Here is a 72089-nt window from a genome sequence, read left to right on the forward strand (position 1 = left end):
ACTAGAAGAAGATGGTATAGCAGATTTATCTAAGAAAGGGTATAATGTTTGGTTAGAGTCTCCGCAGATAAGTATGTGCTTCCCTTATCCCTTATCCCTTAATCAAGGAGCACCAGTAAGTGGGAGAGAAACAGGAGTGGATTCTTGTTAGAAGTGTTATAGAATACAACAATAACCTTACTATCGAGTAAGTGTTCAGTCAAATAAGGCAGTAGCCATTGATGTCCTTAATCTCCACCAGGAGGGTAAAAGGAGTTGCCCAATGAAATGCTACCAGGGCGCTTCTGCATTTGGTTTCAGCCAAGGCTGTATAAACTTGTGGGTAAGAGTGGCCAAAAAACTTTGAAGTAGATTGGGTCATGAAGCGTGTCTACTGCAAACAAACCACATGGGCCTTGGCAGAAGCAAAAGACCAGAAAGATTTAGTACACTTATTGGGGGAGTTGAGCCCATGAACATTAAGAGTGTATATATTCAGCAGAGCCATGAATAAAAAAGGCATAAGTTAGAGAGAGCTCAACTCAGAATGACTGTGTCGCGAGGAAAGAGAGAGGGAACAATAGAGACAGAAAAGAGCAGACAGAGAAAGAGAAAAAATAAAAAAGGGCAAAAAAAAACAAAGTTTAAAACAAGCTTCAGAAAACTAAGTCAGAGTCCCACAGACTGGGTGTATCCGAGGGGCAAAACATAGTCCCAGAGCAGAGTAGAGCCCATGATACAGTAATCATGGGCATGAGGAGGAGCATTGACCATCTCAGAGACCACAACAGCCAAAAAATATAAGACTAAGAGAAGTAATATTAGTATTAACAAAGCCCGGCATAGGATGGGTTTCAAGGATTTCATGAGTGGCATAATGAGCCATAAAAAGGGGGAAAATAGGCAAAAAAAAAAATCCCCCAAAACTGCAGTCCAAAAAGGGAGTAGAACAAAAGATGGATCCCCTGAAGTCCATGTGTATGCTCAGGTGTAAACAAATGGAGAGTCACAGGTAACTGTCAATAGCTGTGAAAACAATCAAATGGAATGTTATAGCACTCAGTGAACAGTACAAACAATATTTGTTTATTTTTCTTTATTTTAGGTACTTATATAGTGCCATCAATTTACGCAGAACTTCACATATTTTTTATACATTCACATCAGTCCCTGCCGTCGATTATACAATTTAAAGTCCCTAATTCACCTTTATACATACACATACTAGGGCCAATTTAGACAGAAACCAATCAACCTACTAGGATGTTTTTGGAGTGTGGGAGGAAACCAAATTACCTGAAGGAAACACACGCAGGCATAGGAAGTACATGCAAATTCCATGGAGATAGTGTGGTAGTTGGGATTTGAACCAAAGACCCTAGTTCTGTCAGGCGGAAACATTAACCACTATACTGTATAGAATGAAGAGAAACATTTCCATGAATGTGGAGGGTGAGCAGTAGGCAAAGGCATGTAAAGCAGGTAAAGGGAGCAGGCTCCTCTACAAATGCACAGGCACATTACCAATAAGGAAGGACGGCAGGCAGTGTCATCAGATTATAAGAAAAATAAACATAATGGTATAACAGCTAAAGTCAACATAGGGCAGCTTCTGTATGAGCACTTGGAGCTACAGTAAAAGAACAAGCTAAAGGGAATGGATAGGAGGAAGAAAAATCTGTGAGGGGCAGGGAGCTATGTCAGGTAGGCATTCCGAGGGGTCATACAAACAAATATAACCAGTGGATGATATAAAAGGCTGTCCCTATAAGGGAGCTAAATGGGTGAGTGGAGAGGAAAGGGGGGGGGAAGGAAAGGAAGGGAGGGAGGAGAGGGGAAGAGGGAGGTGGTGGGGGAAGGGGGTAGTGGTGAAGAATAGCATGAAAGGTCCCATCCAAAGACAACTGTAGGCAACCATAAAGGTGCTAAGAAAACAGTGGCAAACTAAAATTCTTAAAACCACTTGGAGAAAATTAAAGCATCCAATGAAAAAAGTTTATAAAACACACAGAGGACCAAATGGTCAAACAGATGCAAATCCTGCCCTGAGATGCTACTAGAGCAGGAATTGATTTCCTGTGTGTTTTGTGAAATTTCTTGATGGGCTGGGGCAGGTGAGGTGTAAGGCCTCACTTGTAGGGGCCTGAAAGGTCATTGGCTCCAAAGGAAACATGAAACTTTTGAGGAGAGCAGGCAGCTGACTGGCATCTTGAACCATCCGATGGAGATCTTGATGAAAGAAGTTGCAGGTCATGTAAAGTAGTTTGAATGTCATCAGTAGATCTGCAGGTGTAGTAGAGACCTTGATAGGAGAATCAAACTGAAAATGGAAAGCCCCATCTATAGGTAATATGGTGTTGCTGTAAAAATGGCAGGTGGGGTTTTAAGGCACACTGTTTGGCTATAGTGAGTGGTGAGTTTAGGAGCTGTTCCTTAGTGTGGAAAATAATATCCCGAGGGACATATGGATCCCTTACATTTCCAGGCGTTCTATCAGAATGGAGGGTGGCAGTTTTTGATAGAGGGCAGTTACGGTTGATTATAGGTCATTGATAGCCTCTGGAATCCCATGTATGCGGATATTCAAGCGTTGGGCCCTGTTCTCATAATCCTCCAGGCGTGACTGTAGTGTGAGGTACTCTTCCATAAAAGCTTCCAGCTAGTCGGCATGGTTGTGAGTAAGAGTATTGAGGCCATCCATCTATTGTTCAAGGTCCACTTTGCGTTGGCCTAGTTCACGGATTTTGCGGGACAGTCTATTGGTAATGTGGTCAGAGGTCTGCTTTAGGAACTTGTTGAGCATCCACTTATATTGCTTTAGCAGATTCGGTTGCAAGGAGTCAAAATGGAATGTGTGAGGAGTAATCCCAAAGTCAATATCTGATTTACCATCTGCAGCGACTGGCGGCTTTCTCTGTCTGGTGGAGAATCGTATGCTTGGCTGTGAACATGGAGGTGCCGCCATCTTGGAAGAGGCCCAAGAGAGCACTTCCTGGATGGCTTTTGGCTTGGGTTTCTGTTGATAGACGCCGCACAGCATCTTGTGGGGCTTGGGGCTGGCACTGGGATAAAGAGAACCAGCCAGGCAGGAGCTATCAGTGGCTGTGTGGACTCGTGCGACGTGCAGCCTCAGTCAGGCATGTCCTTCCCGGCGAGCTGCATCCCCCGTATTTTAGTGTTTTTTATATTGAAGTTCAAGTAATGGCATAATCACTCACTAATTAATAGAACAGTTCTTCTATTTAGATTTTCTTGTTTGTACAGGCACTATACGTAAGCAATACTTGCAGCAATAAACATGTACTATATCACAGACGTATATATATATATATATATATACAGTGGGTACGGAAAGTATTCAGACCCCCTTAAATTTTTCACTCTTTGTTATATTGCAGCCATTTGCTAAAATCATTTAAGTTCATTCTTCTTCCTCATGAATGTACACATAGCACCCCATACTGACAGAAAAACACAGAATTGTTGACATTGTTGCAGATTTATTAAAAAAGAAAAACTGAAATATCACATGGTCCTAAGTATTCATACCCTTTGCTGTGACACTCATATATTTAACTCAGGTGCTTTCCATTTCTTCTGATCATCCTTGAGATGGTTCTAGACCTTCATTTGAGTCCAGCTGTGTTTGATTATACTGATTGGACTTGATTAGGAAAGCCACACACCTGTCTATATAAGACCTTCCAGATCACAATGCATGTCAGAGCAAATGAGAATCATGAGGTCAAACGAACTGCCTGAAGAGTTCAGAGACAGAATTGTGGCAAGGCACAGATCTGGCCAAGGTTACAAAAAGATTTCTGCTGCACTTAAGGTTCCTAAGAGCACAGTGGCCTCCATAATCCTCAAATGGAAGACGTTTGGGACGACCAGAACCCTTCCTAGAGCTGGCCGTCCGGCCAAACTGAGCTATCGGGGGAGAAGAGCCTTGGTGAGAGAGGTAAAGAAGAACCCAAAGATCACTGTGGCTGAGCTCCAAAGATGCAGTCAGGAGACGGGAGAAAGTTGTAGAAAGTCAACCATCACTGCAGCCCTCCACCAGTCGGGGCTTTATGGCAAAGTTGCCCGACGGAAGCCTCTCCTCAGTGTAAGACGCATGAAAGCCTGCATGGAGTTTGCTAAAAAAACACCTGAAGGACTCCAAGATGGTGAGAAATAAGATTCTCTGGTCTGATGAGACCAAAATAGAACTTTTTGGCCTTAATTCTAAGTGGTATATGTGGAGAAAACCAGGCACTGCTCATCACCTGTCCAATACAGTCCCAACAGTGAAGCATGGTGGTGGCAGCATCATGCTGTGGGGGTGTTTTTCAGCTGCAGGGACAGGACGACTGGTGTCAATCGAGGGAAAGATGAATGCGGCCAAGTACAGGGATATCCTGGACAAAAACCTTCTCCAGAGTGCTCTGGACCTCAGACTGGGCCGAAGGTTTACCTTCCAACAAGACAATGACCCTAAGCACACAGCTAAAATAAAGAAGGAGTGGCTTCACAACAACTCCGTGACTGTTCTTGAATGGCCCAGCCAGAGCCCTGACTTAAACCCAATTGAGCATCTCTGGAGAGACCTAAAAATGGCTGTCCACCAACGTTTACCATCCAACCTGACAGAACTGGAGAGGATCTGCAAGGAGGAATGGCAGAGGATCCCCAAATCCAGGTGTGAAAGACTTGTTGCATCTTTCCCAAAAAGACTCCTGGCTGTATTAGATCAAAAGGGGGCTTCTACTAAATACTGAGCAAAGGGTCTGAATACTTAGGACCATGTGATATTTCAGTTTTTCTTTTTTAATAAATCTGCAACAATGTCAACAATTCTGTGTTTTTCTGTCAGTATGGGGTGCTATGTGTACATTCATGAGGAAGTAGAATGAACCTAAATGATTTTAGCAAATGGCTGCAATATAACAAAGAGTGAAAAATTTAAGGGGGTCTGAATACTTTCCGTACCCACTGTATATATATGTATATATATACAGTATCTCACAAAAGTGAGTACACCCCTCATATTTTTGTAAATATTTTATTATATCTTTTTTTATCATGTTGGAATACTACCCTGCAGCCCATTCTCCGAAGGGAGGGGATTATGCTCTGCTTCAGTATGTCACAGTACATTCATGGTTTTCTCAATGAACTGTAGCTCCCCAGTGCTAGCACACTCATGCAGCCCCAGACCATGACATTCCGACCACCATACTTGACTGTAGGCAAGACACTTGTCTTAGTACTCCTCACCTGATTGCAGCCACACATGCTTGACACCATTGGAACCTAATACGTTTATCTTGATCTCATCAGACCACAGCACATGGTCCCAGTAACCCATGTCCTTAGTCTGCTTGTCTTCAGCAAACTGTTTGCGGGTTTTCTTGTGCATCATCTTTAGAAGAGGCTTCCTTCTTGGACGACAGCCATGCAGACCAATTTGATGCAGTGTGCGGCATATGGTCTGAGCACTGACAGGCTGACCCCCCACCCCTTCAACCTCTGCAGAAATGTTGACAGCACTAATATGCCTATTTCCTAAAGGCAACCTCTGGTAATGATGCTGAGCATGTGCACTCAACTTCTTTGGTCGACCATGGCAAGGCCTGTTCTGAGTGAAACCTCTCCTGTAAAACCACTGTATGGTCTTGGCTACCGTGCTGCAGCTCAGTTTAAGGGTCTTGGCAATCTTATAGCCTAGGCCACCTTTATGTAGAGCAACAATTCTTTTTTTCAGATCCTCAGAGAGTTCTTTGTCATGAGGTGCCATGTTGAACTTCCAGTGACCAGTATGAGAGCGTGAGAATGATAACACCAAATTTAACACACCTGCTCTCCATGCACACCTGAGACCTTCTAACACTAAAGAGTCACATGACACCAGGGAGGGAAAATGGTTAATTGGGCCCAATTTGGACATTTTCACTTAGGGGTGTACTCACTTTTGTTGCTAGCAGTTTAGACATTAATTAAATTTGGTGTTATTGCCTCGCCATGGTTGACCAAAGAAGTTGAGTGCATGTGTTTATCGTCATATCCAGAGGTTGTCTTTGGGAAATAGATGTATGAGTGCTCTCAGCATTGCTGCAGAGGTTGAAGGGATGGGGGCAGTCAGCCTGTCAGTGCTCAGACCATACACCGCACACTGCATCAAATTGGTCTGCATGGCTGTTGTTCCAGAAGGAAGCCTCTTCTAAAGATGATGCGCAAGAAAGGGAGCAGAGTATACCAGATGAAAAGGCTGCAACTGTAGTGCTAGCAATTTGGCCAAGCTAGCATCAAGACGCTGAGCATGTGGATGGCTGGGACATTATTTCTTTCTACGGTTCAGCAAGTGGTGTAATGACATTTTCCTGATGCTCAAATCAAGCGGTGGTTTACTGTTAGCAGGCTGGGAGCAAATCTCTATGGCACTCATTGCTATACCATCATCCCTCTCAATGCAGGTTTTTGAGAAGACATGATGTATAGTAGGGTTAGAGATCCCAGATCAGATGAGGAGCAAGGTGAAGTATGCTTGTTTTTATCTTTTGGCTCTTTCAGGTGCTGTTGCTAATGGACTGCATGGCAGGTCATCATATGTCTTGTCAAGCATGTGGTGCCCAAGCGACTGGTGTTCTGGCCCCACTTGATCCACTTCAGACAGATGTTGCAAACATCAACGCTGTGGTCTACTGCACATGTGCTGAAAAAAACCCACACTAATGAACTTTTGGAAGTCTGCGGGGAGTTTGCAACACCCTGCATTTGTGGAGCTCTATGCTTTGTTGCAATAGGTTGGCTACTCCTATGGTAGCCCCTGGAGCACATCCTGCCTCATTGGAGTTGTGCCTTCTCCTCCTCCTCCTCCCCCTCACTTTCTTCCTCTATCCTTTCAGGCACCCAAGTACAGTCAGTGACCTCATTATCCCCTCCCTCCTCGTCACTGGAGCAAACTTGGCAGTATGCTGCAGTTGTGGGAACATGACTGCTAGTTTGTTTTCCGTCATTGTCACCCCCTCTCTCTAGGCTCATGTTATTCCCTTCATAAACCTGGGAACCAACATCACAGCATTCATCCTCCAGCAGTAAGTCACCGACACTATGATCGAATAGTTAAGGTGACTCCTCCGTGCATGATGGGGGGATGACAGAAGGAGTAGCTGTGGAGAAGGAGACTGTAAAATGGGCCACTTTGGTAGCTGCAGTGTAAGGCAAACTAGTATAAGTGTGGGTGTCAGAGGAAGAGGAGGATGAGGACGACTTATTTATCCACTCTACCAACTCTTCTACATGTTGTGGCTGAATAACACGGCCAGCATAGGAAAAAAAGGATGGGCGTGCCCCGCCTGCAGAGGATGCACCATGTCTGTGACCAACACTTTTCACTGTGGACACAGAGGCTGCTTGCCCCCTTTTTGTGGCCTGTGAGCATCTGCCTCTCCTTCTCAGCCTTTTGGACAGGATGTGGATTTTTTTTTTTTGGGGGGGGGTTATTACTGGTTGAACAATAAATAATCTATACATAATGCACTGCTGATATGTACTGAACTGACTGATAGATACTGAATGGCCTGATATATACTCAAGTGGCCTATATATATGTAGATATCAATGAATGGTCTATACTGAAAGGACCGATAGATACTGAACGGCATAATATATACTCAAGAGGCCTATATATATTAGATACCAATGTATGGTCTATACAGAGCTCACCGATTCAGATACTGAATGGCCTAATATCTAATCAATTGTTATATATATATATAGACAGATATCAATATATGGTATACTGAACTGACCGATAGATACTCAATGGCCTAGTATGTACTCAATTGTCCTATATATATATAGATATCAATATATGGTATATTGAATTGACCGATAGATACTCAATGGCCTAAAATATACTCAATTGTCCTATATATATATATATATATATATATATATATATATATATAGAGAGAGAGAGAGAGAGAGAGATCAATGTATGCTCTACACTAAACTGACCGATAGATATTTAATGGCTTAATAACTACTCAATTTCCTATATATATAGAGAGATCAAAGTATGCTCTATACTGAACGGACCGATAGATACTCAATGGCCTAATATATACTCAATTGTCCTATATACAGTATCTCACAAAAGTGAGTACACCCCTCACATTTTTGGTAAATATTTTATTTTATCTTTTCATGTGACAACACTGAAGAAATGGCACTTTGCTACAATGTAAAGTAGTGAGTGTACAGTTTGTATAACAGTGTAAATTTGCTGCCCCCTCAAAATAACTCAACACCCAGCCATTAATATCTAAACTGCTCTCAACAAAAGTGAGTACACTCCTAGGTTAAAATGTCCAAATTGGGCCCAATTAGACATTTTCCCTGCCCAGCATCATGTGACTCTTTAGTGTTACAACGCCTCAGGTGTGAATGGGGAGCAGGTGTGTTAAATTTGGAGTTATCCCTCTCACTCTCTCATATTGGTCACTGGAAGTTCAACATGATGTCTCATGGCAAAGAACTCACTGAGGATCTGAAAAAAAAATTGTTGCTCTTCATAAAGATGGTCTAGGCTATAAGAAGATTGCCAATACCCTGAAACTGAGCTGCAGCACGGTGGCCAAGACCATACAGCGGTTTAACAGTACAGGTTCCCACTCAGAACAGGCTTCGCCATGGTCGACCAAAGAAGTTGATTGCATGTGCTTAGCATCATATTCAGAGAGTGTCTTTGGGAAATAGATGTATGAGTGCTGCCAGCATTGCTGCAGAGGTTGAAGGGGTGGGGGGTCAGCCTATCAGTGCTCAGACCATACGCTGCACACTGCATCTTCAACTGGTGGGAGTCTCATGGTATGGGGCTGCATGAGTGCTGCCGGCAATGGGGAGCTACAGTTCATTGAGAGAATCATGAATGCCAACATGTACTGTGATATACTGATGCAGAGCATGATCCTCTCCCTTCAGAGACTGGGCCTCAGGCAGTATTCCAACATGATAATGACCCCAAAGACACCTCCAAGACGACCACTGCCTTGCTAAAGAAGCTGAAGGTAAAGGTGATGAACTGGCCAAGCATGTCTCCAGAGCTAAAACCTATTGAGCATCTGTGGGGCATCCTCAAACGGAAGGTGGAGGGGCGCAAGGTCTCTAACATCAACCAGCTCCGTAATGTCGTCATGGAGGAGTGGAAGAGGACTCCAGTGGCAACCTGTGAAGCTCTGGTGAACTCCATGCCCAAGAGGTTCAAGGCAGGGCTGGAAAATAATGGTGGCCACACAAAATATTGACACTTTGGGCCCAATTTGGACATTTTCACTTGGGAGTGTACTCACTTTTGTTGCCAGCGGTTTAGACATCAATGGCTGTGTGTTGAGTTATTTTGAGGGGACAGCAAATTTACACTAGTATACAAGCTGTACACTCACCACTTTACATCGTAGCAAAGTGTCATATCTTCAGTGTTGTCAAATGAAAAGATATAATGAAATATTTACAAAAATGTGAGGGGTGTACTTACTTTTGTGAGATACTGTATATATAGAGATCAATGTATGCTCTATACTGAACTGACCGATAGATGCTCAATGACCAAATATATATTCAATTGTCCTATATATATAGAGAGATCAATGTATGCTCTATAATGAACTGACCAATAGATACTCAATGGCCTTATATATATACTCAATTGTCGAAAATATATATAGATATCAAAGTACGCTCTATACTGAACTGACCAATAGATACTTAATGGCCTAATATATACTCAATTATCCTACATATATATAGAGAGATAAATGTATGCTCTATACTGAACTGACTGATAGATACTCAATGGCCTAATATATAATCAATTGTCATATATATATATATATATATATATATATATATATATATGTATATATATATATATATACATATATATCAAGGTATGGTACATGGTCTATGGTATATACTGAAGTAAAAAACAAAATAAAATCATACGATACAACGATACTAGCACATCATCATGTGCAAATATGCAATAACGTGCCTAAACAATCAATGAGGTGCTTAGTAAACTACAAAAGTGCTAATCAATAAAGTGCTAAAGTCTTAGATATGTAAACCAAGTACCAATTTAATATCCAAGACTTTATCACTTTATTGATTAGCACTTTAGTAGTTTACTAAGCACCTCATTGATTATTTAGACACTTTATTGCATATTTGCACATGATGATGTGCTAGTAGCGCTGCATCGTATGATTTGTTTTTTACTTTGGTATGCACAGTGATGTGCACATTTTGAGATAGCGGCTGCGATTATCTGTTTGATCACTTGATATTAGTCGCACTGACACTTATAGCATTTTTTGAATTATGGTATATACTGCACTGCTGAATATACTTCACTATCTGATCTCTTAAATTGTAAAAAGCACAAATCTCTCTCCCTGCCCAACTGACTGCTACTAGCAATGTCTTCTTAATTAGACTACACTGCACTGTCTGATTAACTGCAAATCACTTTCCTCTCCCTGCCTCAATCACGATCCTCTCCCTGCCTCAATCACTTTCTATCTCACCGCACAGTCACACTACCCAGGGCTGCTGTGTGAGCACCCTTTATATAGTGTGGGACATCCACTTAGTCCCTGAGCCATGATTGTCTAAAGGCAGTCTGCCTTTGTCCAATCATGGTCGAGATGATTTTATTGGCAAAAGCATGGAGGTCATGGTGCATGCTTTGGCCAATCACATAATGCACTTCACACATGCAGTGCATTATGGATGCGGGCGCTCAAATTTCCCGCGAAGAAGCACATTTGTTCATCATTCGGCGAACGAGCGAACAGACAATGTTTGAATCAAACTTACGTTCAACTCGAACTCAAAGCTCACCCCTATTGGGTAGTTGTGTATCTGAGAGATTGGGTAACGATATTTTGTTTAGGAATGAGTTTATATCTAGCTCAGAAGGTTGTGGGTTTGAGGGTCATTCTGTAGAATATACAGGGCCCCATAGTAATCCGCAAAAGCGTCTGCGATGTCTTGGGGTTAAGGAGTTTCTGTTTAGTGAAAGGATAAAAAATATAGGGAATTTTAGATTTGACTTTGTAGTCTTTTAATCTTGTTGCTAGAAATTTTCCTGCCTTGTTATGATGTGAGTAATATTTAACCACTTGCCGTCGCTGCACTGCCTTTTTACGTCGGCAGTGTGGCTCTCCCAGGCAAAATCACGTTAATAGGCGTCATATGGGAGACCACAAGGGGGCGAGTGCACGCCGCCGAAGGCACGCTCCCACCCCCAATCGTCAGTGGGGAAGCCAGTGCGGGTGCCAGGCAGCTCCGATGGCCGACTGACACCGGCGATCTCCCCCCCTGACAGAGAAGGATGGACGGCTGAGGTAAACACAGCCAACTGTCATTCTCCCTGACATGATCACAAAGACCATGAAATCCTGCTATATAGGATCACATGTCTCTATGATCATTTCAAAAGCCCAACCCCCCCACAGTTAGAATCACTCCCCTAGGCTTACATTTAACTCCTTGATCACCCACAGGGTTAACCCCTTCCCTGCCAATGATATTATTACAGTAACAATGCATATTTTTAGCACTGATTACTGTAGTAATGTCACTGGTACCCCCAAAAGTGTAAAAAATGTCAGTTATGGGTCCGATCTGTCTGCCGCAATGTCGCAGTCCCACAATAAATCGCAGATCGCCGCCATTACTAGTAAAAAAAATAAAAAATAAAAATGACATAAATCTTTCCCATAGTTAGTAAACGCAATAACTTTTGTTCAAACCAATCAAAATACGCTTATTGCGATTTTTTTTTACCAAAAAATATGTAGCAGAAAATAAATTGGCTTAAAATGTTGTTTTTTTTCTTTTTCAAAATTGTCGTTATTTTTTTGTTTATAGCGCAAAAATAAAAATTGCACAGGTAATCAAATACCAACAAAAGAAAGCTCTATTTGTGTGAAAAAAAGGACGTCAATGTCGTTTGGGTACAGCATCGCATGACCGCGCAATTGTCCGTTAAAGTAACGCAGTGCCGAATCGCAAAATAGGGCCTGGTTATTAAGCCGCAAAATCTTCCGGACTTAAAGTGGTTTTATCATGGTCAAGGACTATCAGAGTACACAATTCCGTACGTAGTTTAGTGAGGGGTTCAGAGATCTTAAGAGTAGGGCAGGTTTTATTTTTTGTTCTCATAAGATGGATTTCCTGTAAACTTTTTGTGAGGGATGCTTGGTATTGTCTCTTTGTTCTAGCTCCTAGTTGAATCAGGATACCCCTCATGTAGGTCTTATGGGTGTTCCAGAGGGTCGAATCCAATACTTCAGCAATATAATTGTTAGAAAAGAAGGATTGGATATGATGGGAAAGTAGGTTTGTTATTGGCAGGCGATTGTACTACTTCATTGTTACAACACCAGGTGAACGTCCGAGGTGAGTGACTGTCAGTTTGTAGGGTGATAGTGATTGCTGCGTGGTCAGACCAAGTGGATGAGGAGATGTGTTGGAGTAGCCATTTATCTACCACAAAAAGATCTATTATAGAGTAGGATTGGTGTCTGGATGATAACACGGAAGCACCTCCACACACCGTATAGCTCTTCTCTGTGTAGTAAGACATTCAAAGAGATTTGCGGCAGACGTAAGTAGGAGTACTAACATGGAGTCCGCGATGGTATTAGTGATTAGAGTAGATAATTTAAATGATGGGTGGAGTAGGAGGAGTCTCACATTATTTAAGTCAGACGTACGTAGGATGCCGTAGCTTCAGAAGACGCCCAGTTGGAGGGGAGAAACGCATAAAGATAGCACCTAACGTCTGACGTCACGTCCACTCACTTCCGATGATTGGAACGCAAACAGGAACAGCGTCCACCACAAGATTCCAGGAGTCAGAACAGATTGATTTTTAACTGTGAGTGTATTGTATTTTATTCAATAAACATCTATGGTTTTACACTATGGAGTTTTCTTTTCCTACCAACATGAATACCTACATTAGGAGCCACTTGTACAAGGAGAGTACATAGGAATTTCATATCTAGGAAAGTTAGACCTTACCAAGAAGGAATATACCTGACCCTACAAGGAAGACAGATAGGGGTGTAAACCTCAGTGTTTATCCACCAGCTATGCTCATTTCGTCCATTGTCTGGTCAGTGGGGTACACAAGAGGGGAGCACAGAGGGGAGCACGAAGATTGTCCTCCCCTTTTTTGAGCACTAGCACTTTTGGAATAATTTTACAACACTATCATTGTGGACTATAAGGACTTTCACTTGGCATTTTATATAATATTTTTATTGATTGGTTTATGTGCACAGTATTTATTACCACAGTTTTAAGAATGTATAGATGCAATTTTGAATTGTCATACTTTGTCGCATTTTTTAATTAGATGATATTTGTACATTAGATATCATATATTTATGCACACATGCACATGTTTTGATAACACATGCACTTTTTCAAAAAAAGTCATATCATTTTAAAGTTTCACATAATATAGGAGAATTACAAGTTTTGGCACATGATATATTTTTTTTAATATCTATTTGTGAGGAACAGCGTTGATCTTTATATTATTCAAAGAGATTGTTCGGTCACTACCCAGCGAGGAGGAATCAAGAAGAGGATCAGGTGCCCACATTAAAATCCCCGGAAATTAACACTTTTCCTCTTCGCACCATAGAGATCTCCTTCAAAAGCTTGAATTTGGGGCATAGATGGATTCCAGGGTTAGAACCATAGTATCGAAAGTAAAAATCAATATGATATATCTACCCTCTGAGTCCAATATCGATTCATGTAAGATGAAGGATACAGCGTCTCTGATCACCACAAGGACACCTCTTTTCTTTACAGAAACTATGGAAAGAAAGACAAGGGGAAACTTCTGGTATTTGCAGAAGGGGGTTGCATCCTTTTGGAAATTTGTTTCCTGAATGGCTATTATATCTGCTTTGTGGGTCTGGGTTTCCTTCCAGATAGATCTCCACTTGGCTGGGTGGTTCAGTCCATGTGCATTAAGGGATAAGATAGTAAGTCCCATATTTAAAAAGGAGTAAGATAAGATCCAAAGGCTGTAGAGGTATATTAAGCGAGGTAGGGTTCAAATGAGGTGGGTTGGCAGCGTGCAAGAGCCAAGATCTTGGTGGAAAGGTTCTGTGCAATATCGATATATTCAGTATAGAGAAAATGTGTGCCGGAGCCAGTATCCAGTGGTTTGTTCTGATGTATACCAGAAAAGGTTAAAACTTAAAGCAGGAATGCAACTAAAGACTTATACCATAAGTTCCAACAACAGCAAACCAACTCCCACAATGAAGAGTAAAAATAGTAGCCCCTTTAGGAGGCTCCAAGCAGAATATACTGTAGTAAATAAAGGGGATTAAGTATGGTGTTGTTTACTCATGTACAGGACCAGGGATTGCAAATGAGATGATGTGAAAAACATTGAGATCAAGAGACTTTCGACGTATATTGTTGACATCTCTTTGAAACTTAAGACCACCCATTTTTGGAACTCGTCTTAGACAAGGGACTAGCTGGTGGAGGTGGTGTTGGAAGAATGTCCCAGCTCTTGAGCAGATTTATGCCTTCTTCCAAAGAATGAATTTTTTTTGATGACCCTTCTTGTGTAAAAGTCAAGCTGGCAGGATACTTCCATTTGTATTGAATATCATAGTTACATAAGGCATTTGTTATTTTGAGAAGGTTGTTACAATGCTGCATGGTAAATTTTGAGAAGTCCAGAAAGATTTGAAGATGTCTAATCTTCTCTGGGAGCTAATCTATTTTTCTGAAAGTAGCCAGGATTCTTTCTTTGACCTGGTAGCAGTGTGCTCTCAGGAGTACATCCCTTGGCACCTCCGCTGGTAGATGTGGAGGTTTTGGTACGCAGATGGTAGATTGTAAGGTCATTTCGACAATAAATATATCTCTGACATAGTGCGTGATTGTTTCTGGAATTCCTCTTACGTTGAGATTGTTACGTCTAGATCTGTCTTCTATGTCAGCAAGTTTAGATTTGATCCAAGATATTTCTTCTGTTTGTGCCTTGTGTGCATCCACCATTGTATTAAAAGAGAAGACATAATCTGACATTTGGTCCTCCATTTAGTCTACTCTGCACTGACGGAGGCCAAAGAGTAGGTCAGCTTGAAGAGAGGCTCTTAGGGATATCATCATCTTTTTGAGGGTTGTATCAGAGATAGGTTGGCCACTGGTTGAAAAGGATGTGATAGGATCTGTAACGCCAGTGTCCATAGAATGTGATGCTGGATTATTGCTTACCCCTTCTGCTTCTTCATCTGCTTCTTCCTGTAAGTTGTGCTGCTGTTTTCTTTAAGCTGGGCTGGGGTGATCATTGGGAGGGCTTGAGTATCGCTAGAGATCCTTCTGTGGAGTGAGGCATATGGGTCTGGCCACCAGTTTGGCAGAGACCGGCAGACACGGAAAGGAAAAACTATAAATTTTCCTTTTCCATTTATTCAGGAAAAGTAGAAAGGCTGAGGGTTAGCAGAAGCTTGGTTTTTGAACCAAGGGTGATCTAATTTGTTAGAGGTGAGGGTGGTTAAAGGGCAGGCCCATGTTGAAGTATGTAGGAGGATATTCTGAAAGTACAGCATTGACTGAACTCTCATATAATTGATAGGTCAAAATATGCTCCTGATAATATAAAATGTTAATAAATAAAGTGTATTAGACAATTGTTACCAACATGGTTTAATAGGATATTTTAAATGCCATACACCTTTTTTAAAGTGTGTGTCAATCCTTAAATACTGTATACCCACTAAAGTGGCAAGCATCAGGTGATACACAGAGACTACACATAGGCAGCCTTCTAAAACACATAGATCAAAGGCGATTTCTCAGCTTCAGTAGGGAGGGGGTGGGGATCTAATGTCACACACTGCACAGCATAGAGCAGGGAGTGTAATCTGAGACCTGAGTGGATGAATGTACACCCTTCTACAAAGCCTCATAGGAAAACATGCACAGCTGAAGCTATCAATCACTCTCTCTGTGCTAGGGAGGCGGGGCTATCTACAAAGATTCTGTGGTATTGGGATAACTTGTCAGAAGTGACTAATGCAGATAGCAGAGGGAAGAGAGGGAAGACAGAACTAACACTTGGTGCTTTGGATTGAGGCTAGTATACTCTATAGAGAAATATATTCTGATAATTTTAAATTTCAGGGGTTTACAACAACTTTAAGTGATCAGGGATGTTTTGGTTCCCAGAAGAACAATCTAAGTTGTGTCTGCTGTGGCACCTATTGGTATTGCATGAAGCTGCATGGAATCAGTAAGTCATAGATAAAATGAGCATTTCAATGAAGACACAGAATCTTAATTTCTTTAAAAACAAAAATAGTTATGTGCACAAAGAAATATTGTAACACAAAAAAAACAACGATAAGTATACAATGTGAATGATGCAACATATAAATCTTATGAACAGCAGGATAACAGATGTGCAATTTGCTGTACAAAAGTGTATGATAGTCTTTTAGATAAGCAACTTTCTTTCAGCTGCAATTTTTTCTAATTGTATTTCTCAATTATTGTTTTAGAACAATAAACACTGCAATTATAGATTTACAGGTGTTGGCTAATGCTGAACTCAAGTGGTTGAATTGCTTCAGAATCTTCATAGGGACTAATGGACTGCAGAATGCAACAGCTGCCATTCCTGATTAATACATTCATCATCAATGTGGATTCCATAGTTTCCAGAATACCAGCAACAATTATTTTTTTTTATTTTTAGGATTCAATAAACTGAAAAGGCTGTTCTATGAAACAATTTTTACACCACAATATAATTTTATGTGTTAATTTCAGAATTTATAGGATGGAAATTATCTGATTACAGTACCAATTTAATGAGCAGAGATAAGAAGACTTTGCAAGATCAAATGCTACATTAATTTAACTGGTATTAATGAAGCAAAAACAAAGCCATAAAATACAACCAAAAGACATAAAGGGAATTTTATTGAACTTCCTATAGTTACCTATACACTATATTGAAATGTTATGGAAATTTAAATATATTCCTTTTAATGTGGTTAGTGGAAGAAAGGCTTCAAAGATGTACCTATCCTGTTTATTTTTAAATTAAAATAAAGGGAACACATCCTAAAGCCAATCGCCAACATTAGACATTTCAGATGTAAGCAAATGTTTCCCATACTTCATACAGTCTCATACTATAGGTATATCCAGGGCAGTTGAGTTACCCATTTACCTTAACTTCACCTGGAAGTCCAAAAGGGTACTTGCCGTCAAATAGGTAATGTGCCATAAAACATATTTACTTTATTACCCACTTTATGCTAAACATATATTTTGAAGCATATTTAATAACATCTATTAATGAAAAGAGAACATGAATGTGTTTGAAGAGATTAGAACATATTGGATAGCTAGGAGAAAAAATTCCAGTATAGATCTGAAATGCTGTCCAAAAACACCATAGAAAAAAACATAATTTGCTAGTTGATAATTATTAACATTTATTTGAGTCTTACACCTGAACTATCATTTAAAGTTCAGGTATGAGAATTTAAAGAGGTTGTAAACCACAGAAAAAAAAAACCCTGAAAGACAAAGGCATAATGAGCTAGTATACATCGCAATACTAGCTCATTATGAAATACTTACCCCGCAGTGCCGCCCACTCACCGGTGACACGGCCGACATGTTCAGCCATCCTGCTTCCTGGTTCGTGTCCTCCGGCCATCTTATTGGCTGGAAGCGCGATGACATCACTCCTGCACATTCACGCGGTAGCAGCCGTTCACGGCACAGGGCTCTGAAGGAGTGCCAATCCTTCAGAGCCCTGTGCCGTGAACGGCTGCTACCGCGCGAATGTGCAGGAGTGATGTCATCGCGCTTCCAGCCAATAAGATGGCCGGAGGACACGAACCTGTTCCTTCAGAGCGCATGCGCAGATGACGTCATCGGCTGCATGAAATGTAAATATGTCCTAAACAGTGCAAGTTTAGGAGATATTTACAGTACCTATAGGTAAGCCTTATTAAAGGCTTACCTATAGGTACAAGTTAACAGAGTGGGTTTACAACCAATTTAAATGTGTATAATTGTGAATGTTATTAGTTCCTATGCTGCATAATGCTTATATTTAATTTTTGTTTTAAGGAGGGTGTTCTGTGAAAATGAATATGATTTAAAAAAAATGTATTTTTCTAAGGATTTGAACAAATAAAGTTTAACCGCTTAAGGACGACCAGGCCTATTTCTGACACTTGTTATTTACATGTTAAATCAGTATTTTTAGAAAATTATTCAGAAACATTAAACATTATATATATATTTTTTTTTTAGCAGAGACCCTAGAGAATAAAATGGAGATCATTGCAATACTTTATGTCACACCGTATTTGCGCAGCGGTCTAACAAACTCAATTTTTTGGTAAAAAATATACTTTTTTTTATTAAAAAACAAGCCCATTTTTTTTTCAAAATGTGAAAGATAATGTTATGCCAAGTAAATAGATACCCAGCATGTCATAGTTCAAAATTTTGCAAGCTCGTGCAATGGCGACAAACATTGGTACTTAAAAATCTCCATAGGTGATGCTTTAAAAATGTCACCAGTTACAAGTTTAGAGCTACAAAGTAGGTCTAGGGTGAGAGTTATTGCTCTTACTCTAACGATCGTGGCGATACCTCACATGGGTGGTTTGAACACAGTTTACATATGTGGGCGTGACTTGCGTATGCATTCGCTTCTGAGCGCAAACATTTTTTTTTCTTTTTACCTTTTTTTTTTTTTTTTTACACTGTCCCTTTAATTTTTTTTTTTTTTTATCACTTTTATTCCTATTACAAGGAATGTAAACATCCCTTGTAATAGAAATAATCAGGACAGGTCTTCTTTAATGTGAGATCTGGGGTCAAAAAGACCTGAGATCTCACATCTATCCTTAAAAAAAAGTCATTTTTTCAGCATGAAAAAAATGGGCCCTTTAAGGCCGTTGGGAGGAAGCGACGTATGATGTCCCTCCGGCCCTCCAAGGCCATAGAGTTGAGTGGGGGCCATTTTGCCCTCACTCAACTTTCTGCCTGGAACATGGACAAACCGGATCATTTTCCCCACTATCGACATCTCTAGTAAGTGGGGAAAATTACCAGCAAGCAGCAGAGGGGGGGGGGGGACACCCATAAAGGTGATCGCCTGGGGAATCGGCCGCCGGGACCACTTTTATGTGAAAAAGAACCGCCCGCCCTATAAGAAAATACCGGGGTTGTGCACTTTAAAATACTCTAGCCCTTGTGTGCCTGGCCAGTATCTTGGGCAAGGAGTTTAAAATTCTAAAAATAAAACCCTATGTGGCTCATATCCAAAGTTAAAAAAGATATAAATAATAATAAAAAAAAAATATTTAAATATATTTATAGTAAAAAGGTCAGGTCAGGTCAAGTCTGAGCATGCAGGCCCTTTACAAAACAATCTAGAGTGGATTACTGGGGACAAAGAGAAAGCAAATGTATTACATACCTTCTTCAGCTCTGTGTATAAAAATGAGCATGGGGGAGTTGATGTCCATAATGGGGATGGTATTGAAACAGCCCCAAATTTACCACTATTGCTCAAAATTAATATGGCTCAGGAATATTTAGACAGAATAAAGGTGAAAAAAGAATCTGGACCAGATGGCATCCACCCATGCATCCAAAAAACCCGAGCTTTGTCATTTCAAAACCATTGTTTCTAATTTTTAGGGCCTTTTTAATGCCTGGAATAGTACCACTGGATTTGCGTAAGGCCGATGTGGTGACTATATTTTTTTAAAAAGGATCAAAGTATTTACTAGGGATGATCAAACTTTTCAAAAGTTCGGTTCGACCAGAACAACCGAACTTCCCAAAAGTTCGGCCCGGATTTCAGAACCCCATTGAAATCAATGGGACCCGAACTTCGGTAATCAAAAAACACCATTTTGAAGCCCTAAAACCCAATAAATGCCCCTAAAAAGTGCCTAGGGTTTTGGGTCATGCCCCAGGGACTATTAATCACACAAAAAAAAGTTCTTAAAAATTGTCATTTTTGATAGAGAGCCAATTATTGAAAAGATTATTGAAAAAAAAAGAGATTTTTTTTTTTGGATTTAGTGTCTGGGGGGTCTAAAAAGTGTACCTATGAAGTTTCAGCTCTGTAGCATGTCCAGAACCAGAAAAAAAAAAAGATCGTTTGTATTAGAACACTTATAGAACAGGGATATGGCTCCGCTATTTTCACACCTTGCTGGTTTTGTAGCAAGCGTTTTTTTGGGCATTTTTTGGGGGTTATTGGAGGCAGGCATAACATCAGAACTTCTGTGTAGGGGTATATATACACACAGGAGAGAGAGAGCCAAGTGCCGATCTAAGTGTAGCACAGCAGTAATTTATTGACACACAAGTAAAATGTTACTCACAAGAGGTGCATAAAAGCAGGCATCTTTAAAAGCAGTAGGGGAGGGGTCTCCGAAGTCACATCCACGGTGGAAGATCCGGTCAGGCGGTAGCGCTGTTGTGATGGAGGACAGCCGGTGGCCTCATGTGGGAGGCGGGGGACGTGCCGATCCTCAGTGATGGTGATGCAGCGTGGGTCCGCCGGTCGGATGGCTGTGACGTCACTTCCTGAGACACCAGGGGAATCAAACGGCGACGCGTTGCGGAGCTCCGCTCCTTCTTCAGGCCGTCCTTCTGCATCACCATCACTGAGGATCGGCACGTCCCCCGCCTCCCACATGAGGTCACCGGCTGTCCTCCATCACAACAGCGCTACCGCCTGACCGGATCTTCCACCGTGGATGTGACTTCGGAGACCCCTCCCCTACTGCTTTTAAAGATGCCTTTTTTTATGCACCTCTTGTGAGTAACATTTTACTTGTGTGTCAATAAATTACTGCTGTGCTACACTTAGATCGGCACTTGGCTCTCTCTCTCTCTCTCTCTCCTGGATTCACACAGGGTTGCTTCACCCTCTACAAGCCTGCAGCCATCCAAGTGTCCAGCAATCGGACTGTACTCCACCATCTGCCCATAGTATATACTATTGCAGTTACCCGTACAGTCTGATTGCGCCAATCTCTCTCCCCCCTCTGTATATATACACACATACTTATATGTATATATACACATACACATATATAGGTGTGAAAGTAGCAGAACACTATACTTGAGCTAATGAAATAATTAACACCAATATGTCTCCGCTCCTATCACACCTATATATGTGTATGTGTAAAATACATATAAGTGTGTGTGTATATTTACCCCTATACAGAATTTCAGATGTTTTGCCTGCCTCCAAAGACCCACAAAAAATGCCCAAAAAAAACCCCTGCAATAACACACCTGGGCGTTTTTTTTGGCGCAGGCGTTTTTTTGGCCATTTTTTGTGGGTCTTTGGAGGCAGGAAAAACATCTGAACTTCTGTATAGGGGTATATATACACACACATGTATGTATATATACACCTACACACATATAGGTGTGAAAAAAGCAGAACACTATACTTGCGCTAATGAAATAATTAACATCAATATGTCTCCGGTCCTATCACACCTATATATGTGATTGTGTATATATACATATAAGTGTGTGTGTATATATACCCCTATACAGAAGTTCAGATGTTTTGCCTGCCTCCAAAGACCCCAAAAAAATGCCCAAAAAAACGCCTGCGCCAAAAAAAAACGCCCAGGTGTGTTATTGCAGGCGTTTTTTTGGGCATTTTTTTGGGGTCTTTGGAGGCAGGCATGACATCTGAACTTCTGTATTGGAGTATATATACACACACATGTATGTATATATACACCTACACACATATAGGTGTGAAAATAGCAGAACACTATGCTTGCACTAATTAAATAATTAACACCAATATGTCTCCGCTCCTATCACACCTATATATGTGTATGTGTATATATACATATAAGTGTGTGTGTGTATATATACCCCTATACAGAAGTTCAGATGTTTTGCCTGCCTCCAAAGACCCCAAAAAAATGCCCAAATAAAAACCCTTGCAATAACACACCTGGGTGTTTTTTTTTGGCGCAGGCGGTTTTTTGGGCATTTTTTTGGGGTCTTTGGAGGCATGCAAAACATCTGAACTTCTGTATAGGGGTATATATACACACACACTTATATGTATATATACACATACACATATATAGGTGTTATAGGAGCGGAGACATATGCCTGTTAATTATTTCATTAGCGCAAGCATAGTGTTCTGCTACTTTCACACCTATGTATGTGTAGGAGTATATACATACATGTGTGTGTATATATACCCCAATACAGAAGTTCAGATGTCATGCCTGACTCCAAACATGTCCTCAAAAAAGCCCTATGAACGCCTGCAGCAAAAAGCAGGCTGACCGGCGAGAAGCCATATCGCTGTTCTATAAGTGACCTAAGAGAAACGATCTTTTCTCTATAGCGGTCACCCTGACATGGAAGGGTTTGGTCACCCTGCCATAGCAGTCAGAGTCAGTTAACCCTACACTACACTACGGTCACCCTGGCACTTAACACTTTCCCTACAGAAACTAGATTATTAAAGCTAACTAAAGTGGAAAATAGCACCCTAACTACACTAGATATCCCTTTCCTCACACTAAAAATTGCTAAATGACACTTTGAAGCAGAAGTAACAGAACTGCTTCCACTCTCTTCCATGTCCCTGTATTACAATGCTAGGAATTTGGCGGGGGCTTTCTTATATACTGGGGGGCATATTCACTAATGATTGGCCTCTGGACCCCCTAGTCACTCCAATCACATTCCTAGCATTCTCCTGCCCCCTCAATTGGCTTTTACTGATGATTCTGGTCCAATCACGGGTTTTTAAAGCCCATTTCCTTTCCCATTGCATTTTGGTCGGTTCTGGTTGCCGAATTCCGAACTTTTTCAGCAAAAAGTTCAGGATTCGGCCGAACCTCAAACAGCCAATGTTTGGGTCGAACCGATGGTCGACCCGAACCGTTCAATCATCCCTAGTATTTACTAAGTAACTATAGACCTGTTAGTTAAACTTCTATAGTTGGGAAGATACTGGAGAGTTTAATAAAAGACCACATAGATGAATTCTTGCTAGAAAAAAATATTTTAAGTAACAGACATCATGGAATCATAAAAGACAAAAGTTGTCAAACAAATCATATTTCTTTTTATGAGGTGGTGAGAAAAACCTTAGAAAAAAGAAGTGGCTGTGGACATAGTTTATTTAGATTTTGCCAAGGTGTTTGCCACAGTTCCCCACACATGCCTAATGTGTAAGGTACAGTCTACAGGCTTGAAAAAAATCAGTTTGAAAATGGATAGAAAACTGGCTAAAAGACTAAATTCAGAGAGTAGTGGTTAATAATTCTTACTCTGAATGGTCTAAGGTTATCAGTGGTGTACCCCAAGGTTCAGTGTTGGGACCCTTACTTTTTAATATATTTATAAATTATATAGGGACTAGGATTAAATGTACAATTTCATTGTTTATAGATGACACCAAGTTATGCAGGGGAATAACGTTCTTACAGGATGTCTCCAACTTACAAGCCTACCTCAACGTTTCATTGGGCAACTGTGTGGCAAAAGAGGTTTAATGTCGATAAATGTAAAATTATGCACTTGGGGCTAGAAACATGCACACATCTTATATACAAGAGGAAGCACCGCTGGGGGAGTCAATGGTGGAGAAGGATCTGGGTGTTCTGGTAGCTCATAGGCTTAATAACAGCTTGCAATGTCAAGATGCAGTTTCCAGAGCAAGCAAAATCCTTTCTTGTATTAAGAGACGTATGTAGTGCAGAGAGAGAGACATAATTTTACCTGCATACAAATCAGTAATAAGACCTCATCTGGAATATGCAGTTCGGTTTTGGGCACCAGTTCACAAAAAGGATATCGGGAAACTGGAGAAAGTGCAGAGAAGGGCAACCAAATTGATAAGAGGCATGAAGGGGGAGGCTAGCTATGAGGAAAGATTAGAGGAACTGAATTTATACTCCCTTAAGAAGAGGAGATTAAGGGAAGATATGATCAACATGCATAAGTAGTCCATATAGTGAACTTGGTGTTGAGTTATTCACTTTAAGGTCATCACAGGGTACAAGGGGTCACTCTTTACGACTGGAGGAAAAGAGATTTCATCTCTAAATATAGAGAGGTTTCTTCACAGTAAGAGCTGGAAAAATGTGAAATAGACTTCTTCAAGAGGTGGTTCTGTCCAGCTCAATATATTTTTTTTAAGAAAGACCTGGATTATTTCCTAGATATACATAATATAACTGGATACTAATCTGTATAGGTAAAGTTGAGACAGGGAACATCAAATTGCCTCTTGGGGGATCAGAAATATTTTTTTTCCCCTGCTGGAGCAAGTTGCATCATGCTTTATTGGGATTTGTTGCCTTCCTCTGAATCAACTGTTGGTTTAGGATTGTATATATATATATTTTTTCCCCTTCTATTGGTTGAACTGAATGGACTTGTGTCTTTTTTCAATCAGACTAACTATGTAACTTAGCTTTTAGGCCCCTTTCACACACTCCGTCCGTTTTTCTCAGCGGGGGATCGATCCGCTGATCCCCCGCTGAGCAGGATGACAGCTGTGTCTCCGCGCTGTGTGCGGAGACACAGCTGTCAGTTTCCCATGCATCTCTATGGGGGAAGTCGGATTGGGAATGGACAGTCGGTCCGTTCTCATCCGATCCCGTCTGATCTGATCCGCTGGACGGATGGAAAATAGGGTTTCCATCCGTCCAGATTTGACGGATCGGATGTCAGCAGACATGTCACCGCTGACATCCCATGCCCCATAGGGATGCATGGGGGGACCCTTCAGATCCGTCAAAAAAAACAGACAGGAGGATCTGAACGGTCCGCATGTGTGAAAGAGCCCTTAAGATTCTTGCAGTTAATTAACCAGCAGATGAGATTTGCTGCTGCCAGGTGCTGGTATTTAACTAGCAGTGCAAGTGAGTGTTGCTGTTTAACATGGATTGCTGTTTTGAATGTATAGTTTAATGCAAAGAGCTAGTTCAATACAAGCAGTAGCAGAGTAAGGTGAAGCTTTTAAAAAAATCTATAATAATATTGTGTGGGGGGTTTTGTTTGTGGTGCGTGGACAGAGATAGATGTGACAGACCTTCTGTATAAAGTAGTGCTACAATAAGAGCAAAATGTAAAAAAATACCCCAGGGGATAATGGAATAGGGCTACAACCTATGGCATTATTGCAAATTATAGCAGGGCTTAAATGTTAAACTATCCCCATATAGATAGAGGTAACCATATCTTCCCAGATTAGTAATGTGATACATTGTACATTCTGCTCTATGTATGCATTCCTTGAACAAACGTTCAAGGGCAAATACCATTGTGCAAGATGTAAGCAAGCTGTTTGCTTGGAGGTCCAGATGCTGGATCTATAGAATCAGTTGTCAACACTGCAAAGCATTAAAAACTTGGGGAGGAGTTTTGACCTCACCCATCAGGTGCTGGCCAGAGCCAGTATTGGAGAGGGTGGAGAAATAGAGGTGGTGGGGTCAGAGGTAGGTAACTAGGTTACAGTTAGAAGGTAGAGTAGTGGGAAATGGGTTAGAGAGGCTAGTTCTGAGATGATAGATTCTAACAACTATGCCCAGTTGCATGATATTGGGGATATCAGTTCAGGAGTAGTATTGCTGGGGTGGACTACCTTCTCTAGCATCCAGGAAAGTGGCTGCTCCAGTAAGAGGCAGTAACAGGTGTATAGGAAAAGAGAGGCAGATACTAGTCGTAGGGGACTCGATAATTAGAAGGACAGACAGTAATCACAGTTTTCAGTTTATTGGGTGCTCAGGTTTGACAGATTACAGATTGTTGGGTGGACCTGAGGAAGACACAGTTGTAATGGTACACATTGACATAAATGACAAAATTAGAGAAAGATGGAGCATGCTAAAAAAAGATTTGAGAGGCTTAGCTACCAATTTAAGGAAAGGCTCTCCAAGGTAGTATTTTAAGAAATATCATCCATGCTACGAGCCACATCAGTGAGGCAACAGGAGCTTAGGTAATTGAACAAGTAGCTGAGCTGTGTAAAGATCAGGGTGATTAGACACAAGTGGTGCATGCCTTTTTAAGAAGTTACACCAGTCCAAAACTGCATTTTTAAGGGCATGGCAGCCCACTTTTATCTAAAGGAACAAAAAAATTCACAGAAGACAGCAATTTCCCATGAAGGGTTCCACCATTACTGTAAGTTGCACAATACTTCAGCCTTGTGGCTTACTCTCTTGCCATACGGCAGCTTCGGGCCTCAAGCCTAGGCCTTATGTCTGCTTCTCACACCAACACAAAGGTTTTCTTCCAGTCAAGTTCTTTCATAGCTTACTCACGATCACCTCCCTGGGCAATGGAACTGCACAGTGAACGAAGGCTTACTATTTCCTAAACAAATTGCAGGACAATTGCATTAAACAGAGGGTGGAAGCCACAACAAGGTAACATGTTCTGTTGGATCTACTAATTTCAAACAATGTGTAGCTCATTACAGATGTGCAAGTAGAGACAATTTGGGTAATAGTGGTCTTAGTGTAATCACATTTCCAATACAGGAAAGAGAGGCAAGTACATATGACAAGAACAAAGATCCTTACTGCACAATTTTCAATGGGACCAACTGTATTTTCTGGCGTATAAGACATTTGAACCTCAAAAAAATCCTCCAAAAATGGGGAGTCGTCTTATACGCCGAGTATAATATCTCCAAGGTACCCTAAGTATAAGTATTACCGGTAGATGTAATCTCTCAAGACGCTGGCTGTGTGGGAATCCTGTACCGGAATACCGCATGTACCGTAGCATCGGCTACATACAGTATACCGCGCTGAGCCAATCAGGGAGAGCGATGTATTCTATTATTGAATGCAAAGCCTGCTCGGATTGGCGGAGTAACATCAGCCCGCCTCTCTGATTCTGCCAATCCGAGCAGGCTTTACATTAAATAATAGAATACATCGCTCTCCGTGATTGACTCAGCGCAGTATACTGTATGTAGCCGAAGCTACGGTACATACGGTATACCGGTACAGGATTCCTGCACTGTCAGCGTCTTGAGATTACATCTACCGGTAATACTTATACTTAGGGTACCTTGGAGATATTATGAGAGATTACATGTATTACAGTACTAGGGTACCTTGGAGATCTATGAGAAATCTGATGTTTTTCAATGATGTTACCTTGCTTCGGAAAGGGAGGCAGTCTTATACGGCGAGTATAGCCCAAAACCTATGTTTTAACTTGAAAATTAGGGCGGTCGCCTTATACGCCCAGTCGTCTTATACGCCGGGAAAATACGGTATTTGCAACAAAGAGCACACAAGGTAAGTGGAAGTGTTTTCAAGATGAATTAAATAAGTTCATTAGTCACTGTATTCCATTGGGTAACCATCATTAAAACAAAAAAAAAAAAAAAAATAGAACCTATGAGGCTAAGATTTAGTGTAAAACAAATATATTAGAACAAACTGGCCTTTTCTCTCCTTCCAGATGTATCAATCATGTGTCTCCTTCAAGGAATGCAGTAGGAAATGCAAGGGAGCAATCAGAGCAGCAAAACTAGAATATGAGAAATATATTGCCACAGCAATTAAAACAAATCCCCAAAATGTTTTAAAATGTATCAACAGTAAAAGGGTTAATAGAGAATAGATAGGCCCTATTATAGATAAAGATAGGTCACAAAAGGAAATAACAGCAATAAAGCACTTTTCTTTTCAATTTTTACAGATGGAAAGAATGGATTTAACAGTAATATTAACAATGTTTCACCAAAGGTACTTCTATGGATGACTGAAAAACCAGGTACAAAAGAGACTGGAGAAACAAAATTTGAACAAATCATAAGGTCCTGATGGCTTACACCCATGAGTCCTTAGGAAATGGTATGGACTTATGAAAGACTGTTCTTCTCAGATCAACCTATTATCCTTCTATGAGGAAGAAAGGAATTGGATGGTGGCAGTCCAGTGGACACAATTTATTTAAATGTCACTAAGGCATTTAATACTGTACCTGATAAACATTTCAACTATAAAATAAGGTCTGTTGGAGCTGATAAAATTCTATGTACATGGATAGGAAACTGGTTACATAAAGGAGTCCAGAGAGTAGTGACAAATGGCTCATGCTCTGAATGGCCTAAAGTTATAGTGGTGTGCCCCAGGGAATTATGCCAGGAAAGAACGTAGGCTATTACAGGAAATAAAATTAATAAGGCAGACAGAGGACCTTATGTTTGAGTATCAATTCCAGTTATTCACTCTGGAGAAGAGGTGCTTAAGAGGGAATATAATTACAATGTACATATATATCAATGGTGACTCCAGTAACTGTAAAAAATGGTAAGGTCCCTAAAGAAGACACATTCCCATGAATTATGGTTACCATAGATTGAGGGTTCATAAAAATCTGAAATCCCTTTCAGGAAGTGGTGTAGCTAAGAATGTCGAAAACTTCAAAAAACTTTGGATGTCTTCCTCAGGAAACAGAATATACAGGGGTAGGGTATTGCTAGAAAATAAACATCACACATGCATACACATATTGAATGTGTTGAACTGAAGAGACCTGTTTCTTTTCTGACCCTTATAAATTATGTAAATAAACCTAACTGGAAGCAATTGTGTTTTCTTAGCAAAAAAACTGGAGTTTTGTTTTAAGTTTTATACTGTCAAAATTGAATAGTAAAAACATGTTTATTCTACTGGCTATGTGAATAGTTACTGATGTACGTTCAAAAGTGAAATAGTTTAAATGTTTGTCACACAATGCATTCCAAAGGCAGACAACATTCTGCAAGAATTCTTGATTAAAGGAGAATTCCATTTACAATACAAAGTGTCAGTAATCTTGCCTAGTAACAGGTTTTGTGCATTTGAAATATCATTAAAATGCAAGGCACAGAAATACATCCACTGTAAATCAGTTCCTAGCAGATGTGAAGGTAGGGCCTACTGCGAAAAGAGTGTGAGGACACTGTTGAATCCAACTACACTTTATGCATTACCAAAAGCTTAAACATAACAATTCCAAATAAACAATATGAGCTTTGTGGAAAGACTATACAGGGTACATTACATTGCCTGTGAATGTAAGAATAAAAAAAAAACTGAAATGACAAGCTGTGAAAACACATAAATGGGGAAATAGGTTAAAGTAACAAATTACCCTTTAGAAAAAGCCTACATATACTGTATTTTCCAGGCCATTTATTTGACTCAATGTGTCCTTTTATTAAGAGAAACATCCAGACGGTTTCCTTTTAGCATTTACATGTAAGCGGTATCATATAAAAAGCATTTTCTGACTGTAATGGCTGTGCAAGCTGTGAAGATTACTTTGCCTTTACTTCCATTTGACATTTGAGAAGATTGATACACAGAAAGCATATTTTGGACAATTTTTTGTTAAACCCTTTATTGCTTGTTTTATAGATAGCACTGATACCTGAAGGTCTCTGTCTTTTGTATTAGAGGTGTTTGTGATATTTGTAGCACATTTTCTCATATTTACCTGCAGAGAAGAAGATAATAGCAATACTATCCTAGATAACTTTTCATCGTCATGACCAAAACTAAATAGTTTTTCAACATTGTTGTCAGTTCCTAAATGTAGTCTTGTTCTAATAATATTTTTCAGTTTGACTGCAACATATACCAGGACCACTAAGCATTTAGGTATATACAGTAAAACAAAAGTTGGTTTTTACAAAGCACGGACCAAAGAGTATATATTACATTAGACAATTTTTTCTAGGCTATTTTATTTGTTTTATTTTAGACTTTGAATATTTAAGGAGAACTGTCACTTTGTCCATTCAAAGCCAGGTGACATTTTCAATGGAGTGACCTCATCTCCATTCCCAACACCGTAGTGGCTGTATTCGTTTTCTTTTTTAGCTGGGTTTTCTCTCTTTTTTTCACCTGGTGATATGGCCAGTAACACACTGGCTGTTATAGAGTGCTCCCAATCTGTATGAATGAGCACAGGCATAGCAGACAACAGCATTAGTCTGGAAGGGGGGGGTAGTAATAAATGGACAGATTTGATACGCTAACACAGGGATTCCCAAACTACGGCCCTGCAGTTGTTCAGGAACAAAAATTCCCATCATGCCTAGCCATGTATGTGAATGTCAGAGTTTTACAATGCCTCATGGGATGTGTAGTTCTGTAAAAGCTGCAGGGCCGTAGTTTGGGAATCCCTGCGCTAACAAATTGAAGACAAACTCCAACTCACAATTTATAATCAGTTGCAGCAAACTGTTTTTTATCCTTTTGGGATAAAGCTTTTATCTGAAAAAATAAAAGCTGATCATTGTAAGCAGAACTGCCATTGTTAAATGGTTTGCCTCATCTCTGTAAACTGATACATCTGGGAGAGAGCTTACTGGCTGGATCACCAGGTGAAAATAGAAGAAAAAAAGCTTAAAAAAAGAAAAGTAATAAAACCACCATATCTAAGAATTGGTTATCTGCATCATAATAAATGTTTTCTCTTAGGTTTAATACTAATCAGGGATTTCCATCTCTACCCACGACCACCCCTGACTCCCCGAATGCTCTCAAACAGCTTCAGGATACCTCTGTTCCCAGTACACAGCACTCAGTTATGCAGCACAGCCAGGACAAGGTGAATCCTTTTTCCCTGACTCTCCCACTAGCCACATCCCCACAAAAATCAAACACAGCAAAGGACAGAAACATTTCTAACCCTACATTATGATTCTTCAGCACTCCTCCGCCCCCTACCCTCCTTAGGCCCCATGTACACTGGACCTTTAGCCTCTGTGCATGGGGCTCTGTAGTTTAGCTATGGAGGAGGACACAGTCTTCAAATCCAGCATTGCTGTGGGCAGCCTATCAAACTCTATGAGAGGATGACAACCGTTGTGGCTGGACAAGGCTGGATGGTGTACTTATTCAGCGGTTTGAGTGTTTAGGGCAGCATGCACACATGAACAAATGCAAGACGTGATCCAGTCGCAGCGGCTGTCAGCTTCTCATAGAGTTTGACAGGCTGCTGGCAACAGGGCTGGATGGAACAACTGTGTCCTCCACCCAAACATAAACATCAGAGTTCCATGCACCAGGGCTAAAGGCCCAGTATGCATGGGGTCTTAAGGCCTCATTTACACTTGTGTGTGGGGGCAGTAAAGACAAGCAGCTGAGATGCATTTTTGCCACTTCTCTGCCAACCGATCTACCCTACACTGCAAAGGAAGTGGAGGGGGGAATACGTATGCCACTTTACATCACAACATGGCAAAAATTCTCCCTGCTATAATTTTCAGTGGGCATTACCACCAGCTGAATGCAAATAAGATACTTCCTTTATAGATAATAGATTCTAAGAATTGACAAACAGTTTGACAAAGAGTTTTGCTGCCAAATTTGTAATTTGATTAGGTTATTCCAAAATGGAACGCCTTTTTCATTTGGCATTTCCACTATACATGTACAGTAAATAGAGAATAACTTGTGTGTATTATATTGGCATAAACCCTGAGTCACAAAGAGGAATTAGAGACAGCTTGTAGTGAACAATGCTAAGCAGCAAACCCACTGTGACTGTTTATGTCACTTAGGATGAAGTGACTAGAATTAGTGACAGGCTGCTGCGGGGAACCCTGCAGTTTAATAAAAAGAACTGTGAGTTTGAGATGGATGTGAGGATGATGATGAGTGAGAGCAATCAGTCACCAGAGCAGAGTACGATGGTGATGTGATGTTTTGTGATTGCTAAATGCTTTGAACAGGGCAGAGGAAGACTATCCAGCTTCAAAGTACTCACGAAATAGTGACAGCTGTGCTGCTTCAATGCTTTTTATATGGAGTTTGTGTCTGATGATTGGTAGAGAGAAAGGGTAGAAAAGCACAAAGTTTCAAGCAAATAAAAGTTGCACAAACCTCTTTAGACTGTTTCATCAAATGTTCATGAATATCAACATCAAGTGAACCTGGGTGATGCAGGTCCAATCTCAGTCTGAGTGAATCTGTTTACAGTTCCTTGTGTTTATGGCTTATATAACGCACCCCTAATGTATATTTAAAGCTTTCTTCATTCAGGATTGAATAGGAAATGGTCTCCAATCCTTTTTTTTTTTTTTTTTACGTTTATGTCCCAATAATAAACCAACTTCACTTCCTGTCCTGTAGACATAACATGAAGTTAGAGGAAATATTTCCAGTGAGGTAAATTCTTAGACAGATGTCACAGGAACAAGTGTCCCCATTAGAAGGTTGCCCCTCTATTCATATTCCACTGAAATCTCAAAAGTTTTGGATCTTCCCTCACTTTCAGACCTGGTGACAGAGGTCACCAGGACAAATAAGGAGAGCGGATCTCACTGACAGAGACACCGTTGGATTAAAGGATTTGTTTATTGTTATCTACTTAACATAACTCTTTTAAGGCTCCTTTATCACTAGTGTGACTCAAAAGTCATGCAAATTCAAGTGCGACTTTCATGCAACTTAAAGCAGAGTTCCACCTAAAACAAAAAAAAAATACATAAAAATACCCCCGGGACAGTCAGGGCTAGTGCATTCCACAATGGATAGCCTCTGAACTGTCCCGGGTTGCACTTACCTACAAGAAGAAATATTTACCTTGAAAATGTATTGTCCAGCGTTGCCATGTAAGGACTATGTAAAAATACATAGTGTGACACAATTCCTTTACCTGCTACAGTGATTTTCTTCTTTACCTCCCTGTTCCAATGCTGTATAGAGCTTAGCAACCATGTTGGCTATGCGCTATGTTGTGGCAGCAGTCATTATGGCTGCAGTATCAGTGTTAATGGAAGAAGAGGATAAGGTAAGGAGGAGAAGGCAAAGATACTGGATCCATACCTTCATCACCAACAGGGAAGAGAGAGTACAGTTCTGGGTCATTTTAATGACCTCCGTGCACACGAGTTCTTCAACTACACACGGATGTCAATAAGAAGGCGGGAACATATGCTCATGTCAACTTGCATATGCCACAAGTGATTTTTTTTGAAAATGTGCATGTCACCATGACTCCCCACATCACTTTGTGTGTGTCCATCTACCATCACCGCAGAAGAGCTGGCTGCGTGGAAAGAAAATCCTGTAACCACTGAGAAAACACATAACAATAAAAATATAGTAGAAAAAAAAGTAGTCACTATGCTCTATACATGATTTTTCCATGGTGAATGTAGATAATTGCCATATTTTTCTGTTTACAGTTTAAATGAATTGCTGGGTTTTACTCTCTAGCCAGCTAGAGCAACAGAACACAAGTTTTCCTGAAGGAAGATTCTGCCAGTTGAAAGACCCATAATCTCATTGAGGCAACTTTTCATATCTACTTTTTTTTTTTTACTTCATGTGTCACATTTAGAGACCAACATCATTATTTGCCCCCTCTTTACCATTATGCATGAAGTGAAAGAATTAGTTAGTACTATAATGTAATTCTGGGTTCTGAATGTGTGCCATAATAATTGTCCCTGGGCACTAGTGTCTTCCTCCTGCTCCTCTTCTTCCGTCACTTCCTCTGGTACATCCTCTAAGGGGCTATCTTCCATGCTAGCTTATTTTCTCAAAAAGAAGTAGCATATTGGAAGAGGCAATGCTGTATCTCCGGAGCCTCTCCCATCCTCTGGACTGCTCTACCCCAATCTGTCCAATTATCTCCTACTTTTTATCCTTTCAGACGATTCCTGAAAACATATCTTTTCAGAGAAGCCTATCTGGCCCCCACCTAACAACTGTACATTTATTTCTCCATCAGCACATCCCCCCCCCCCCCCACAGTCATTACCTCTTGTAGGCGTTTTCTCCAATTGCCGTATTTCTGCCATTCTCTGCTCATGTTGCCGCTCTCGTTCCCTCTCTTGACGTTCTTGTTCTTTCTCTTGCCGTTCTAGTTCTTTCTCTTGTCGTTCTAGTTCTTTCTCTTTTTGCTCATCCTGCAGCTGGATGTCTCTAATGGCATTCTGTATGGCGGTCTCTGATGGGTTAGTACCATATAATGCCAACTGCTCTCGAACTCGTTGCTGAAACAAGTCTTCAACTGACCGGGGTCCTGCATCACCATCCCTCTTATCCATCTCAGATAGCTCACTGATCAGGGTGGCCTTGTTCTTTGTCCCACCGCCTCTCAAGTAAGTCTTTCAGCGTGGCTCTCCTGCATGCTGCATAGCTGGTCATTGACTGTGGTGGTTTGGAGTGTCCCGGTAACTGGAGAGCAAATCCCACCGCTGCCAACCAATGTGACGAGACCCTTGCTCACTCTGTCCGCTCTCCCGACACTCCTCTGTTTCTAGTAAATGCAGATCGCAACGTCTGATGGTTCGGTCAACCAAAGATCTGGGATCCGAACTACAGCTATGTGCCGTCCGGAATCCATTAGAACACACACCAGGCAGGCTGTATGTAAGTTCAAACAGGAAGACAATTTATTGGAAGAACACAGCACACTTTTATACAGAATTTGGAACATCCTGCCCCAACAACCGCCCTCCCATTGGTCAATTGCAAAGTACCTGCAGTTCCCATTCAGGTCCTCTTTTAGCCATGCAAATGAGGAATTGAAAATGAGTCAGCAGTGATTGGTCAGATAGCTTGACCAGAAGGACTGCCATGCAAATGAGGACTTGAAAATGAGTCAACAGGGATTGGTCAGATCGCTTGACCAGAAGGGCTGCCATGTGCAAGGAGACAGAAGCCCCAGGGGGCAATCAATGTACACAATAGTCAGACACAGAACAATGGTTCCCTAACGAGCCCTCAATACACATTACTCTGAGTGTCAATACATCCCTTAGCAGACAACAGGTGAGGTCATTAGCACACCTGACAATAGGTGAATGGAAAGCCACCTCAGACCAAAAGCAACATTGTTAGCCAGCTCGTCTCCCCATTGAACTTCCTGGAATGACCATATTAGGAGTTGGACTTCCTGCTCAGAGACCTCATGGCAAAGGGAACAATTGACCTTGCTGACAAATATGAAGCAATTCAACCCATCTGTCCTTAAATTCCAGTGATGGTGAACACCATCACACACTCGACCCTCCCTCTTGGATTGTAAGCTGTAACGAGCAGGGCCTTCTGAATCCTACTGTATTAAAGTGTACTGTAGTAATACTGTCTACCCTCAAGTTGTAAAGCACTGTGCAAACTGTTGGCACTATATAAGTCCTGTATAATAATAATAATAATAATAACAATAATATTGTTAATATGCAGCATTCTAACACATTTTATTACCTGGTGACTGGTCATTTATTTGCAAGTTTGCATTTTGAGTTTTTGATTGGCAAAACTACTGCAAGCAATATTTTACATGACACCTGCAGAGCCATTTAGAATGTTCTTAAGGATTTGTTCATGAAGAAACCCAATACACAAGATTGCTGCAGGATACCGTAAGTTTTCTAGGAACGACGCAATTTTCCCAATTATGTAGGTGCAATTGATGGGAAACACATCTACATCCTGAAGCCATTTGGCAGTGGATGTAAAATTTTCAACTATAAGAAATATATCTCGTTCTTTTTTACTAGCAGTGGCTGATGCCGATAATTTTTTTAGCTAAATAGACATAGGATCGTATGGCAGCAGCACTGACTTGAGTATATTTGCGCTCCTGTCTTTCAGTAGAAGGCTGAGGGGAAATGGACTTGAGCTTCAACCAGACTGTCCACTGCCAGGGACAAGCAGACCTCCTCTGTCATATGAATATTTTGGGGATGAGGCCTTCACTCTCAGTCAACACCTACTAAGGCCTTATTCAAATCAGTCTCTGAATTTGGAGAAGAGAGTTTTCAACTACCGCTTAATAAGGGTAAGATGAGTTGTGAAATGCGCTTTCAACATTTTAGCTAAGTGGCGTTTCCTACATACAGCAATTATTTTAAAAATGGAGAATGCAATATCTGCGGTTAAAGCAGCATGTGTTTTCCATAACTTCGTACTGATTTGTGATGGGTACCTTTTTGAAGACTCGCTAGTGCATGATATGGAGGGTGCACACTGGTGTGCTAGTAGGGACACCAGCAATGGTGACACTATTCGTGAGAAATTTACATCCTTTTCATGTCTGCTGCTGGCGAGGTCCCATGGCAGTTGAAAGCCATTGAATAATGTATCTCCTTAAGTTTGTAAGAGCAATACTTTACAGCATTTTTGGTTTTCTTACATATTAAAATAATAATGTATATAATAAAACTTGTCTTAGAAAGTTATGTATAGTGCTTGTGTGGTTTCCGTTCATTATATCTACATTATATTGTATATAAAAAAAAAAAAATCACAAACAACCCAAAAGTGTTAACTGTGTCATGTTTTTAAATGCATGGCCCACATACCTAAAAATGCAGCAAGCTTGCCACTGAAGGAACTGCAGGTAAGTCGCATGGTGCAAAAGCAGGGTGGATTTCAAGGCCACTGAAATTTTAAAATGCTGCATGCACCTTTTTTTCTACAGGAAACGCAGGCAAAACAGCCCTTTTAAATGAATAGGATGCTGTGCCCTTCTAAAATGTGGGCCCCCAACCCGCATACATGTAAATCAGGCCTAAGGGCTCTTTCACACGGTCCGCCTCCGTAGGCGGATCCGTGTTGCTCAGCGGGGATCGATCCGCGATCCCCGCTGAGCCGGGCGGGTGACAGCTCCGTCTCCGCTTGCAGAGCAGAGAGGGAGGTGTCTCAGCACCCGCTGCCCTCTATGGGGGATCGGATGAGAGCGGACCGCTTGTCCGCTCTCATCAGATTCGATCCGCTCCGATTACTGAACGGATGAAAAATAGGGTTTCCATCCGTCCAGATTTCAGCACAGGATCGGATGAGGATGGCAGCGGGTGTCAGCGGAGGTGTCTCCGCTGACACCCGCTGCCCCATAGAGCTGCATGGAGGATCCGATCAGATCCGCCTAAAAAACTGACAGGCGGATCTGAACGGACCGCCCGTGTGAAAGAGCCCTAAAGCAGTAGTAAAGTGATTTACAAATAAAAAATACTGGTCCCCCTGCAGGTTTAAGTCATACCGCATTAGTATACACATTGATGTGAAAATGGCTGCAATGTAATGGGGTGTTGGGATGTGATAAGGGGTACTGTGATGTGTAAAGGGGAACTATGACGTTAAAATGGCTGCAATGTAATGGGGTGTTGTGATTTGATAAGGGGTACTGCGATGTGTACTTACTGTTACAGATCTAGCTAAGGACTTGACTTGCTTGTGGACTTCTTTATGTTTACATTATTAAAGTTTTTTTGATAATTCTATGTGTGTGTTTGTTTTTTGAGATGTTGGGGTGGAGAGCCAAATTGCATGGGCGGGGGTCCCAAGAAAATGTTTGTCCAGGGTCCAATCCATATCAAAGATGGCCCTGGGGGGGATTAGTACAAGACACCGGGAATGTGTCCTGGATGGCAGGTACAATCCCCCGATATTTGAGTTGTGAGCCCTTTAATGGGGACAGTTGCAGAGCTTTTGTGGTACTCAAGGGTTCTCACCCATGCAATGTGATTTGTCCTGGGTTAAGTTTGGCTGGAGAGGACTGACTTCCAGGACTTTCTGGATTGTTGAGTTTATATCAGGGACCCGGTATTTCGAAGGTTTAAAGAGACTTGGGGGGAAAGAGGCTTCAAACCCTGACTACCAGGACTTTGGTCCCGAAGGGATTAAGTCTCAGGTGAGGGAGGCTTGAAAGGCAGCAGAGGGATATCAGCACCTGTGTCAAGGTAGTGAGTGGAAGAGAGAGACTCACAAGCAAGTGGAAGCTCTCAGACAAGCTGAGACACGGGCTGCTACCCCCCTTGTGTGGCACCCTTCCTTTGAAGGACTTTACTTTTGTATGGAACCAAAGACCAGCGGTGAGCCTGCTGCTTTATTACCAATACCAGGATTTGGACTATTTAAATGCTTTGGCTGAAGTAAGCTGTCTTGTTTTGCTGTGATTAAAATAAATAAACTGTTTTGCTTTTACCAAACTGGTTGGCGGTCTTTCCAGAGCTACCCCAGGTTAAATTTGGTGGAGGTTAGGGGGCAGAGTGTAGCTGCGAAAGCCATTTGGAAGCATTTAAATAGCCAGTACCAGGAATCACAGTTGCATGTCCTGGGTCAGTAGAACACAAGCTCTGAAAACCTCACAGGGTGACATGGAGGAGGTGATAAAAGCTCTGGCTCAGGGCATGATAGCCCAGCAGCAAGCCGCTGCAGAGGCCAATCGTCGCCATGAGGAGGCAATGGCCCAGCAACAGGAAACCATTCACTTGCTGCTCACCCAGTTCACAATCCAGCAGGAAACCACTCAAGCACGGGTGACTGCTTTAAAGGGATAGTTCAGCATCTCTCACAGGCAGGGCCGGTGCTAGACTATTTTACCCCCTAGGCGAGACCAGCTGCTCGCGCCCCCCCCCCCCCCAAAAAAAAAAATAAAACAAAAAGGGAAGGATTTAAAAACTCCTCTATGTCATATTCAGTGACCCTGATCTGATGGTTCCTCCATGTAATTCTTTCATACCCAGTGACCCCCATATTCCTCCATGTCACACCCAGGGACCCTAATGTTTCCCCATGTCACATTCTGGGACTCCAATATTCCTCCGCGTTGTGCTGTCATACCCACTGACCCCGATGTTCCTCCATGTCACACCCAGGGACCCCTGTGTTCCTCCATGTCGTGCTGTTATACCCAGTGACCCCAATGTTCCTCTATGTCACACCAGGGGCCCCTGATGCTCCTCCATGTCATACCTGGAGACCCTGATGTTTTTCCATGTCACACCTGGGGACCCTGATGTTCCTCCATGTCACACCTGGGGACCATGATGTTCTTCCATGTCACACCTGGGGACCTCAATCCCCCATGGCATACCAAGGGGTCACAATTCCTTATTGCACACCTGGTGACTCCGAACCCCTGTTACACTCATGACACCTATCCCCCATGTCATACCTTTATGGCTCTGATTCCCCATGGCACACCTGGTGACCCCAATTCTCTTTCACACCAGGGATCCTCCATGTCACAACCAGGGACCCTGATCCCCTGTTCTGGGGACACTCACTGGGCAGTATGAAGAGAGTGGCCCGCACTCTGCCCTCCTTCACTGTGATCCTGCTAAATTCCTTCTCCCAGGACGCTCCTCTCCTGGACCACAGTGCTCACCACAGCTCCAACTGGCTCCTGGTGGAGGGAGAAGCAGCAGTCAGAGAGTGCCACACATCCTTCATCACCAACCTCCTCAGACCATTCCGGTACCTCGTTGCTTCTGCTCCAGTAAAGGTGCCGCCCTCCAGTGCCGAGCTCCGGCTCAGGTTCAGCTCTCCTCCGCTCTCTGCTTAATACTGACCAAGGGAAATGAACAGCTGCCCACCAGCTCAGTGTAGAGAGTCACGTCCTGCCCAGGGTTTTGGGCCGCTCAGCTCCAGATGAAGACGATCATTATGCAGGCAGCACTCCGGTGGGCTCCCTTCCTGGCTCTTGGGCCCCAACCCAACAATGGTGGAAATCCAGGGCCTGGTAGTTCCGCCATTGCCCCAGACACCTGGCATCTTCCTCTGTCCCTTCTTCATCCCCCACTGCCGCACCTCCCCTCAGCTCCCAAGGATCATTCATAATGGAGAGAGAATGCTGACTCGTGGCTGCGCCCCTAGGTGGCAATGCGCCCTAGGCAGCTGCCTAGTTTGCCTAGTGAAAGCACCGGCCCTGCTCACAGGGATGGGAACACATTGTTGTTGCCCCTTGAAATCATGTAGCCATAAGGGCCAGCCACTACCTGCAAAAGATGATGTCTAGTGATGATGTGGAGGCATTTTTGGCTACTTTTGAGAGAACAGCAGAAAGAGAGGAATGGCCCTCAGACCAGTGGGCTGGTATTATTGCTTTATTCCTTACTGGAGATCCCCAGAAGGCCTATTTTAAACTATCATTTGCTGATGCCAAGGATTACAAATGGCTGAAGGCAGAAATCCTGGCCCGCCATGGGGTGACTAATGCTATGCGGGCTAAAAGGGTACACCGTTGGCAGTACCACCTGGACTTTTCGCCAAGGGCTCATATGCATGACCTAAGTCAGCTCTTTAAAAAATGTCTGCAGCCCAAGGTGTTAACAGGTCCCCAGATGGTGGAACGGGTCGTGTTAGACTGGTATCTGATGTCGCTGCCACATGACCTTCAGTGTTGGGTGAGTCATGGGGACCCCAGGACAGAAGATGAACTAGTGGAAATGCTTGAGAGACACGCTGTGGTGGAGTATCTACTGGGACCCCTCAAGGACCCTTGCCAGTGAGAAGAGCCAAGCCTTCCGTAAACCAGGAGGAATTCAGCACACAGCAGAGTCATGGAGCGACCACCCCAGTGCCCCAGAGCTTTGCTCCGGCACGCAGGAATGCGGACATGCTGTGCTGATGGTGTCACTCCTGGGGTCATATCCAGACCCATTGTCTCCTGCAGGAGGAACCCATGGAGTGTGGCACTCTACAAAGGATGTCGTTTTATGCCTAGATGGCCTGTGCTGCCAACCTGAACCTAACTGAGGGGCAGTTTGAATGTGACCTTTGGGTGAACCAGCTTCATGCCCAAACGCTGTTGGACTCCGGAAGTATGGTAACACTTGTGGGTAACGGGGTAACTTGGGAGGGGAGATAGAACCCTGAAGGTAGTATGCATACATGAGGACACCAAGAAATACCCACTGTTGTCAGTAACAATCACCACGGCCTGTGGCACAAGTGTCCAGGAGGTTGGGGTGGTACCTGACCTCATCCATGATGTTATCATAGGGAGGGACGTTATTTGTTGAACTTTGGAACTAAGTGAGCCAAGGACTACCGGAACAGCTGGTCTGCTCTGTTCCCTTTAAAGGGCTGGACACCCCTGGTAGCACTGCATCTGGAGCAGATAGTCCCCCAGCTAAAGGTACCCCTGCTGGGGGGAACCCAATCTTATGCAGGTCATAGCTGGAGAGAACATAGAGGAAGCCTCTCTTCTGCCATTTATGTCAGAGAAGGATGAGGGAGAAAGCTCCTCTAGTCCTGCCCATCGTGATCTCAAGGTGTCATGGGGTGCATTTTCTTCTGCCCAAAAGAGGTATCCCACAATGAAAAATGCCTGGGAACAGGTTACTGTAGTTAATGGGGTGTCCCAAGTATCTGAGGCCAAAAAAAAGTTTCCCCGCTTTGTGGTCATTGGTGAGCGTCTATACTGGGTTACGGAGGCTAGGGGAGAAGTGGTCGACCAGTTACTGGTTTCCCAGCCTTTCAAACGCACAGTGCTCAACCTAGCTCACAATGACGTGTTGGGGGGTCATCTGGGGCTGAGAAGACTAGCCAGGAGTGACAGCAGAGGTGAGACGTTATTGCAGTTAATGTCCCACCTGCCAGCTGACTGCGCCAATGCCCCACTTGAGGAACCCGTTGGTGCCATTGCCCATTATCAAAGTACCATTTGAGCACATTGCGATGGATTTCAAGGGTCCTTCGGTGAAATCGGCCCAGGGCCACCAATACATCCTCTTGGTCCTTGATTACGCCACCAGGTATCCAGAGACAGTTCCCCTAAGGCAGACTACTTCAAAAGCAATTGCCAGGGAATTGTATAATATGTTCTCTAGGACAGAATTCCCAAAGGAAATCTTGACATACCAGGGCACCCCATTCATGTCTCGGATGATGGCAGATCTGTGCAGGTTGTTCCAAATCCGACAACTGCACACATCTGTCTATCATCCGCAGGCAGATGGACTGGTAGAGAGTTTCAATAAAACCCTCAAGTCAATGCTTAAAAGGGTTATGCAACAAGATGGTAGAGACTGGGGCTGTCTACTCCCAGCATGTTTGCTATTAGGGAAGTGCCTCAGGCGTCCACAGGTTTTTCCGTATTTGAACTGGTGTAAGGGCGAAGGCCACGAGGACTGCTTGACTTAGTGAAGGAAACATAGAAAAGTGAATCCTCTCCTCATAAGACAGTTGTAGAACATATAACACGGATGAGAGAGAGGATTGCTAAGGTGATGCCTCTGGTCAAGAAGCATATGCAAAAAGCGCAGGAGGCACAAAGAAGGGTGTACAAGCGGTCCGCCAAACTTAGACAGTTCCAGATTGGGGAATGGGTGTCTGTTCTTATACCTATGGTGGAAAGTAAATTCCTGGCCAGGTGGCAGGGGCCCTTTCAGGTGGTAAAAAAGGTTGGAGAGGTTAATATCTTTATCTTTTTCCATTCAGAACAGGCCTCACCATTGTCGACCAAAGAGGTTGAGTGCACCTGCTCTGTTGTCATATCCAGAGTCTTTGGGAAATAGACGTATGAGTGCTACCAGTATTGCTGCAGAGGTTGAAGTTGTGGGGAGGGGGGGGTCAGCCTGTCAGTGCTCAGACCATACGCTGCACACTGCATCAAATTGGTCTGCATGGCTGTCGTCCCAGAAGGAAGCCTCTTCTAAAGATGATGCACAAGGAAGCCGGCAAACAGTTTGCTGAAGACAAGCAGACTAAGGACATGGATTACTGGAACCATGTCCTGTGGTCTGATGAGATCAAGATAAACTTATTTGGTTCAGATGTTTTCAAGCGCGTGTGGTGGTAACCAGGTGAGGAGTACAAAGACAAGTGTGTCTTGCCTACAGTCAAGCATGGAGGTGGAAGTATCATGGTCTGGTGCTGCATGAGTGCTGCTGGAACTGAGGAACTACAGTTCATTGAGGGAAGCATGAATGCCAACATATACTGTGACATACTGAAGCAGAGCATGATCCCTTCCCTTTGGAGACTGGGCCACAGGGCAGTATTCCAACAGGATAACAACCCCAAACACACCTCCAAGACAACCACTAACTTGCTAAAGAGGCTGGGGGTAAAGGTGATGGACTGGCCAAGCATATCTCCAGACCTAAACCCTATTGGGCATCTGTGGGGCATCCTCAAACGGAAGGTGGAGGAGCGCAAGGTCTCTAACATCCACCAGCTCTGTGATGTCCTCATGGAGGAGTAGAAGAGGACTCCAGAGGCAACCAGTGAAGATCTGGTGAACTCCATGCCCAAGAGGATTAAGACATTGCTGGAAAATAATGGTGGCCACCCAAAATATTGACACTTTGGGCCCAATTTGAACATTTCCACTTAGGGGTGTACTCACTTTTGTTACCAGCGGTTTAGACATTAATGGCTGTGTGTTTAGTTATTTTGAGGGGACAGGAAATTTACACTGTTATACAAGCTGTACACTCACTACTTTACATTGTGGCAAAGTGTCATTTCTTCAGTGTTGGCACATGAAAAGATATAAGAAAACATTTAGAAAAATGTGAGGGGGTGTACTCACTTTTGTGAGATATTGTATATATATAATTTTATTAAACATAAATTAACAGATGCCAATTAGGCTTATTTGTAACAACAATGGAAAAAAAATTACAATTGCTGGTATGTTTTGGGGTCATTGGACCCTGACCCAGTACTGGTGGATGGTCCAGGGTACTCAGTTGATGCTTCGGGGTAATAGTTTTTAAAGCCTCAATTTTCATGAACATATGGGACTAGCCTTCTAGAACCATAACCACTCCTTCCCTTTTGCAGTTTATGGAGATATCTGTTGTAACAGTTTTTGAGACTTCATCTTCTTTGTAATGATTTCACTGCAAAACATAAATACAATATGAAGTTTAAAAATGTTTCATTTCACATACCTGCCCACAGCTCATTCATTTTCTAGGCTGCATAATGAGTTTATGGTGAGGAGATCGACAACAAGCTATATTATTCATGACACCTGCAGAATCATCTGGGATGTGCTGAAGGAAGTGGTCATGAAGAAACCCACTGAATATTGGTCAAAGATAGTCCAGATTTTCTGAGAGTGCTGCAATTTCCCAAAGTGATGGATCATCAACTGTGGCAAATTGCAACTGTGGCAAATTGCAACGCGCGAAGATTGTCTCCCAAAAAGGACCAGGAGATTTTTTTGGATGCCAAGTTTTGTACGTTGCAATTTGCCGCAATTGCTGCATGATTTATGCACGGTAAACACAGCAAAAGTGCTCCACATCGTAGCTGCCATTGATGGCACCCGAACATATTTTTTTCATCTTGCCATTATTGCCTGAGGCTCCATTAACATTTGGCGCTTAGGGGATATCTGGCAGAATCTGCCCTCAATCTCAAATCACACTGCGATAATGCCAAAACCCAAAAAGCATGTTCGGTGCCAATGGCACCTACAACTCAGTGCAGTTTTGCTGCTGATAAGGAATAAATAGGTGCGTAGTGCAAAGCAGCATACTGTATATATCAAACCATATCAGAGAACTTACTTTTTGCTCACCATTCTGTGGCCGATAAACAGTCCCAGTTTTCATGATACAGTATATGCAAGCTACTTCCAACCATGCTCTGTCCAGCTTTACATGGTCTTTGTGTGGGGGATTTCTGGTGTCATATATTGCCGGACAATCGCAGACAAGCTAGATAATTTCTTCAATATCATGAAGATCTAGTTTTCTTTTGCTGGGCCGCATACTTCCTGCTGCCTGCACACAACTGTACACTGGTCTTTGGGAAGTGAGGTCTTTGGGAGGAGCAGGGAGCATGTGCTTGGGCAGAGCAGAGGTGGGCTTGTCAGTCAGAAAAAAAAATTACTGTACATCCTGCAAACTGAGCAAGGACGAGCTTGTGAGTCAGAAAAAAAAAATATACTGTACATCCTGCAAATTTGAATCAAGTTGTGGTGATTTACATATACATGTGACTTTGGTGCAACTTACATTACAGTCTATAGGATTTTGACTTTTTATGTGACTTCATATGCTGAAAATCACATGACAACTCACACTAGTGGGAAAGAAGCCTTAAAGTTTCAGCAACAGCAACTTCTGGTGTTGCAAGAGGGTCCGAGGAATTACAGTTCTCTGCTTGAAAACGCATTATAAAATTCATACATTTTGAAGAGCAGTGATGTAAAAGAAAGCTCATGAATGCATTGGGATGTGTTTTTGTGTGGTTAAACAAGCTGATTCTTTTTTTTTTTTTTTCAGGAGAAGTGTTTGTTTCCATGCAGTACCATAAATCCCTAACTGAACGTGCAGTGTTGAAAAATTGCAGGTAAACTGACACAAATAGTATTTTTTAAAACATTGCACAGGTAAAAACAATGCTATTGAAAGTAATGGTACAGAATGTTCTTTGTTTTTAGATACAGTCTTAGGTTCAGAGATGTGCACTTAAAGTGGACTTTTTTTCTAAAACTGACCTGATGTCTAGTAGCTTGCTGCACTTCCATATAGAATTTTTAGCTTATATCTTTAAAAAAATACATACACATTAGATTACCAATTTAACAATTAATAGAAAAACAGACTAGTATAAACATTAATGAAGTGCATGATATGGACTCAGGAAGTCATATAATGATAACTGTGCTAAACTTTAGAATACTGTTTGATTTCTGATTTCTCAGGAATTTAAAGTCTGAAGGCTCCCATCTAAGTGGAGTAGGGATGGAGGAAAAAGAAGAGGAAGGAGTTACTTTAGTTTATTTAGTCATGTGTGTAAATTTTCAGCTTTTACTATTGATCTCTGTAAACAAGTTTTCTTTTTCAGCAGAACAGTTAAAGAAGAACTCTGGACAACATTTTTATTTTCCCATGCAGTGGGGCTGTGCCCACACTGCATGGGTTAACAGCTTGTTTTATCCAGGGGAGCAAGGAAAAGCTATACTTACCCGATCCTTTGATCCTCTGGAAAACCTAACTCCCCCACATCCAATGGTGGACTGTTCCTGCCGTCCTCACATCCAGAGGCAGTCTATGGGTGTGATGACAGCAGGAACAGTCCACTCAAAATACTGCTAGCCCCAAGACAAAAACAAGCAGTTAATCCATGCAGTGTGGCTTTTGCCTCGAGTTCTTCTTTAGGGTAAGCAGGTCAAAAGGGTGAAACAAGCTTGGAGCTCAACTAGCTAGGTAAACATGTAAGTCTGCAATATTCATAAGCTAAAAATCATATTTACCTAAAAAATTTACCTAATAAATTCTGAAATATTATTTTTTATCCCTGAACACAATAGATAAAAAAATAGATAAAAAACCTTCAATCTTTGGAAAGGTTCTTGACATACAGTACTCTAAAGCAACCAAAGCAAAATCAGCTTTTGGCAGCTGAAGTGAAGAGACCTGATCTTTTAGTTACTAATATGAATGATTACTCTTTGTACTAAGATATTAAACAAAACTTTGAGTGATCAATGCAGATTGGTTCTGCTTTTCTAAGGTGACATACAACATTTTACGGTATAGCTGGTGATTTGCAGCATCCTATTGATATGTGCATGTGTAATGTTATGCTTTCATTTGATTTATTATGGTGGGCCAGTTTTTAAGTTCCACAAATGTGTATTATTTGTCTGTTTTTTATTTTGTAGAAATATGTGCAAGTTAAATGTGCTGTATACACAAAATATAAAACAAACACATATCCAGTTTTCTGCAAATGCTTCAATACTTAATAAAGTTCATAATCATCTATTACAACTGATAACTATCACATGTTGCAAAGTTAAATGTAGTATTATAAAATTTTACTGTGACCCGGTAAGTAGGGAAATTTTTGTTTTATAGGTATAGTAATGCTTCAAGTAAATAGGTGTTTATAAGATCAGATCATGATAGAGTGAATGTCATCATTTGCATACCATTATACATACCTCTGCTTGGCTAATAAAAGGAAATGTAGCAGTAGTTAGACTGAATGGAATTTATGCACCTACATTCATCTGTCTGCAACACAAATCTCTCTGATGTAGAATAAGGAAAGACTGGATTTTTTAATGTAAATCACCAGGAACAGCCATCTGGTGAATTTCAGAAATTCAGATCTTCTGTTCCCTGAAAAATGCACCAGGCAGGATGATGTAATGTGGAAGCTGTCAATTCTACACTTTAAATCGTGTACTTTACTGGACACTGTCAGATGCTATCTCCATCAGCACAGGTGGGGATGTCTACAGCAGTTGAGGAACATATTCTCCAGATTTTGAACCATAACTTTTTCCAAGCATGATATAAAATACAGTACCTTTTATGGAAAGCAGCATAGAAAAACAATAGAAAAGTACAAAAGTACTATATTGTTAGGCAGCTAGAGATAAGTGAACTTGTGAGCCTGCATTCAGATTTGCCACTAGATTTGCAGTTGTAGCTGATAGATTTTCATGCTCATTAACATGGTTGGCAGCTTGTGAGATATTTAAGAACCTAATATGTGGACCTCGACATTAGATTATGATATTCTTCACAGTAATCCTGTGTATGTGACTGTATGGGCCTTTGTTGACAGGTTTTGGGTTTGTGTTGCTCATTAACATGGTTGGCAGCTTCTGAGATAATCAAGAACCTAATATGTGGACTTCGACATTAGATTATGATATTCTTCACAGTAATCCTGTGTATGTGACTGTATGGGCCTTTGTTAACAGCTTTTGGGTTTGTGTTGCTGGTTGCAGTTTGACATCTATGTGAGAAACTCCTGAGATAATTTAAAAATAATTGATAGGTGCACCTCCTTACCAACATTTGATCTGCCTTGGCATCCCTGTAAGCAAAGCCTTTATGCCTGGGAAACGGGAGTGATTGGCTGTAACAGTAGTTACAGGATCATAAGCTTTTCCCATCAGCTCTCAATTATTACTAGAGACTGGGAGCTGTCTATAACAGTACAGTCACCCTCAGCCACCCATGGACGCCTATGTGTTGGTGTGGAAGTGCACCCTCATTGCTGCCGTACATACCTGTGTGTGTTATGTTGGTGGCAAGAAATGATAGCAGTATTTTTTTTTTTTTGCTTTACCATAGACATTTATGGAGTGAGAAGTGAATAAAAAAGAATTAATGGAAGTCATAACCACTTGTAACAATTTACTAATGATTAAAAGATGGTAGATTATAACTCTGTAGCTAGACACATTGTGTGGATAGTGTTTTATTAAAACCGAAACCTCACCAGGAGTTTTTGCGAAGATTTTATTGAAGTTGACTTTGTAACGTCTTCTTTCCCCCCATGTGGTAGCCATCTACCAAATAATTCCCTTCAGCCTTGCTTTTTTTTATTTTTATTTTATTTCAGGTACTTATATAGCGCTGTCAATTTACGCAGCGCTTTACATATACATTACGCATTCACATCAGTCCCTACCCTCAAGGAGCGTACAATCTAAGGTCCCTAACTCACATTCATACATACATAGTAGGGCCAATTTTATACAGGATCCAATTAACCTACCAGCATGTCTTTGGAGTGTGGGAGAAAACCGGAGAACCCGGAGGAAACCCACGCAGGCACAGGGAGAACATGCAAACTCCAGGCAGGTAGTGTCGTGGTTGGGATTCAAACCAGCGACCCTTGCTGCTAGGTGAAAGTGCTAACCACTACACCACTGTGCTTTCAAGATCTTCACTGTCCTTTGCTCCTTTGCTGTTTTGTTGCATTCACTAACACTGGTGTAACCTGCCCTTTTTAACCGCTTTGCTACCAGGTACTTTTTACCCCCTTCCTGCTCAGGCCAATTTTCAGAATTCAGCACTGTCTCACTTTGAATGACAATTGCGTGGTCATACAACACTGTACCCATAAGAAATTTTCATCATTTTTTTTTACACAAATAGAGCTTTCTTTTGGTGGTGTTTAATCACCACTGGGTTTTTTTATTTTTTGCCAAATAAATGAGAAAAAAAAATGAACTTTTGAAAAGAAAAAAACTATTTTTTCTTTGTTTCTGTTATACAATTTTGCAAATAAATAATCTTTCTTCATAATTTTGGTCAAAATGTATTCTGCTACATTTCTTTAGTGAAAATAACCCAAATCAGTGTAAAGTATTTAGTCTGTAACAAAATTATTCACAAACTATGGTGTATACAGTATATCTGAAAATTGATTAAACCTGGTGTACTGTACTGATGGCCTATCTCAATTCTTGAGGCCTGAAAATACCAGGACAGTACAAATGACCCCTTTTTGGAAAGTAGACAGTCCAAGGTATTTACTAAGAGGAATGGTGAGTTTTTTTAAGTTGGAAAATTAAGAAATAAAAAAATTAAAAAATCACTTTTTTTTTTACATACTGTCACCAGTGCAGTACAGCATTATGATAAAACAAGTTGGGAAGTGATCAGGAACATTGACTGGTGACAGTGTGTAGAAGAAATAAAATAATAGTAATTATTTTTTAATTACATTTTATTTATTTATTTATTTTTTTTTTTTTAACACATTGTTACCAGAGCAATACAGTTTTACCACAGTGACACTGTACAACTCTGGGAAAGTGATCAGATTTTTTTTTTTTTTTACGTTTTACACAAAATGATTGTTTATACCATTGAATTTCACTGGTGTAAGCATTTGTTACTGAATGAAACTGGTTCATTGTGTCTTTTTTCATGATTATCTGTGATTGACCACAGTGATCACATGGTACTGGCAGTGGGCCGGGGCAGTGATCAGTCATCGGTTGTGTCGGGTGGACACAGCTGGTGAAAGATTGTGCCACTGTGTGGCCATGCCAGAGGCGCATTCTGGGAAGGCGTCATATGACATCGTTCCTGAACAACAATGCTCTCACCTGGCCATCATTTTACTAAACCATAGGTGGGAAGGAGTTAAACCTTCTAACAGTTAATCACAGGGCAGTTTTTTTTTATGTTTGCTCACCTGAGTCTGTTTAGGCACATCCAGAACTCTTAAGTTTGCTAATGAAGTATTGTGATCTCTAATGTCTGTAAGTAAGATATTATTATGTTTCAGTCTGCTTTTTACTAGAATCAGCTATTATGTATAAATTGCCCTGATGAAGAGGGAGTATGTTTGGCCCCTGAAAATCTTTAACTATTCTGCTCTTAATCAGTTCTATCAATAAATTACCTTACACTCTGTGTGTCTGTTTTGTGCTCTCCTTCGATTGTTTGTTTGAAGGTCTTCCCTGTGTCACCCTCACAACATTTGCAAAAATATTCCCGGCCAAGTAGAGCTCCTACTGAACATGCATGTCACTCACCTCATGTGTTCCATTTACTATAGCTATATTGCTCTTGATAGCTGGTGTCCATCAAGAATATGGAACAGCCATAGAAATTAATATAAAGGTTGCAAAAGTTATGAGACACTGGGCAGAGTCTCACAAAGAAGTTACCTGGAGCAGACATGAAGGTAAATAATTTGGTGGGTGACTTCCACTCAGGGAGTTGGAAAGAACATTTTAAAATACAATGCCACCAAAGGTAAAGTTGGGCTTTAAAGATAAATTGTACTGAGAAAAGTTGACACAGCTGAACTCTAATTTTGAAAATGCCACTTGCTATCTGCCATGCTGATCCACAGGCTTCAAAAAAATACATATCAAATTTCTGACTTCCAGGGTCAGAGAGCCTGTGAAGAGCTGCATTCATTCCCTAAATGGTAAATACAGAACACAGTTGACATGACCTCCTAAAAATGCATATTTTACATAGATTATTCTAGACATGTGCTGTCTCTTCAGGTTTATGTTATCCTAATATATCACTGTGTATTCAGAAATCATGACATAATAAGGAAATTCTAACTAAACATGAAGGCATCCTAACATACAGCTTTTATGGGCAAAGTAAATATATACAGGTGCATATCAAAAATTTGAATATCATCAAAAAGTTAATTTATTTTGTTAATTCAATTAAAAAGTGAAAATCATATATTTTTTTAAATTCATCACACAGCGTGATATATTTCAAGCATTTCTTTCTTTTAATTTTGATGATTAGGGCTTACAGCTAGTGAAAACTCAAAATTCCATATATCAGTAAATTAGAACATCTAAGACCAATAAAAAAGGATTTTAATACAGAAATTTTGGCTTACTGAAAAGTATGTCCATGTACAGTATAGAGTGCTCTCAATACTTTGTCAGGCTTATTTGGGGAGGTTAAATTTAAAAAAAAAAAAGAAATTAAATGTTATATTTTGATCTATATAGAAATATGAAGCAATGACATCCATTTTTGTTAGGTTACTGAAAGGTTAAATATCCTTTAACAAAAAGTGCCTATTCAACAGGTTTACCCAAGACATGCTGTGTTGACCTAAGGTAATAAATAAATAGCCTGTTGATTGTCTTTAGATAAAGTCTAAGACGCTATACAAAGGTAATCTTATCTGTGTGGTAATCATAAACCTTGGTCTGTATTTTCTGTGTTTTAGACCCATTTAAAAATAAGATTTACAGATACGTTATAATCTTATATGTAATAGAATATTAACAATGATATATATATATATATATATATATATATAACTAACATACATAGATATGTAGAAAACCGTTATATATTATAATTGTTTAATTCTTGCTAACTGATATTGATGACTCATCTCTGTATGTCAAGAGAGGCTTCATTAAACATTTGTAAATTGTAAGTTGTAGAAAGCATCATAAAATTTTGTTTAACCTTGCCAGACTCTAGAAGGTCTGAGATTGTAAGCTCTTTGTCAATATAAGGTGCAAAGTTTATTTGACGATAAATAATGCTGCTATATTGCTATATGCTGAAGTTAAGAGCAACACAATACTGCCATCTCTGGTGACTGACTACTACTAATTGAAGTCTTAGGTTAAAAAGTCATTTCCAATATATATAGATATATATATTAAATAAGATATGTTAAATATTAGATTTAGAGCATGGATACTTTTTATGTTATTTTATGATACTCTTAAATATGGAGGAATCATCATTTAGTTTTAATATTCAATATACTGGTCAACCAAGAGGTGTCACCCAATGACATCACTAGTTAATGAATAAGATGTCCCAGCCAATGGGGATAATGTCACTCCTTCTGGGTTTAACTTATGGTAATTTTAATAGTCCTTTGTTCTATACCATATAAAAAGGAAAACCCAGATGAGAAAGACACACATGACATTTGCCCAACATATATCACACATACAATACACACGCTACTACAGCTATGCATAGACTCATCTATACAGACTCCATTTCGCTCCATCATGTATCTGAACCTTTGAGGGACGCCAAACGAAACTCCTCCCTACCTGGCCACCATCTTGGAAAGGCAGCCATCTTAAGGACTCTGGTAACGACCATTCTAAGCTAGCAGCCATTTTAAATATGGTAAATATTCCTTGCTAATTATTTGATTATAATTCAATATTGTTTATGTACTTCCTTAAATGTTTTACATTTCATGCTAAAGGGTAACGAGAGTACAATCCCAGCCGTATAAACCATATGTAGATTTTTCTCTAAGAGATGATTTTTGCTCTTTATAACTTTTTATTAATATCAGATTTAGCGCATATTGGCGTATTAAACTCACATTTTGCATAGCCTATTCTCGCTTCATCTGCAGTGGAGTGACTATCAGACTGTGCATTGCACAGACAATTGTGGTCTGATTATATAGAACATTTATGTTTGGTTTATACTATACCTGGAGAAAACTTAATCTTGCTTTATTTTCACTTTCATTATTGAGCTACACATCACATTGCATTTATTGTTTGAAGTTCATATTTTATGTAAAGTTCTCTTTTTGTGTCATCTCAAGTTTGATCATTTATCGTGATTACATGTCTCGTGAATAAATTCTTATATATTCCATACTGTAGACTGTTTTCACTAAGATTGGTATATGCTTTTAAAAAGAAATTAATCAATAAAAAGAATTCACTACATAATGATTTGTGGAAATAAGTGCAGATTCTCCTTCCACACAGATCTTTGCTTATTGTAATAAATAAGACACTGTTATATTCAGAGCAGTATAAACATTCTGACAACTTAGTCGGGCCTCCTTTTGCATCAATTATTGCATCAATGCAGTTTGGCACTGCTGAGGAGTTATGGAAGGCCAGGTTGCTTTGATAGTGGCTTTCAGCTCATCTGCGTTGTTGGGACTGGTGTCTCTCATCTTCCTCTTGACAATACCCCACAGATTCTCTATGGGGTTTAGGTCAGACGAGTTTGCTGGCCATTTAAGCACAGTGATACCATGATCATTAAACCAGGTATTGGTACTTTTGGCAGTGTGTGAAGGTGCCAAGTCCTGCTGGAAAATTAAATCAGCATCTCCATAAAGCTGGTCAGCAGAGGGAAGCATGAAGTGCTCTAGAACTTCCTAGTAGAGGGCTGTGCTGACTTTGGGCTTGATAAAACAGAGTGGATCAACACAAGCAGATGACATGGCTCCTAAAATCATCACTGACTGTTAAAACTTTACACTGGACATCATGCAACTTGGATTCTGTGCCTTTTTACTCTTCCTCCAGACTGTGGATCCTTGATTTCCAAATGAAATGCAAAATTAACTTTCATCCAAAAAGAGGACTTTGGACCACCGAGAAACAGTCTAGTCCTTTTTCTCCTTAGCCCAGGTAAGACTCTTCTGAGGTTGTCTCAGGAGTGGCTTGACACAAGGAATGCGACAGTTGTAGCTCATGTCCTGGATACGTCTATGTGTGGTGGCTGTTGAAGCACTGACACCAGCCCTAGATCACTCCTTGTGAATCTCGAAAAAAATTCTTAAATGACCTTTGCTTCACAAGCCTCTCAATGCTGAGGTTATCCCTGTTGCGTGTGCACCTTTTTCTACCTCACTTTTTCCTTCCACTCACTTTTCATTATTATGCTTGGATATAGCACTCTGTGAACAGCCATCTTCTTTAGCAATGACCTTTTTTTGACTTACCCTCTTTGTGGAGGGTGTCAATGACTGTCTTTTGGACAACTGGCAAGTCAGCAGTCTTCCCCATGATTGTTTAACCACTTCTGAGCCAGAAGGATTTGCCCCCTTTAAAGACCAGGCCATTTTTTGTGATTCGGCACTGCGCTATTTTAATGGACAATTGCGCAGTCATGCGATGCTGTACCTAAATAAAATTGATGTCCTTTTTTTTTCCTACAAATAGAGCTTTCTTTTGGTGGTATTTGATAACCTGTGCGATTTTATTTTTTGCGCTATAAACAAAAAAAGAGTGACAATTTTCGAAAAAAAAAAAAACAACATTTTTCACTTTCTGCTATATAACATTCCCACAAAAAAAAAAATGTCAAATCCATATTTTTTATCCTTTAAGGCCAATTTGTATTTTTCTACATATTTTTGGTAAAAAAAAATCCCAATAAGCGTATTTTGGTTGGTTTGCACAAAAGTTATCGCATCTACAAACTAGGGGAAAGATTGTCATTTTTATATATTTATTTTTTTCTTACTAGTAATGGTGGTGATCTGCTATTTGTAGCACATTGTGACAGACAGACTGAACCCCTAACTGACATTTTTTACACTTTTGGGGGGACCAGTGATATTACTACAGTAATTAGTGCTAAAAATATGCACTGTTACTGTAATAATGACACTGGCAGGGAAGGGGTTAACCTAGGGGTGACCAAAGGGTTAAATGTGAGCCTAGGGGAGTGTTTTCTAACTGTAGGGGGAGGGACTTGTGAAATGATCACAGAGACCTGTGTTCCTATATAGGAGGATCACAGGTGCTCTATGATCATTTCAGAGAGAACAACAGTCTGCTGTGTTTACAACAGCTGACCTTCGTTCTCGCTCAGTGGGAAGTAATCGCAAGTGCCCGTCGGCAATCGGTGCCACCGCTCCCATACATCAGCATTCCTGCTGCCTAGTGGGGGCGGGAGCATGCCACCGGCAGTGTGCTCTCACCCCCAGGAGCGCTCCCGTGGATCGCCGTACAGGTACGGCGATTCACGCAGCTGAGCCAGCCTGCCACAATATATATGTGGTGGGTGGTCAGCAAGTGGTTAACCTACTGAACCAGACTGAGAGACCATTTAAAGCCTCAGGAAACCTTTACAGGTATTTTGAGTTAATTAGCTGATTAGAGTTTGACAACATGAGTCTACAATACTGAACTTTTTTACAATATTTCTGAGATACTGAATTTCAGGTTTTCATTAGCTGTAAGCCATAATCATCAACATTTAAAGAAATAAATGCTTGAAATGTATCACTCTGTGTGTAATGAATCTATATAATATATGAGTTTCACATTTTGAATTTAATAACTAAAATAAATTACCCTTTTGATGATATTTTAATTTTTTTGAGATTCACTTATATACGGTAAATATCTCACTTGTATATACAGTATCTCACAAAAGTGAATATACCCCTCACATTTTTGTAAATTGTTTATTATACCTTTTCATGTGACAACACTGAAGAAATTACACTTTGCTACAATATAAAGTAGTGAGTGTACGGCTTGTATAACAGTGTAAGTTTGCTGTCCCCTCAAAATACCTCAACACACAGCCATTAATGTCTAAACCACTGGCAACAAAAGTGAGTACACCCCTAAATCAAAATGTCCAAATTGGACCCAAAGTGTCAATATTTTGTGTGGCCACCATTATTTTCCAGCACTGCCTTAACCCTCTTGGGCATGGAGTTCACCAGAGCTTCACAGGTTGCCACTGGAGTCCTCTTCCACTCCTCCATGACGACATCATGGAGCTGGTGGATGTTAGAGACCTTGCGCTTCTCCACCTTCCGTTTGAGGATGCCCCACAGATGCTCAATAGGGTTTAGATTTGGAGACATGCTTGGCAAATCCATCACCTTTACCCTCAGCTTCTTTAGCAAGGCAGTGGTCATCTTGGGGGTGTGCTTGGGGTCGTTATCATGTCGGAATACTGCCATGTGGCCCAGTCTCCGAAGGAAGGGGATCATACTCTGCTTCAATATGTCACAGTACATGTTGGCATTCATGGTTCCCTCAATGAACTGTTCCCCAGTGCCGGCAGCACTCATGCAGCCCCAGACCATGACACTCCCACCACCATGCTTGACTGTAGACAAGACACACTTGTCTTTGTACTCCTCACCTGGTTGCCACCACACACAATTGACACCATGTGAACCAAACAAGTTTATCTTGGTCTCGTCAGACCACAGCACATGATTCCAGTAATCCATGTCTTTAGTCTTCTTGTCTTCAGCAAACTGTTTGCGGGCTTTCTTGTGCCTCACCTTTAGAAGAGGCTTCCCTCTGGAACGACAGCCATGCAGACAAATTCAATGCTGCGTATGGTCTGAGCACTGACAGGCTGACCCCCCACCCCTTCAACCTCTGCAGCAATGCTGGCAGCACTAATACGTCAAATTCCCAAAGACAACCTCTGGATATGACGCTGAGCATGTGAACTTCTTTGGTCAACCAAGAAGAGGCCTGTTCTGAGTGGAACCTTTCCTGTTAAACCGCTGTATGGTCTTTGCCACTGTGCTTCAGTTCCGTTTCAGGGTCTTGGCATTCTTCTTATAGCCTAGGCCATCTTTATGTAGAGCAACAATTCTTTTTTTCAGATCCTTATAGAATTCTTTGCATGTTGAACTTCCAGTGACCAGTATGGGAGAGTGAGAGCGATAACACCAAATTTAAAACACCAGCTCCCCATTCACACCTGGGGAGGGAAAATGGATAATTGGGCCCAATTTGGAAATTTGTATTAGGGGTGTACTCACTTTTGTTGCCAGCGACTTAGACATTAATTGCTGTGCGTTGAGTTATTTTGAGGGGACAGCAAATTTACACTGTTATACAAGATGTACAATAACTACCTTACACTGTAGCAAAGTGTCATTTCTTCAGTGTTGTCACATGAAAAGATAAAATAAAATATATACAAAAATGTGAGGGGTGTACTCCCTTTTGTGAGATAATGTATATATATATATATATATATATATATATATATATATATATATATACACACACATATTGTATATACACTCACGAGACACTTTATTAGCTAGACCTGTTCAATTGCTTGATAACACAAATTGCTAATCAGCCAGTCACATGGAAGAAGCTCAATGCATCTAGACATGGTAAAGACAACTTGCTGAAGTTCAAACTGAGCATCAGAATGGGGAAAAAAAGGGGGTTTAAGTGACTTTGAACATGGCATGGTTTTTGGTGCCAGATGAGCTGGTCTGAGTACTTCAAAAACTGCTGATCTACTGGAATTTTCACTCACAACCATCTCTAGGGTTTACAGAGAATGGTGTGAAAAAGAGAAAATATCCAGTGATTGGACGAAAATCCTTGTTGATGTCAGACGTCACAGGAAAATGGGCAGACTGGTTTGAGATGATAGAAAGGCAACAGTAACTCAAAAAAACACTCGTTACAACCAAGGTATGCAAAATACCATCTCTGAACACTCAACACATTGAATCATGAAGCAGATGGGTTACAGCAGCAGAAGACCACACCATGCCATGCCACTTCCGTCAGTTAAGAACAGGAAACTGAGGCTATAATTCAACAATTCGCACAGGCTCACAAACATTGAACAATAGACGATTGAAAAAATGTTGCCTGGTCTGATGAGTCTAGATTTTAGCTGTGACATTCAGATGGAAGGGTCAGAAATAATCAACATGAAAGCATGGATTTTTCCAGCCTTGTATCAACAGTTCAGGCTGGAGGTGTGGGGGATATTTTCTTGGCACAACTTGGGCCCCTTAGTACCAATTGAGCATTGTTTAAATGCCACGGCCTATCTGAGTATTGTTGCTGACCATGTTCATTCTTTATGACTACAGTGTACCCATCTTCTGATGGCTCCTTCCAGCAGGATAATGGACCATGTCACAAAGCTTAAATCATCTAGAATTGGTTTCTTGGACATGACAATGAGGTCACTGTACTCCAATGGCATCCACACTCACCAGATCTCAGTACAATAGAGCACCTTTTGGATGTGGTGGAATAAGAGATTCACATCATGGATGTGCAGCCGACAAATCTGCAGCAACTGCGAGATGCTATCATGTTGATATGGACCAAAATCTCTGAGGATTGTTGAATTAAGACAGTTCTGAAGTCAAAAGAAAGTCCAACTAGGTACTAGCAAGGTGTATCTAATAAATTGGCCGGTGAGTGTATGTACAGGATATACATTATATGTCCATCAGAGAAAAGTTTTTTATTTTAGACTGATAGATGCCACACAGTAGAACATTGTATCTCATTTGGTGTATTCAAGCATCCTTGCAAGGTTTTGTTTTGTCTGCTGTTTGAGATATGTGCTGAACTGCCAGCTCATGCTTTATTCAATTGCTTGCCAAAAGCGACAAAAAATTAATTCAATACAGATGCTAAACTGTATCAAGCGCAATATTCTGTTGTTCCAACAGATGCTAAATTGTCAAAAAATGAAACATAAATAGTATTATTTGAATGTAAATAATTAGCTGCAATGAGCACTTTTACTTACGATGCGTTAACAAAAGCGACAGAACAACTTAGTGAAAACAGTATCAATTATATTGTTTATTGGAGGTAGGAAGCAAGCATCTATAAAATGTATGTATGCTGCATTCTACAAATGGAGACAAGAATAATTAGAAGACATTTTTTGTTTTGTTTTATTGTTATATATGTTTTTTTAGAATACAGTAGACATTTTTGAATCTCGACATGAAAGTTGAACAACCTGGACTCACAGGGCTGACAAGCATGATGAACTTTAAGGCTACATGCATTCTCTAATGCAGCACAAAGACGCTGCATATTTCTGGTGTGCAAATGTCCTAGAGCTGTGTACAGTCCCACATAGATGTAAATTGGTGGTCTGTACCTGTACTGCATAAGTTAAATGCTCATTTTTGGGGTAAGAAGAGCAGAGATATACTTATCTAATCTGCCAATCCTCCAAGTGCAAGACTGGTCTCTGCTGCTCCTTCCCCCAGCACACTAGCAGACTGTTCCTGACATCATCACACCCATAGACCAGCTCTGAATCTGAGAAAGGCAGGGACAGTCAACCGCTGGAAGTGGGGGAGCGCTGTTTTCTGGAAGATTGAAGGATAGGGTAAGTAAAGTCTTTCTGTGCACCCCTGGACAAAACCAGCAGTTAACGCATGCAGTGCAGGCACTGCCCCACTGCAGGGGAGAACATTTTATTTCCCAGAGCTCTGCTTTAAAAGCCCAAATCAGCAGTACTGAGTTGCAGCATACTTAGAGGCAATTTAGAACATATTAGCCATAATATTATGACCAATGATAGGTGCAGTGAATAACATTAATTGTCTCATTACAATGGCACCTGAAAGAGGGTGAGATCGATTAAGAAGAAAGTGAACATGTTGTTCCTGAAGTTGATGTGTTGAAAACAGCAAAAAAAAGGGGCAAGTGAAAGGATTTAGGATTTGAGCGACTTTGAAAAGCATCTCCTAAAAACTGCAGTTCTTGTGTGATGTCCCCTGTCTGCAGTGGTCCGAACCTACCTAATGTGTTCCAAGGAAAGAAAACCAGAAAAGTGGTGGCAGGGTTGTGGATGGCAAGAGTTCATTGATGCACATAGGGAGTGAAGACTGGCCCATGAAATCTGATTTAATAGAAGAGCCACTGTAGCTCAAATGGCTAGTCATGTCAGTTCCAATAGAAAGGTGTCAGAGCATCACATCAAAGTTTCTTGGGGCTGAACTGGTCAGGGTGCCTAAGCTGACCCAATGGGAAAGTGAACATCAGAACTGGCCATGGAGCAATGGAAAAAGGTGGCCAGGTCAGAGTAATTCAAGAGTAATTCAAGAATTTAAGAATGGTTTGAGAAACACAATGACAGGTTCAAGATGTTGATATCTTGGCCTCTATTTGGCCTCCAAATTCTTCAGATTTCAATCTAATAGAGCATCTGTGGCATGTGCTGGAAAAGCAAATTCGATCCATGGAGTCCTCCACCTCACAACTTACAAGATTTAAGGTATCTGTTACTGAGGGCTTGGTGTCAGATTCCATAGCCTACCTTCAGAAGTCTAGTGGAGTCCTCGTCTCGATGGGTTATATTGGGTAGTTGTAATGTTATGGCTGATTGGTATAAAACTGAAAATAGGTTTCTTCCTGCAAGAGGAGCAAAACCATTTTTTAAATTAACTTGAAGAATTCATAGCAAGGGTGAGTGAGTGAATAAGGCAGCAACACACATTTGCCATGTGCTCTGCTGTTGTGAGAAAAAAATACTCAGTGCTTTTTGATTTATGCAGTTTGTTACTCCACCCATGTGACAGTTGGTGCTTGGGAAATGGACACCCAGTGATGTAATATGGGGCAGGGAAAGTCATGACCCAAAACCGTACACAGGGCTTCATTTTTTTGCTCCCAGTGTCTTAATGGAGCTTTGAAGCTTCATTAGGTGAATCGTGTAAATGATCAGAATGACTCTTATCTCCACTGGCTTGAATATGAACTATTAAAGAATATAAAAGTGTATCAAAACTCAAAAACAAGAATGCTATATACTGCAGCTTACCAGCTCTTAGGAGTGGTGGCTGCATTTGTCTTATTTTTTAGCTTTTTCTCCCTTTATTTTTACCTGGTGATCTGGCCAGTAAAGTCAACTATACATATATTGAAATTCAGCCAGTTTAGCAGGGAACAGCTGAATTTCAAACCATATATGGGCAGGGTGGTTGTACAGATGTTGTACAAGCTCCCTGTTGGAAAATTTCCGTTCGATTAGTGACGCCAGCCGTAGCTGGCAGCTGGCAGCAATGATTAGTGGTAGGGAATTCTCCCCGCTGTCAGAATACAAAGGCACAATGGAAGGATTCCCCCATCCCCCAATGGTTGAATGAAAAAAATAAATAAAAACATTTTTATGAACTGCCTAAATCTGTTCTTTTTCAACTAACATTAACAAACCAAGCAGTCCAAATTAAGTAGCAGTTAGAGAGTTGAGGCAACCCAGTAAACACTTATAGGGGTGCTTGTATTAGTCACCTTTTATTCATTTAAGTAAAACCATTTGCTGTTGCTGTAAAGCTGGTCATACATGGTTTAAATTTGCCGGACCGGCCAAATTTTGATTCATGTATGGAAACCCTGGTTGCACAGAACTCAATCTACCTATTGTACCAACTGTACAGCCTGTTGGGTATTTCCCCAATGATCAATGCCTCCCAATGATCAGTGCTAGCAGTACTGATTATTTTATTCTGACGATGGGGAACTCTTCATCAGAATACAGTAGCACAGCGGGAGTGATTCCCCTATCTACATCGAGTAGCTGCTGGTTGAATGAAAAAATAATTATTGCCCTTAAGAATTAGGTATTACAGAAATATTTTGACCACTGTAACTTGATTAAAACTCAATACAATTATTGATTAAAAAATGTATTAATGTATGGGCTGCCTAACTGATTAAAATGTTTTAGATGATGTTAGACTTTAATTTGTTAGTCAGTTATGCAATTATGTCAGAATATTTATACTGCTCTGAAAATAACAGTGTCTATTTATGTCAATAAGCAAAGATCTGTAAGGTAGGAGAATCTCAACTTATTTCCACAAATCAATATGTAACAAGTTCTTTTTATTTGATTAATTTCTTTTTAAAAGCATATACCAATCTTAGTGAAAACAGTCTACAGTAGGGAATATATATAAGAATATTTATTCACAAGACATGTATTCACAATATACGATCAAACTGGAAATGACACAAAAAGATAACTCTACATAAAATACAAACTTAAAACAATCAATGCAATGTGATATTTAGCTCAATAATGAAAGTAAAAATAAAGCAAGATTACCTTTTCTCAGGTATAGCATAAACCATAGGTAAGTATTCTATATAAACAGACCACAATTGTCTGTGAATTGCACAGCCGACAATCACTCCACTGCAGATGGAGCGAGAATAAGCTATGCAAAATGGGAGACTAAAATCGCTAATAATGTGCTGAATCTGATATTAATAAAAATGTATAAAAACAAAAATCAGTTTTTTAGAGAAAAATCTATTATGGTTTATACGGCTGGGATTGTAATCTTATTACCCTTAAATATGTAATATAAAACATATAAGGAAAGAAATAAACAATTGTTAAATAATAATCAAATAAACAGCAAGGTATATTTACCACACTTAAGATGGCTGCTAGCTTAAATGGTCATTGCCAGAGTCCTTAAGATGGATGCCTTCTTAAAATGGTGGCCAGTTAAGGAGGAGTTTCGTTTGGCTTCCCTCAAAGTTTCAGATAAATGATGGAGCAAGATGGAGTATGTATAGATGAGTATATAGATGGATGTGAATAGCGTGTGTGTTGTAGGTGTAATGAGTGTTGTCAGTAATGTGATGTGTCTCTCACATCTGGGTTCTCCTTTTTATATTGTATTGAACAAAGGACCATTAAAATCACCATAAGTTAAACCCAGAGGGATGAAACTTTATCCCCATTGGTTGGGATATTCTACCCATTAACTGGTGATGTCATTGGCAACACCTCTCCTAATAACCCAATATTTTGGATATTAAAGTTAAATGATGATTTCTTTATATTTAAGAGTAATCATAAACAACATATAAACGTGTCCATACTCTCAGTACATACATAAATGTCCATCTAATATCTCCATCACTCATCTTGGCAGGGATTGGATCTGGTAAAGCCATTTATAAAGATAATTATTAATACAATATATATATATTTATTTTGGAAATATCTCATTTTACCCAAAGACTGCATTTAGTATTATATCCAAAGGGGGCAGTATCGTATTGCTTATTAGATTCAGTATAAAACATACAATACCATTATTCTACTGATGACCTATCCCGAACTCTTGGCTAGTGAAGATCCATTAATTACTTGGATTCTGTCATTACTGTCAGACATTGCATCTTGGATATAGTATTTATGATGACCATAAACACTTAAACACAAACTTACATTAACACTCCTTTTATATACCTTAAAATGAAGTAATTAGTTTCACTCTAAGTAAGATTATTATGTGCAAGAATATAAAACCAAAATGTGATATAACATTCCTAAATATATATGTATACATATACGTATAATTATTACTCATATTTTCTTACACACGCTATAATGTATCTTTAAAACTTATTAAAACTTATAGTTTAAATGTCTGATGAACTGAACGATTGTCCATTGTTAAATACAGATAAGAATACAAGCGAGACTGGCCATCACTGACTGTTGGTGTCTGGCTAAAATGACCCTTATCTGATGAGATGTCCATGTACCACTTATTTACGATTTAAAAGAAATACAAAGATATCTGTTGAAAATTTGTAAAAGAACATGAACTTTCCATGAACTCCTAACAAAATGGATGCTGGGCTGTTCAAAATCTCTATAGTCTACATGGCTTTTAAATATTTCCATTTTCTTTTATTTAATTCCCCCAATAATCCTGACAATTCCATCCAAATCTAATTTTCCATTTACCAATCTGACCCTATGCCCTTCCAACAATTCTACTGTTCCATGGGTGTCTCCATAGCTTCTCCACACTCTTATAAGACAGGAAGTGTGTTAATGGCTAGAACACCTGATGAAAATAAAGAAATACATAAAGAAAATGTAAAATAATGCATCTACTGCAGTTACGGTTTGAGTTTAGATATGCCCAGAATCAAAATGGTGACATCACTTGAGTAGAAAGCAGAACTAAAACTTACTATGCTTTACAGCTGATGACAGCATTATCTTAGCCTCTATTTTGATATGCAACTTCCATGATGATGCACACATAAACAGCTATGACATCAGCCAATTGAGGTCTTGAATGTTTAGTTGCGAACTGACGTAAACACACTGGCAACTGTGTGGAGGCATGCCTGGAGTATAACTGTTTTGGTCAACAGTTAAAGCAGAGGGTTTAGTTCCACTTTAAAGCTCCATTTACACTTGACTGGAAATCAAACTTTCATTGACATGTCGTTCCCCATGTTTTCCAATGATACCTATTCATAGATGTGCAACCTAAAGTTGCAGCAACTTCAAAGTAGTTCATGCACTACTTTGGTCAAGTTTTCATGCAACTTGAGGGCCGTTGACTTTAATGTTAACCCTCAGAAGATGCATTAAAGTCATATTTGAATGTTATACAATGCAACTTGTGTGCAACAGTTGTCCATTATCACTGGTCAAAGCCAAAGTCCTATACAAGTTGCACCCATCCAAAGTTTCATCAAAGCTACATCTACATTGCACCAAAGTTGCACTCCAAAGTCGGCCCAACTTTGAGTCGTACAAGATTGAATGGAGCCTAAAGCAAAACTAAACCACCTACCCTTTACAGTTGAGTAAGCTGCAATTTAAAATGGAAGTAAACCCTCCTATCGTTTTCAAGCCATCTTGGCCTTTGTTTGATCTTCAACTGCCATGATGCTGCATATGTGATCAGTTATGATACCAGCCATTGGATGGTTTGACAGTTTGGTTGAGAGCACTACCAATGGGAAATGTAACTGTTTTTTCAAACTGTTAAATTAATGGGTTTACTTTCCCTTTAGGACTCTGTGTTATTTACAGTTGCCTTGGTGCTGTTCATGTAATTAGTTATAATAACAACCATTTGATGGCTTGACAGTTTGGTTGAGAACACAAGCAAATGTGACCGTTATCATTGAAGGCACGCCTTATCTATAACCGTTTTGGGTAACTTTAGTCAGAAAATTAAGTGCTGCTAGATCACTTCAGGCTGGCTTCTTTTGCAGTTATAGCTGTAAAATACATAAAAAAGAAGTGCCTATACTATTTAAAATCCTGTAATATACTGTCCAACCCTGCTCTGTACATGCTCATTTGCTCTCCCTTTTTAGGCATTTTTAGGCATTGACAAGTTTGTAGGCCAATCTGCTGACAGCCTTAAAGCGCAATTAAACCCTCCTATCCTTTACAGCCAAGGTAGCTGCTTCTGTTTGATCTGCAACTGCCATGGTGCGGCACATGTGATCAGTTATGACACCAGCCATTTGATAGTTTGACAGTTTGGTTGAGGAAATAAGTAAATGTGGCAGTCAGAAATCCCAGCATTCGAAGAATGTAACTTTTTTGAAACTGTTAAATCGATGGGTTTAGTTCTGCTTTATGATTTACTACTGCTGAGGGGCTCTGGGCTTCAACAAAATGAAAACCTCCAGCAACAGGAAACAGGAGCAATGCTGGAGGCAATTTACAGCACACACTAATACTGGTAGCATATTTATTAATGTGGAATGTAGTGATGAGCTTCGTGTTCGAGTCTAACCTAAGTTCAACTTGTACACTGCCTGTTCGCCCGTTCGCCGAATGGCGAACAAATGGGCTTCTTCATGGGAACTTTGAGTCCCGGCATTCATAATTAATTTAATAGGTTTTATTTAATATCCATAAGTAATTAATCATCCGCTGACCAGGGAATCTAACCCACAGCCTCTCATTTACAAGCCCGTTATTCTAGCACCTACGCCATCAAGCCAGCTGATAAACCTAAGACTCTCTCTGCCTAACTAACTGACGTTAGTCATTTATTCACTTCACCTGAGCAGTGGATTATGGGGCCCTGGTGATGTCAGAGCCCTATAAAAGAGCTGTCAAACTCAGAATGAAGTTAGTTAGGCAGAGAGAGTCTAAGGTTAATCAGCTGGCTCGGTGGCGTAGCTGGTAGAATAACGGAATAGCAAATGGGAGGTCGGGGGTTTGAATACCCTGGCCAGCGGGTGATCATTATTAATTATGGATTTTAATTAAAACCTATTCATTGTCCCCGCCCCTTCTGACGTGACATCGGTAATTTATTCACTGCACCTGAGCAGTGGATTATGGAGCACTGGTGATGTCAGAGCCCTCCTTGCGATCTCATATACAGTATGTATCCAATAGTGATAATCCCAGGGTCATGTACGGGAGAAAAGAGCCTCATATAGTGACGTACTATTAAGAATGCTTGTCTTTATTTAGACAAAATACATAGTACTCACATTTAAAATCGATACAGCAAGTAGTGACAGAATAGGGGCCGCAAGATCCTCTTTAGCGGTGGCTTCCGGAACGCTGACTTAGCCAACCACCGGATCTGCGTGCCAGTAGTGCGGAAGTGACGTGACTACGCTTGAAGCGTTTCGTTATCAATACGCTTCTGAAGACTTCATTGATGATGAAACGCGTCAAGTGTAGTCACGTCACTTCCTCTCTCCATCATTGGAGAGATTGGCACCTAGGAATAATATCTATTTGAGAGCATAATTTGCTACCTATACGCGGGTTACCCCTGCAGGGGTGCCGATTTCCGGTCAGTGCGGGAAAGATAGGAATAAGGGGGAGCACATTCTTCCTCACTCAGCACGGAGACACCTGGATCACTACAAGAACTACCCTTTGAACTTGCACTTCCACTTTTATATGAACTTTATTCCACTTTTATATGAACTTTATGCTTTTTATATATTTTTTAGCCGATTATTCTATTGTGTTAAAATTGTTCAATATTTAGTTTTTTTGGGACCATATATATGGTTTATATGGTTCCTAGGTCCCTATGACTAACCACTGTTAGCCTGGACCCCCATCACTTTAGCACTTTTCTGTGTTTATCTACCACTATCACTATTATTGTGATTACCTATTCTACTGGTCCACTCCATGACTTGCACTGTCAACACCTTTTGTGGAGATTCCACTCCCCTTGTTTTGATATCACTTATTTCTTTATCTTTATTGGAATCACTTTCTCCTTCGTTGAATCACATCATTATCTATACAATATTTTTTCGGTCCACCATATATAGTCTTGAGGCCAATTCTGGTCATTTTTACTACGGAGCACTTTTATTATACAGTATATATATTTTGTGGTTACCACTTATCTATTTCACACTATTGCATTTTATATTTATATATGTATTTTGATTTGTACTATTGCACTTTATATTTATATTGATATCTATATTTTTATGGTGATTTTTAGCTGTTTTTACATTTATATATGTATTATTGATATTGAGTGCACCCTATATAATTTTATTATTTATAGCTCTCACTTATCTCAGTCACACATATTTATATTTCTGTATATTTATTACGGCAATCAGATTGTGTGAATCACCTTCCATTATCACATATAGTTATAGGCAGCGCCAAGTACCTCACTATCCCTTACAAGATGTACCAGCAGTGCTCAGCTGGTCTCTGGGCTCCCAGCTCCAGGAGGAACCACTTGCAGGACAAGCCCTGCACCCAGGCCGCAGGTAGAAGACGATGCTCAGACCAGGCACTGGGGGTGGGCTAACAACACTGCATTTGAATTCTTGTCTTAGCGCCGGTTCACATATGTGTGATGACAGACATTGCATGTGGTTCGGAGCGCACTGCTGTGCAAATCAAATGCGATGTGTGTGCGATGCAAATTCAGCCATACAGATATTATGGCTGAATTCGCATCGCATTCAGACACAACTCGCACAGGACCCTTTTTTGGGTCTGCACCAGAATCGAATCGCATGGGTGTTCACACCTATGCGATCCAATTCATGTCGGAACTGACAGTCCGCAATGCGATATGCAAACTGATCTGGGGGTGTCATTAACTTTGTTTTGATACCCCCAGCGATTCGCATATGGCAGTGTGAAATGACTGCCAGCTGGATGCGATGCGGGAACCCACAGTGGATTCACGGGGTTCCCGTATCGCATATGTGTAAACCAAGACTAATACCAAGCAAGTTTGGAGTAACACATCGGAGGGGCATTGCTGTAAATAAGGGTAAACTAGTACTTATTAGGGTACTAGTACATAATTATGTACTAGTACCTTAATAAATACTAGTGTACCCTAGTTATAGTGTACTTTAAATAATAGTAGTAATTAGAGTACTAGTACACTGAACCACAATGGATCACTTTTCAGAGGGTGTTTTCCAGGTGGCAAGGAAGAATTATGAGGCCTCCTCACCATATAGTTGAATCCTTAAAAACCTGCACCACCTCGCTGCAACTGTGTTTTGTTGTACATAGTTGTGAGGCGTCCCCATTCAGTGGAGTGGAATGCATTTGGTCACTGTGCTGCTTTTGCCATTACCCCCTCCTAGCCACTGCATTCTGTACATTACATATCCCAGACCCCTGCATTCTATGCATTACCCACTCCTGACCTCTGCGCTCTTTATATTAAACACTCCTGACCCCTGCACTATTTATGTTCGTACCCCTGACTCCTGCAAACTGTACAGTGCATACTCCTAAAACTACACTTTGTAAGTTACATAGTCCTGACTCCTGTACTCTGTACATTATATAGTCCAGACCCCTGTACTCTGTACATTACATAGTCCTGACACCCGCATTTTGTAAACCTTATACATAAATCTGATACCTACCCTCCCATTGTTAGTGTAGTTTTGCCACATCCTTATTTCTCCAAGGCACACATTACACGTTGCCTCCTTTTACTCTGACCACCTCCTGTATCATGTCCACAGCCTCTGAACACCTTCTGTATCATGTCCACAGCCTCTGACAATCTACTGTACCATGTCCACAGCCTCTGACCACCTCCTGTATCATGTCCACACCCTCTGACCACCTTCTGTATCATGTCCACAGCCTCTGACAATCTGCTGTACCATGTCCAAAGCCTCTGACCACCTCCAGTATCATGTCCACAGCCTCTGACCACCTCCTGTATCATGTCCACAGCCTCTGACCACCTCCTGTATCATGTCCACAGCCTCTGACCACCTCCTGTATTATATCCACAGCCTCTGACCATCTCCTGTATCATGTCCACAGCCTCTGACCACCTCTTGTATCATGTCCATAGCCTTTGACCACCTCCTGTATCATGTCCACAGCCTCTGACCACCTCCTGTACCATGTCTGCAGCCTCTACCCACCTCCTGTTCAATGTCCGCAGCCTCTAACCATCTCTTGTGTCATGTCCGTAATCTCAGACTCTGACCATCTCTTGTCTTTTATCATGTCTGCAGTCTCTGAGGGGGTGTCTGGAGAGGAGTCAAGAGTGGGAGCGCCGTGGGGGGTGGGGATCACAGGAGAAGTCAGACATATGTGTATTGTGGAGAGGAGACTATAGGCTAAAACCAGAGCATGGTGCACCTAAGAGGAGGTCAGTGACAGTGCTTCCAGGCCAGTCTGAGGTGGGGGGGGGCTGATGTAAGGGGGAGTAAATAAATAATGTAAGGGGGCACTGATAAAAAGGTTCCCCCTCATATCAGGAACCCCCCCTTACATCAGTCAGAGGAACTCTTTGCTGGCTGGGTATATTAACCTGACCTTCGTGTAAATGGAGAAATATGTCTTTAGACTTCTTTTGTTTAACTTAAATTCATTGCTAATAGCACTATATGCATGATTATAGTTTAAATATTGATATTTGCACTGTTTAGCACAGAATACGGGCATTTTAGGTACTTTTGGGAGGGAATCTTGGGTGAGTTCCTAGGACTTGACCTCTGGTTAATTGGTGTCATTATTTACATATCACTGTGTGTTTTTTCCAGACTTTAAACAATATTTCACACTGGCCTATTTTGTAGAACTTTATTTAAAGTAAAAAATATTTAGCTTAATATATTGCATTCTAAAATATCCAAGAGACTGCTGATATAGGAAATGAAATCTAGCAAGCAGACAGTTGTTTCTGGTAAGTACTTACAGGTAAAATATATCTAAATAAGTCAGAAAATTGAACAAAATGACAATTATTCTTTCAATCAATGTCTACATTTATTTCAAAACCCAAAAGGCAAAACAAAATATACAGGTTCAGACTGTTTAACTTGCAGTTTGGAACAATGTCAAGAACAGCACTAAATTATTATGCTGTCAGATTGACTGTAACAACAACTGAATATAAAGTTCAAACATTAAAACCACATCTACATGTCTAGGGAGCACTTTGTAACGTAGAATTCTAATGCTATGCTTTCCAAATTTAATTTCATTTTGTACCCTCCAGGTTTCTCATAAAATCAAGGTTTGCTCTGTGGAAAACAGGAAATAAATCTGTGGGCATTGGAAAGCTCAATACCATTACTATATGTGTGCCATGGAAATAAAAAAAAAAGGTCATGCTAATTCCATGCAGTGGAGGGCCATGGAAGACATACTTTAATTCAATTTGTGAGGATATCATTAGGTTATATAGTGATTTACAGTCCATCATAACTATATCAGCTAAGAAGGTGTCATTTGCCGCAGTGTTCAGTTTGCCTTAAAGTTTATGTTCAAAGTTTATTACAACCCAGATGGATATATTTCTTATGTCCGGCATGTACAGCCTCTGTATTCCTGACATGGATGCCAGTTCTTCGGTGGGACACATTAGCACATGCAGTTTTCTTCTGTAAGGATCCACAATTCAAACATCATTGGAGGTGTACCAAGGAACAACAATATTCAGAGAACAGGAATCTATTTTTACATAGTCCATTACAAGTGATTGGCTGAGCACAAAACCAGTTCAGCTGTCCACTGATTTCTAATGTTGCCACATACCTGATCAGGAGCCTGAAATGATAATCATAGCCTCTATTGTACCTCCAACCACCCATAGTGGTAAGAGGTAACACAAGAGACCAGAGTGCTCTTCAGAGTACTGTATTTTCTGGCGTATAAGACTACTTTTGAACCTCAAAAAAATCCCCCAAAAATGGGGGGTCGTCTTATACACCGAGTATAATATTAGTATTACCGGTAGATGAAAATTAGGGGGGTCGTCTTATACTCCCAGTCGTCTTATACGCTGGAAAATACGGTAATTGTGATTTCCTGCAGTTTGAGAGCACTTGTGAGGATGGAAGTAACTGACAGCAGAATGTCAAGATCAAGCCAGGGTAGCACCTAGTGAACAGCAGAGAATAAAAAAGGCAGGCAGATGCTTTGTTAAAGGTTAAGCCAGGATCAGCAACTGGTAGTTAATGCAGTATCAAACAAAAGTGTAATCAAAGGCATGAGTCTGATGTTCCTTTAATAAAGCTTGTTCTTTAAGTGGGAAAACTTCCGCTCAACTGCATCGGAACATCTCTTTTCTGTCCCCCCACAGGTATGCTGCGACTTTTCATATCCACCTAAAACTAAAAACCGACTGATTGTTCTCATGGTGTCTATGGTCTATGTGTCTATGTGTCTATGGTATGCTGCTGCTTTTTACCATCTATAGCCCTGTCCACATTATTGTGATGTTTATGTTGTTATTTAGCCACTTCCCACCCAAGGACGTCATATGACATCCTTAGGTTGAAGTGGTAATATCTGAATGATGTCTGCAGCTACAGGCATCATTCAGATATCTATGTTTTCAGCCAGTGTTTCCCTATAATGTAAAAGCCATCCTAGTGGCTATTCAGCTGCTAGATTGATTTCACAGGCAGCAGGAGGGGGTGTTCCCCCCCTTCCAATGCCCCCCCCTGGTGCCCTTCCTATGACCCGGGGAAGCCGGAAGCAACGTCATGACATCACTTCTGCCTCTGGCAAATGTAAACACTGCCAGATTTTTTTTTATTCCCTGGAAAGCAGAGATCAATGTTTTTTTTTTTTTATCCCATGCTTTCCAGGGTAGAGGAAATATCTGGGGTCTCATTGATCCCACATGTTTCCATAAAGAGGACCGTGGATGTCTTATTCCTATTACCAGGGATGTTTATAATTCTTGTAACAGGAATAAAAGTGATAAAAAAAAATTAAAAGCAATAGTGTATAAAATAAATAAATAAATAAAACATTTTTTAAAGCGCTCCCATCTCCTCGCGCTCTCACGCAGAAGCGAACCCATACATAGGTTGTGGTCACATGTAAACTGCCTATGCACCACACATGTGAGGTGTTACAGCCAATGTTAGAGCAAGAGCAATAATTCTAGTACAAGACCAGCTCTGCAACTCCAAACTGGTAAGTTGTAAAAAATGTTAAACCGTAGGCTATGGGGGTTTTTAGGTACTGAAGTTTGGTGGCATTGCACAAGTATGCACAATTTTAAAGTGTGACATGCTTGGTACCTATTTACTCAACTTTTCACATTATACAAAAAATTGGGGTAAATAGTGTTTTCTTTTTTTATTTTCATTAATATAATTTTATTCCAAAACAAATGCATTTGAAAATTTGCTGCGGAAATACTGTGGGACATAACAAATTGCAATGATTGAAATGTATTTATTTTCTAGGGTCTCTGCTAAAAATAAATAAATATACA

The sequence above is a fragment of the Pelophylax lessonae genome (assembly GCF_965119305.1).
Source record: "Pelophylax lessonae genome assembly, chromosome: 1".
In the NCBI taxonomy this organism is placed as follows: Eukaryota; Metazoa; Chordata; class Amphibia; order Anura; family Ranidae; genus Pelophylax; species Pelophylax lessonae.